This window comes from Theropithecus gelada, chromosome 13 (genome assembly GCF_003255815.1).
Source record: "Theropithecus gelada isolate Dixy chromosome 13, Tgel_1.0, whole genome shotgun sequence".
NCBI lineage: Eukaryota > Metazoa > Chordata > Mammalia > Primates > Cercopithecidae > Theropithecus > Theropithecus gelada.
The window spans coordinates 33,111,342-33,183,430 of record NC_037681.1 but is presented as its reverse complement, the minus strand read 5'-3'; the positions used below and the strand labels follow the sequence as shown (position 1 = coordinate 33,183,430).

The 72,089-nt window shown below is 43.2% G+C and overlaps 1 protein-coding gene across 3 annotated transcripts; it reads right to left on the bottom strand.

Annotated features, from left to right (window-relative positions):
• Positions 1-24,885: 24,885 nt before the first annotated feature.
• On the bottom strand, positions 24,886-51,024 carry TRIB2 (tribbles pseudokinase 2). Of its 3 annotated transcripts, XM_025354041.1 has the most exons (4): positions 49,767-50,020; positions 49,319-49,574; positions 44,339-44,631; positions 24,886-27,302 (listed from the first exon to the last, which is right to left on the bottom strand). In XM_025354041.1, exons 3-4 carry the CDS (start codon positions 44,491-44,493, stop codon positions 26,834-26,836), a joined length of 624 nt encoding a protein of 207 aa, XP_025209826.1. In that variant the 5' UTR covers positions 44,494-44,631; positions 49,319-49,574; positions 49,767-50,020; the 3' UTR covers positions 24,886-26,833. The 3 variants fall into 3 exon arrangements, with proteins under 3 accessions (XP_025209826.1, XP_025209825.1, XP_025209827.1); XM_025354040.1 differs by having other exon boundaries at positions 49,319-51,024; XM_025354042.1 differs by lacking the exons at positions 49,319-49,574; positions 49,767-50,020 and adding an exon at positions 50,889-51,018.
• Positions 51,025-72,089: the final 21,065 nt, after the last annotated feature.

The following is a 72,089-nucleotide window of genomic DNA, read 5'->3' as shown; positions in this document are numbered from 1 at the left end:
AATCCAAGTGTGCAGGCGCGTCTCCATCTGGCCAAGCATCTTCTGTCTGGGACGCGACCACCCACACCATTCTCTTCTGATCAAACAGTCGGACTTGCCGTGATTCAGCTTCCATTCCAGTTCTGCAGGACCCACTCTCCTCCAAAGGACTGGAAGGCCTGTCTAATGAGTGAGCAGGAAGTGTAGGCTGTGCAGTCCTCCCAGCTGAGCCTCCCGGAGAGCCAACTCACATCTGAGATGTCGGTGGAATTTTTCTCCTGTCATTATTTTTAGCCTCATTAGTTTTGCATTGTTTTTGAGAGATGAAGCACAAAGAAGGCGTAGAGAGAGGCAGTCAGGCAGCTTGGCTTCGGGTTCTGACTTGCTCACTTGTAACTGTGTGACCTTGGACATTTGTTTTTACCTCTTTGAGAATCACTGTCCTCATCCATGCAATGACAATAGTACTGCCTGCTCATCTTGCCATCGAATGTTGTTTCTAGACTCAAAAGAGAGAATATAATGACTATGAAAGAGCTTTGTCAACTGTAAAACACCAGTGTTTGGTGATTATAGCTTACTAACCCCCATGAAGATATTTCCTTTTTTCCTAAAACTGCTCCTTTTAGATGTCACCAGAATGTGGGTTGGAGGCAGGGGTTGTGATAAGGGCTCGAGAGATTAGAGGTAGAGAGGAAGCTAAAGGTCTCAGAGTAAATGGGGGGCAGATTCTAGGTTTCTGGAGTTTGCTAAACTAAGCCCTTTCTTTCCCATCTTTCCTGCTCCCTACTCTCCCAGCGCTCCTCCTAGCAGAGACTCTGAGCATTGCTTTGGCAGACACTGATGCAGGTGCTAGAGACACAATGATGTGAAATCTTCAAGGAACCAAAAGTGTAAAAGGGAGGCAAAAACAAAAAGGAAACTCAAACATGGCGTGTGAGGCTATCTCCGAGCAAGTGCAGGATTCAGAAAGCCCAGGGAGAAAGCAACTGATCAGCTTTAGGTAAAGGAGCTAATGGAAGCCTCCTGAGAGAGGTAATATTAACTCTATTTTACAGGTGAGGAAACTGATGCTGAGGAAGGTTGGATGATTTGCCTAAGGTCAAAAATCAAGAAGTGGTGTAGCCTGTACCCAATTGTATTCTATCCAGTTTCTTCTCTTTCCATTCTACCATTTTGAGCAAAGCTGGCTTTATGGGAGGAAGCATGATGCTATTAAAGGAAAATTCTATATCAAGGTTATTGGAGTGAGGAGGTGATCATCCTCGTTGTACCCTAATTCACATTGAGAGGCTTTTTATTCTAAGGCCTTGTCCCCAGGCTAAGCCTTTAGCTTCTTAGATGAAGACTACGGCATTCCTGATGCTAGCGCTCATCTTTCCTCCTCGTAGACATTGTACAGACTTCATCAGGTCAGTGCCTGCAGGAAAGTGGTATAAACTTGTAAGCCACTTCTAGGCTCTACTCTGTTCTTTCTGTTCTACCTCACTGGCCTTCAACTTTCTCCCAAATTCACACAACGAAACTTGCTCTCCATTCTTATTTCCCTGAAGTTCACTATCTGAGGGTTGGAGGAGTGAAAAGAACAGCTCACAGAGTCAGAGACCTGGACTCTGCTCCCAACTCTGCCATTAATAGTCTGTCAACTTGAACAAGGTTACTGAGGTCTTTGAGCCTCGGTTTCTTTGTCTCTAAAATGAGAACATTAACATTGACCCCTGTATGCATGATGTGAGGCTCAAGTGATATGATTTATTAGTGATAGCTAAGTCAAGTGTAAGGCATCCCGTTGTTACTAACATACAGTGCAATCTGCAGATATAGTTTTGATCTGGAGGGCTCTCATTTTCTTTAAAGGAAGGACTGTGTTGAATGCCTTTAATCCTATAGGTCTTAAATCATTTTTTTTGCAACGATCATCTTTCAGGCAGATGCCCCTTGCCCATAGGCTCCGGAAGTGTATATCAATTCAGCTGCAGAATGAATCAGTGCTTGCAATTGATTCAATCAATTGCTTGCAATCAGTGCCTAGTTTTTCTTCCTCTTTTTTCCTGCAAAATGTGTTTTTCTTTTCTAATGAAGATTCCCTGCTGATAGCTGTTTGGGGCCCAAAAATTCAGCACTTGGAATGAGGTTCTGTGAATACATGCTGGAAAATGTGGGCCCAGTACCAAAAATGATCGCCTCCAGCACAGTCTAGACTGTAGAGCCAGCCTCCAAGGGGAAGTGGTGGTAGCAGTGCTGCCTGAGTCATTAGGCAACTGTGCCAGAACCCAGGCTTAGAGCAACCAGCTTGCACATTGTCAGGAGTGCTCTGTAGCTGGAGGGGTCCAGCACAGGATGATTTTACCAAGGTAGACTTCCACATCTCATTTCTTTGAATCCTTCATTTGTGTGACATTGCAGCTAGCTGGCTGTGGTTTCTTCTGTAAAGTTTCCCTGGAAGATTTAGAGCAGTATGGGGGAAGCCCTCCCTTGCCAGGTTCTTTACCTACCAAGTCTTTAAGCTATCTAAGCTTACACAGAAACGTGGGGAGGGGATACACAACGCTCCCCTCCTGCTAGAAGCAGAATTTGATTTCTGGCATAGTTCACTGAACCCCCTGGCTCCATTGTGTGTCTTGGGGGGAAAGTCTGTGTAATTTCCTTTCAGCCTTGGAGTAGTAGAAGGTCAGAAAGACATAGGTTTAACTACAGTGTATACCACCTTAGATTAGAGACCAGCTTCCCTGAGCTTGTTTCCTCAGCTGTAGAAAGTACATAATAATGTTGCATTACTTAAATCCAAGATGCCCTTATTTTATGCTGCCTAAGAAAAAAAAAAAAAAGCAATGCTGCCAGTTAGATGGAAACACTGTCGACAATAAAATACATCCTAAAATCAGAGATGTTAAAGTGTTTAAAAAAGAAAAAAAAAAGTCTAAGAGCAAATGAAACATGTCCCCTACCTCAGAGGGTTCCTGTGAAGATTAATTAAGATCATGCATCTGAAAGTGTTTTGAAAACTGTCAAGTGCTGTAGATACTCTGTTATATTTAATAGAGGGAGTGCATTGCCATGGAAAAGCACCGGCTTTGAGGTCAGCCAGACTTAGTTCTAATTCCAAGATACCACTCCCCAGCTGTGGGATGTAGGACCACTCCTTTAACTCTCCTGGATCTCAGTTTTTTACTCTGCAACAAGAAAAACTAATTCCTTCTCTGTTTCTCTTGCAAGTGCGGGATCACAAATATGTAGAAGATGTACTAACTTGAAAAATGATTTCTCTTATTCAAGTGTAACTGGAAATCCTGCATTTTTATTTGCTAAATCTAGCAACTCTATGTAAACTAAAAGGATCAACAAATGTAATATGCAAGGCAGTCTGGGGCACAGAAATAAGACCTGGGAACTTTAGAAGAGCAGGAAGGATGTAAAGGGAATTCATACTGATCTAAGGCTAGGGATGGATGTAAGCTTCGCGTGGTGGGCTAGAGACACCAGAAGGGGAGCCTGAGAGATGACAGAGACAAGAAGACACTGTCTCTGAAGGCTTCAGCCTTGGCTGGCAGGAGTCTGGAGGCGGGTGCTCAGATCCACACTTTGCCTGATGGTGTCTTACAAAAAGCCAGGAGCAACAGACTCCAAATAAATGTCTTTAAAAAATGGAGATGACTAAGTGAGTAATAGCTGCGGGAAGAGAATTCAAGAGTTGCATTGAGTAAGAAAATGTTCCAATGTTTTTCAATAAACCAAGGGAAAGTGTAAATTATTCATTTGTTATTTTTGTAAGGGTTTCAAATCTATGATTTTTTTTTTCCTGTTTTGTCTCCAGCTTTTGTGTCCACAAGAATGTCTCTCCTCCATTGAAAGGAACTTCTTCTTGCAAATGGAGTCTCAAACCTCACCAGACTTGCAAATGTAAAGTTCATTTCACCCCTCTCAGGCCCCACTGGACAGAATCCTAGGTAGGCTCTAAGCTTAATACTACTACCTTGTTACGAGGAGAAGGCAGAGTTTGTGTGGCGCTTGGTTTGTTTTGACTTTAAGAGTTGCTAAATTCAGGTCTTTGATATTTGACCATGTTTCAGAGCTATTGAAATAGACTTGGGTTTTCATCAATAATAAATGAATGGCATTTTTGTTTTCTCAGAAGACACTCATACCTGTGAATGAGTTAGACCGGGATTATGGTTTCTGGTGTACCTGTGGGGCCACTGAGTCTCAGGCTACAAGAGCTAGCCCAGGCTCCTTCAGTAGGTTGGTGAGAGCTGGACGCAGGCCTGGTTCCCCTCTTACTAGCTGTCTTGGCACTTCAGTCAAACCACCTGAGGCTCCATTGCCTCATCTAAGCAATACAGCAAATACTGCCTATTTGCCTGGTTGTTTGTGAAGGTCATTTGAAATATTTTGTATAGAAGGGTATTGTAAACCACAAAATGGTTTACTGGTATGAATAATTCTTACATATTTAGCTAGTTTATTGGCAGAACTGGAAGACAAATCTTAGCCTTCTTAGACGAATCCTCCATTTCCCATTTTCAACCACCACCTTCACGAAGGTAGAAGAACCAAATGTACAAAGTAAATCCTCTTCTCATGTAGGGATCTCTGGCGCCTTCTCTGGAGGCAGGGAAAGGCAACCTTGACTTTGGAATCCACTCTTATAAGGTGGATGGGGTAGAACAAGTCTCTTTGACCATTGACAGGCCTAAGTGCATGTCATAAAGACAAGCTACAGAGAAAAATCACTTTAAGGAAAATTTAAATCTCTTGTTATTTCTTGAGGAAGATGATTACTCATATAAAGCAAATTATTAGGAGTGAGGAATATTCAACATCTTTCTCAGCAAAATGTAAGTTTTATTAAGAAAAACAGGATAAAAGGAATATATTTTTAGAAATGAGACTTTGTTATTAAGACTAATTTTCAAAAACTGCATGTGAAAACAATATTGTCATGTAACAATCAAATAGGCCTAGTGTTCTAAGACCAATACTCTTAAAATATGATCCATATATGACCATTTAAAGCCAGAAGAAATCCTAGTAATTAATTATACAAACCAGGACTTGGTTTGTATAATTTCAAAATCTTTTACAGATTTTGAAAACAAAGTCCAAATAAGGAAGGGATTTTGACAGGGCCACATAGCAAATAAGAAGCTGAACTACAAACAGAATTTAGGTTACTTGCCTCTTAGGATCATTCATTTTTAGACAAGACAGCTCTTTTTGCCTTTTTATAAAATTTTTATGGATTTTCCTGTCTGGAAAGTGGAGGGATTGCCTCTGATAATATATTTCCAATATATTTCCAATATAATATAATATATTGGAAATCTTCTATCAAATAAGTCAAGATCCAAGAACTTGAATGAGGACATCAGGAAATGCATCCAGAATCACCATCACTGATGTCAAAATTTTCTAAAGAAAACTTCTTTACAGTGACTTTCTCAATTAAATTGACCTTATTTATGAGTTGTCATGGTTCCATCTTGTTACGAGACAGGAAGGAAACAGTTGCACCAAAGGGAAAGTGGTTGTAGCTAATCTTCCTCAGGGTCTGTTAACATCTAAATTGATTATTTAATTTGCAACACAGGCATTTTTCCTCAACACTCTTGGCTCTTAAAAGCATGGCTCTCTCATTTGAATAACATCTTTAAAAGATGATGGATCGGTGCATTTTTCACAAAAGACTGATAAAAAGGCCACCAACGGTGGCAGGGATTTGGTGGAAGGACCATCTGCTGGTTCAGAAAAAAACCAAAATACATGAATGCCTCATAGACAAAAGTGGCTATGGAAAACTAAACAAGATTGCAGTATTAGCAAAAAGTGTGTTGTATGAGCAAAGTGTGTAATAAAGACAATAAGAATCTTGTACCCACTCTTCTATCTTTTGCCTAAAGTGTTGAAACTCATTGTGTTTTCAATGTTCATGTATTTTCCCAGCTAGGATATCTAGTATCGCACAATGATCACTCTTTTTTTGCCTTTTACATGAGGTAAGGGGTTTGAATTTCAGTTTTTTCTGTGCATTATTTTGAGCTGCCTGGAATCATCTTTGCTATTAACTAATTTTGAAAAAAAAAAAAAAGATGAGTAGAATAAGGTCATAGATATCTATATCAACTTAAAGAGAAAGAAAATGTGTAATAGACCTTTGGTCTCCCACTGGCCTGCACATTCTCATTCTGTCTTTCTGTATGACTATCCTGCCATTCTTTTTGATCCTGGTGGGACTGTCAATAATAGTGCCCTGTACACCCTCCACAGGTGTTGACACCTGAGCACTAAAGAACTAGTTAGGGCATCCCTATACGCTTGCCTCCAGTGACTCGTCCAGAGACAAGCAAGCAACTCAAGCAGAACCCACAAGATTCTTCCCTGAGAGTGGTATATAGATATAGGGAGAGGGAATGTTTCTTTCTGCTGGAAGGTTGTAAACCTGGGGCTGCCAACAGTCATATTATCTGCCATTTGGAGGTAGATTGTGACTATGAAGCCAAGTAGAGATAAGCAGAATGGCAAGGCAGAGAGAAAGGGAGAAAGAGAAAATCCTGATGTCTTCATTCAAGTTCTTGGGTCTTGGCTTATTTGATAGAAGATTTCTAATATATTACATTGTTTCTATTGTTGCTGTCAAGAGAATTTAACTTTTTGCACTTACAGCTGAAGATTTTCTGAGTAATACAAGGAAAGAAGCATGAACTCATTTAGTGGATTAACTAAAAAAGAATTCTGACTTCAATAGCCTCACAGTTGACCTTGAGGCAACTCTGTGGGACTCTAGTACTTCAAGTAACCAATTTTAAAACCGCCGGTATAGTAGTATAGATTCTAGAGCTCACCAGATTATAAACTCAATGAGGGCAAAACCGTAGCTGGTACCTGCTTTATTCTCTGCCATATTCTTGCACCTAGCACAGTGGCTGGGTGTAAATGCACAAATACTTTTATGTAGAGTGAATGATGGTGCTATTTTTTCATTTACATATTCTTAACAAAGTGGTGTGTTTACCTTCTTAAATATGAATTGCTTCAAGAGCTGCTGAAAGGTTAATTTGGAACACAATGCATATGATGTCTAGCACTGTTCCCTTTGTCATTCATCCCCCCAAAATTCAGTAGGTGTCTGTTGCATTTACTAGAATACACATGAGGTGGAATCAGGAGACCTGTACTTTAGGGCCAGCTCCATCGTGGTGTCATTTTATGCAAGTCCTTCTCTTCACAGGGCCAAATTTCTGCAATGGTAGCATGAGGGAGCTGAGCTGGATGAGCCCTGAGGTCCCTTCCAAGTCTGCCATTCCATGGCTTAGTATAGAGCAGGATATTGATGACTCACTTAGCAGGATAAACAAGTTCTCCCCATGTACCGTCTGCTAAAGTAATGAGCGGAACTCTTTCTAAACAGAAAGAAATTTTCACACCAGACAGAATCCAAAACCTCTGAGGGTTAAATGAGGGAAAGCATAATACTAAGCAGATGAATCCTCTAAAATAATATTGCAACACCTCCTGGCATCCCATCCTAGTTTCCATAGGATCTCTCCTGAGCGATTTAACTGCTATGCATGGGGACACCTGAGGTCACTTCTAGCCCTGGCCCTGGCTCCACCAGTTGAGCATACCTTCTGCATTTTGTCGTTTCTGCCTATCAGGCCCATTAGGTACATGAAACATAAGGACTCCCTTACAATGGACTCCCAGGGAGATTATGGGTCCACTGGCAGCCAGTTTGTAATTACTCCTTCTTTTTCTCTCCTCTAAGGAAATGTCTGTCCCAGAGGTTCCCAGGAAGCAAATTAAGATAGACTAAAATGGTCATCTAATAATAATAATAATAATAATAATAACAACAACAATAATAATAAAGTCATTATTGCATCTCTGTGTACACTATGCCAGGAAAACATTACATTAGACACACACATATCATCCCCAAGTTACAGATGAAGAAACTGAAACACAGAAAATTTCAATAACTTGCCTAACATTATTCAGCTTCAAAGAGGTGAAACCAAAATTCAGACCAAGAACACTTTACCCCATTCCTGTGTTTTCAACCCCTGTCTTAGTCCATTCAGGCTTCTATCACAAAATACCATAGACTAGGTAGCATATAAAACAAGAGAAATTTATTTCTCATGGTTCTGGAGGCTGGAAAGTCCAAGATGAAGGCACCGGCAGATTCTGTGTCCAGTGAAGGCCCATTCCTCGTAGACAGCCATCTTCTCACTGTCACTTCACATTGCTCAAGGGGTCGGAGGTTGCAATGGGGTTTCTTTCATAATGGCATTAATCCCATTAATGAAGGTTCTGCCTGCCCTCCCCCCTCACCATGACCTAATCACCTCCCAAAGGCCTCACTTCCTAATACCATCACTTAGGAAGTTAGGATATGAACATATGAATTACATCCCCTATTATGTCTGTAGACATGTGAAGCCATGTTTTCCTTAGTATGTATAAAGGAATAAGCTTCTGGAAATTATTTTTTATAAGGAAGAAACAATTTTCTCCAGGTGGTATAATACTGACAGTGTAAAATATGAATCTTGGTGAAAGCAGCCACTTCATTAGACCTGGAATCCAGGGGGAACACGGCCCAAGTGGACCAAGTGCTGTTTAACTCCCTGAGCTGATCCTCTGTCAATCCTCTGTCAGAGGAGAATCCTCTGTCAATACGCCTGCATTGATTCTGCCCAGTTGGGGTTAGCCTTTTGGGGTGCTCTACAACATGAACACCTCAAAATTCAAGGCTCAGGCTCAGCTGTCAGCAAACCCAGAAGCAAAGGGTCATTTATCACCCCTTTGGTACGTATTTTAATTTTGGGAAATTAATCAATGCTCAAGGATAGAGGTATCTTTCCAGAGAGTCTTCCTAGAAAGCCCCGGTCCCCATGAAGCTATCTCTCTTCCTTAAGCGTATATACTCTCTGGCATGTTGTACCGCCCATTTCAATGTTGAGAACATACTTTTTAAGGCCCCTAAGAGACTATAAGATGTAATTAGGCAATATCTACATCTATGTCTATGACAACATTTATCTTGAGAACTTTGCTTATGATATCACTGTATGCTCTTTATAATTCCTGAAAAAGAATTGTTCAGTTTCAAAACAAGAAAGTGTGTTTTCTTTGATTATTGAATAACTTTTATTGACTCAAACATGGTGCATTTTACAGCCAATTGATTTTGGATTTGGATAGCAGCTGCCTGGAACACACCATAGTCTCCTACCTATAGGCCTTTGATATCTTTACCTAAAAATACTCAATTTTGCCTCATGGACACTTACTCATTCTGCAGCACTCAATTTGGTCATAATCTTTTCCAGTGAGTCCTTCTTTATCTCTGTGCAGGCTGGATCAAGTCTTCCCATACTCCTCAGGTGTACCTACAGAACAGAAATTCTCACGGAGCACAGTGGTCATGTAATTTGTCAGCTTCTCCTTTATAGCCTGAGCTCAGGAATTTTCTGGATATTCTAGCTCTGATGCCTGTATTTCCTGTGCAATGTGTGATGCAGAAAAGTTTCTCAGGAATATTTGCTGATTGATTGTCTGACTGAATAAATACACAAAGGAAGGAAGGGAGGGAGGAAAAGGAAAGAGGGAGATGAAATTTAAAATGAAGACGGAGAAGAGAAAGAACTAAGTTTATCTTCAGTCCTAAAGATTATCACCTTGGATTTTTAAGATATTTACTTTTTCCCCCTTTATCCTTTCGATCTTTTGATTTCTATTCCTAAAATTATATATAATTATTTAATAAAGAAAAAAGTAGAGTAACACGTATATTTGTAAATATGTATAAGATCTCCGTGGAATGACTTAGGTATCATGATAAACACAATGACAACTTTGCTAAACCCCAGAACTAACCAGACATGGAAGTGAATTGCTTATGCACCTACACCATGGGAGTTAACCTATTGTTAGCAAATGGGCCACAGGGAAGCTGAGTCAATAGCCTTCATGGATGAGAACTGCAAAGCTGTGTCCAATATCAAAGATACAATTTCCAGGCCCTTCTCCCTGGGAAAGGTATTTGCAAGCCAGTAGGAATGTTGAACACTTTGAGACTGCCTCTTGGGACAATCTGCAACTAAACAGCTCAAACTAAAGAACAAGGCAGGGCCATGTGTCAGCCTGGCCCTTTCCCCAATCCTTGATCTCTGCAATTCTTGTCCACCACACCTACCGTGCTAATCCTATCAACAGATTATTTTTAAAACTAAGGAGAAGCTTACCAATATTTCAATTCTATAAATGACAGTTGGGTTCAGAGAGTCTAAATGACAGCCAAATTCACATATTGAGAGCATTACAGTATTGAAATATAAGACACAGCTTTTCTCATTCTAAAATCCATGATCTTTCTACAACACACTGCCTTTTAATTGCCAAGGAGCACCTCTGTAGGATTCAGTGATATGGGTTATTGAGTCAAGTGGTCTGATCTGGCCTTCTGGTGTGTTAAGACTCACAGAAACATCTCCCATGGAGTAAAGTCAGAATCTCTTTGGAGATGGATGATATGTGTGTGGCTTAAAAAAGTATTTAAAAAAAATTGCACGTTTATATTTGGAAAAGGAGAGATATGCAACCTAAGAAATGCAAACTAGAGAAAATAAAGCTTGACAAAATTCTCCCTATAATGACTAGAAGCTAAAGAAAAACTCTTGGCAGAAATATCAGAAAATCCAGCTAGATGGGTGGAGTCAAGAGATTGTTAAACTTATTTAAAGTAGCACAGTCCAATGGGAGGCTTAGCTACTGGGAGCAGTTGCGTATAGCCACTGGGCTGGACATCCCTGAACCAGTCCTCTAAGTCTCTAGAAATTTCAATCTGACCCTGGTTAACAACATAAAAACCATACAAAAGACCCTTCTTACTCACATTGAGACAACTTCTAAACTATTCTCCTGAAAATTGTTCCTGGCGAAAAGGTATCAAACCACAACAGCTTTGTGAAGGTACAGCAATCTGTTAAACTTAATATTCGCTCTTTCTACATATACTTGTAGATGGCCAGCCATTGACCAGACCTATGTGAAAGCTCAGAAACAAAAGTTACAGGTGGTTGTTTAGGAAGCTCGTATATTCTAGATTTCAGTCTTTTAACTGTTATAAAGAGCTTAGACATTCAATCAGATCATGACTGTACTTTATAGTATTTACAGCTTTGTATACCATCCCAGCAGCCAGCAGAATCCAATATATTAAAAATGACAAAGTCTCCTAGATAATGAAGAAAGCTGTGTGCAATCTCCAACTCACCGGTTGCTTCTTGCTTTCCTCCTCCATTGCTGCCTTCCGGCCCTTGCCATAACCAGCTTGGCCATGAGATACTTATCAGGCTCCCATGCTCCAACTAACTGTTAGACTTGTTTCTCTGGTTTGACACTAAGGATATCTCTGGTTTTTTTTCATGCATTTGACATATTTTTGATAAGTGCTGCTGTGCGAGGACCCATGTGGACTTCTGGGTATACAGAAATGAAGGCAAGCCTGATTTTCTGGAGGCAGCTCCACAGCTGTCTGGAGGAATGATGTGAGAACAAGTCACTATGTCTCTTCCCTTCCTCAGCCCTCAGTGTTCTCATCTTTATAAATGGGGCTCCAAACTAGATAACTCTTAAGTTCCTTTGCCAGATGAGGACTATTTAAAGACAGCACCTGGGTGGTAATACACAGAGAAGACTTAAGTTCAATGGTAGTTTTTATGGTTATTAAGGATATTATATTTTTAAATTTCTTGTTATGCCCTTAGTCTGGTTTTGTTAGATGAGCAATATACTTGAAGTCAAAAGACCTGGCCCCTGACCCTGGCTCTGTGACTTCTGCGGAGGGATGAGAAACAGAGAACATCTCAGGTATGCTGGCCTCACAGGGCAAATTTCTTCCTCTCCCTGTCTCTGCTTTTCAGGGCACTGTGGGGATAGGAGCGGTGCTAGCAGAAAAGGATACACTTCAGCAATTGTCATGCATGGGTGGGTATTCTCCCTCCACACCTCTTCCGGGGTCATCCCCAGGAGAGTCTCCATAGGCCACCTTTAGAGCCTCTGCCTCTGCAGCCAGGGCAGAGGGAGGACCTGGAGCCTCAGATTACTGCCAGGCCCATAGACCTCACACTTCCTTCCCAGAAGAGGAAAAGCCAGCCTCAGGATGTAACTCCATTGTTTCTCCTTCCTATGGGCTGGGTTGTTCCAGGAAGGAACTTCAACTTCCCTTTGAAGTCTTAATTTATTATGATTATTTTTTAATGAGAAATGATCGCAGACCTTGGAATCCTATTGGCTCTGAATACATAATGCCTTGAACTTGTGTCTCTCCAACTAGCTTTTAGGCCCCTTCAGAACCTGAGCTATCCCTCACACCAGCCTCCCACAGAAATGAGCAGGACGTATTTAAACTGGAAAACCAAATCTTCAGGGTGGAAATTACATTTTCCTAAGAATTATCTGCATTGACATATTCCACAAATAGTGTGGATCAAAGCAGCAGACCCAGGAAGGTGAAGCTCAGATTCTACTTCAAGAAAGGATAGGTTGAGTTTAACTAGTTAGCAACCTCTAGTAGTTAATTCTTTCAGGTCCATCTCAGCACTGGAGCTAAAGTTGTGCTGTTCTCAGAGTGGCCCCAACAATGACCAAGCGAGGGATGATGTTACAAAGACCCACCCTGTCTCTAATGGGCAATATTTGCTGTGGAGCTCCCTTCTGGGATGGTAGAGACTTTTTCAGGTCTGCATCAATGTCTGATGACTCCTGCCCAGCCTTGCTTCCTCTGGCTTTCATTCACAGGTATTCCTCCCCAGTAGAGCACCTGCACATACGATTGCAGCTTAGCTTCTACCTGGAGAAGACCCAACTGACACAGTGACACCAAAGTGGGATGGTCCAAGAAAGCACGTGGTTAGATGGGTTTTGGAGACTGGATCACTTGCCAGTCTGTGGGCAGTGAAGACCCCACACCAGGTAGTATGTGGGGTACAGATAATCCCTAGCATAAAGGGGTGACTCAGTTGCTAACATTTCCACTAATGGTAACTTTAGAAAAATGTTCTGGTGAAGAGATACGACCAACACATTGATTCAAGCATTTTAAAAGTGTGGGAAAAAACAATGTGTAGAAGGACAACGGGATTGCATTGCAGTACCAAAGGAAAATGAAAAATCGAGGACCATTAGCAAAGTGTGAAGTTAAGAGGATCTCTTGGGTAGCTTACAGAAAAGTTCTTCAAATGGTTTAGCGAGTATCTTAGTCCATTCAGGGTGCTCTAATAAAAATACCTTTAACTGAATGGCTTATAAACAACAGAAGTTGTCTAAAATTGGAGTGTCAGCATGTTCAGGTTCTGGTGAGGCCTCTCTTTTTGTTTGCAGACAGATGTCTAAGGGTATCCTCACCCGAGGAAGAGAAGACAAACTAGCTCTCTGGCCTCCTCTTATAAGGGCATGAGAGCTCTGCGCCCATGACCTAATCATAACCCAAAGGCCTCACTTCCTAATACCATCACCTTAGGGGTTAAGATTTCAACATGTGCATTTTGGAGTGACATCAGTGTTCCTTTTTTTATGGTGGGAAAACACAAAATGCGGGAGTTCAAACTCAGGCTTTAATACTTAGTGCAGGGCTTCAGTGGCAACTGAACATTCAGCCAATGCAGGTCTATTTTGCCAAACTCCTCGCCCTGCTGGGGAAAATCTGCATTCCTGATACATCTTGGTGCATTTTCCCTGATGATTTTAGCTCCCGGGAATCCTGGAGCCTCAAAGCCCAAACAAGTGCTTCTCCCCTGCCCATTAAGAACTAGCATTCCTCATGTGTAGTTTTGATGGCAAAAACTGCAATTACTTTTGTCCTAACCTAACAGACATTTGCAAAGGCATTTCCCTTGCAAGACAACATGTCTCCTTTCAAAACCTCCTCTTTTGGATGTCAGGTCAATAGTTTATGTTACTAGCTGCATAACCCAAATATATAATCTATATACATATACACTTTAATGACTTCTCACTCCTTCCACCCAGAGAACTCCAGTCATTTACGTGGGCAATTGTACACTAGGGAAAGAGGAATATCTACACATTTCAAGGACCTTTGGACACAAGGTAGGACTGACACTGATCCCAAGAAACCCAGATTGCCATAATGGCTCCTTACAGCATCTGATCAGGGAGGAAAGGGACTTCTTTTTTTCTTGAATTATGGTGAGTGATATCCTTACTTACTACCCATTGTAAGTTGAAAATATCATAAGTCAAAATTGTATCTAACACACCTAACCTCCCAAACATCATAGATTAACCTAGCCTACCTTAACTGTGCTTGGAACACTTACATTAGTGTACAGTTGGGCAGAATCATCTAACGCAAAGCCTATTTTATAATAAAGTATTGAATATATTGTGTAATTTATTAAATTTATTAAATTCTATACTGAAAGTGAAAAACAGAATGGTTGTATAGGTACTCAAAGTATGATTTCCACTGAATGCACCATCATAAAGTTGGAAAATTGTAAGTTGAAATATGTAAGTTGAAGGTTGTCTGTACAATCCAAAACCAGGTACAATAATTAGCCACTGTATGTTAGTGAAGACCAGCAAATATTTGTGATCCTGGATTTTAAAGATTCTTGGATCAAGGTGATTAGGATATAAAAGTTGATAAGGAAGAGTTTACTGATTTGGTGACACTTCCTTTGAATACAGAATTTGCTACCTGTGAATGAAAAAGCAATGACCCCTCAAAGGTGTCTAAGTGCTAATCCCCAGAATCTGTAAATATGTTTGGTTATATACTAAAAAAATCAAAGTTGCAGACGGAATTAATGTTGCTAATCAGCTGACCTTAAAATAGGGAGATTGGCCTGAATTATCCAGGTGGGCCCAATCTAATCACAAAGGTCGTTAAAAGTTGAAGAGAGAGGCAAAAGAAGGGTCAGAGAAAGAGATGTGATTATGAAAGCAAGGTCAGAGATGCTGCGTTTCTGGAGAAGGAGAGCAAATGAATGCAGTTGACCTCTAAAAGCTGGAAAAGGAAAGGAAATGAATTGTCCCGTAGAGCCTAAGAAAAAAAGACAGCCCTACCAACAACTTGATTTTGGATTCTCCTGTAGAACCTACAGTAAAAAAGACAGCCTTTCCAACACCCTGATTGTAACGCAGTGAGACCTGTGTTTGACTTGTAATTTACCTAAGTTTGTGATCATTCGGCATAGCAGCAGTAGAAAGTTAAAACACACCCAGCAAGGATCCTTGGGGATGGTGAAAACATGCTGAGAGGGAGGTTCCTGGAAACCTGGAGAAGGTAATGGCCAAGAATGAGCCATGTTAAAATGCCTGAATTATTACGGCACAATAGAAAAGGGGCTAAAGGCTCAGGGAAGAGAGGCTGCTGGAGTGGATGTATTATGTGAGGTCAGAAAATTCACCAGAGGATTATGATTTATGGTGGCTCAAAAGTCCATCAAGATTATCAAGAGTGTACTGTATTGTAATAGGGCTATTTGGTACTGAAATGTGCTGATGAGAGGCATTACTAAGGAGATCCTTGGTAGCATTTTTTTAGAGGTCTCAGCTGAGGGTGGAAAAGAGGCTGCTATGGAGCTAACTTTCAGATAGTGATAGGGAGGATGGCGCCTGAATCAGTAGAGGTAAGTTGTTGACAACGAATTGCCAAAACCTAAGAGGCCACAGTTACCATGATGTCTGTAAGACATTACAAAGGAAATAAGAATGATGAGCAGGAGAGACTGAGGGCAATAAAATGACTTCAATAGAATGTCACAAAATTTTGCTGAGCTTCCATATTTCAGTAAAGTTTTAGACCCAGACCCATTACCATTAAAGGCAGCTGGATCCTCAGGAGAAAGGGCCATGAACACCACAAGAAATATATACTATACGTCTTGTGTAATACTATAAATTATTCCTATATACTGTAAATACTATAATGATTCCTAAGTCTCTTTCCAAATGGAACTAAAGCCATTCATTTGGGTGACTATCACTGAGGAAAGAGGAATATTGAAACACTTCAAGGACCTCTGAACTCAGGGCAGGATACTCAGAAACCCAAAGTGCGATCATGAGTCCTTATTAAAGTGGAGACATATTGGAGCCAAAGAATCATGAGTCCTTGCCAAAGTCCAGCTCAAATTGGAGCCACCAGCTCTGCAGACATACTTGATGGTCATTTCTCCATTACCAAAATGTATAATTGGATTTGACATATTAAGCAGTTGTAATAAGCCCCAAACTGGCTCTTTGGCCTGTGGCCAGCATAGTAGAGATGGCCAAATAAAGGGGTCTGAAATTGGTTACCCACCCACTCCTCCCTGAGTCAATAAAGCAAATAAAAAATAACATTGCATTTTCAGACAGATGATGGTAATCAATGCTACCCCAAAGTGTCTAAAGAATGAAGGAGCGATGGCCTCTGTCACATTTCCATTTGATAGAGTAATTGGCTTCCTGCAGAAACCAGATAGATCCTGGGCGATGGCTGTAGATGACCACAAGCTCAACCAATCATTAGCCTCAATCAAAAATGTTTTGCCAGATGTAATGTCATTGCTAGAGAAGATTAAATGGCCTCGGGCACAGGATAAGAGGCCACTGATTTCGTAACTGCATTATTTTCTATCAAACTCACAAAAGAAGACCACAGCTGTTCCTATTTGGCCACCTTGCCAGCCACTGTGAAGTGGTTAAGATGTTGACCATTTTAAAAAATTGATTTGTCTTTTTATTAGTGATTTGTAGGAGTTCTTTACATATTCTACATACAAGACTTTTGTCATGTAAATATATATTGCAAATATTTGTATTCTAAGAAGTATTAGCCTACCTCAAATTGTGAAAATATTACCCTATGTTTATGTCTAAGTGATTTACAGGTCTAAGATTCATCTAGAATTAATTTTTGTATACGGTTTGTGGTGGGATTTAGGTTAATTTTTTTCCACATATGGATATCCAGTTGTTTCAGCAATGCTTTTTGAAACGATTCTTTTGCTGACTGTACATGTTTATTTCTGGACTTTATTCTATTAGATTGAGTTATTTGTCTTTTCCTATACCCATATCATACTGCCTTGATTACTCTAGCTTCAGTCTTGATATTTATAGTATCCATTCTTTAATTTTGTTCTTTCTCAAAGTTTCTTCTAATCATTTTGCATTTCTATGTAAATTTTAGAATAAATGTCTCCATTTCTTAAAAAAAAAAAGAAGATCAAAAACAGTTTGCACTGACATGGAACGGACAACAATATATAGTCACCAATTTTCCCAGGACTGTGTTAAGTCTGCTGCTTTCTTTCACAATGTAGTCTGAAAAGATAAAACCATCTGAACATCTCACAGATCATCACATTATTCCATTACATTGATGACATTATGCTGATCAAGATGGATGGGCTAGCCTTATTAAGATACCTATCATTCAGAGGGTGGGAGATAAACCTTAAGACAATTTAGGGCCTGCCACTTCAGCAAAGTTTTAAAGATCCAATCATCAAGGATGTTCTTTTCAGAATAAAATATAAATGGGTGCATCTTTCATCTCCTACTTCAAAAGGAAGCACAAGGTCTACCAGGCCTCTTTAGGTACACAAAGAAATAAAAAATGTTAATGACACAGGTAAATATAAAGATGTTTGTTTGTATTATTTTAAATACACTAAAAATAATCGTTGGTTTTAAGTAAAAACAATAACAACGTATTGTGGGTTTTATAACCTGAAGAAATAAAATGCATGTCAAAAAGAGCCCAAGATACGAAAAGAAACATTAGAAGTCTATTTCTTATTGTTATAAGGTTCTTATACAATATGTAAAGTGGCACAGTATCACTTGAGTGTAGACTGTTGCAAGTTAAGGAAGTATAGTGAAAATCTGACAGCAACCACTGAAATAACAAAACACAACTACAGCTAATAAACCAGCAAAGGAGAGACAATGGAATTATGTGCTCAATTAATTTTTTAAAAAATGTAATAAGAAAGAGAAAAGGAAAACGAAAGAATAAATGGCACAAATAGCAGACAAATAGCAAATTGGTTGATTCAAGACCAATCATACCAATAATTGCATTAAATGTTATGAAAAGGCAGAGATTGTCAGACTGGACAAAAATGCAAGAGAAAACTATAAACTGCTGATAAGAAAATTACCATAAATATGAATATATAAATAGGTTAAAAGTAAGTAAATGGAAAACAAGATATATCATGATGATACTAACCAAAAGAAAGCTAGAGTGGCGGCTGGGCACGGTGGCTCACACCTATAATCCCAGCACTTTGGGAGGCTGAGGCGGGTGGATCATGAGGTCAGGAAATTGAGACCATCCTGGCTAACATGGTAAAACCCCGCCTCTGCTAAAAACAAACAAACAAACAAAATACAAAAAATTAGTGGGGCACGGTGGTGGGTGCCTGTAGTCCCAGCCACTAAGGCGGCTGAGGCAGAAGAATGGCGTGAACCCAGAAGCCGGAGCTTACCGTGAGCCAAAATCACACCACTGCTCTTCAGCCTGGGTGACAGAGCAAGACTCTGTCTCAAAAAATAAAAAAAAAATTTAAAAAAAAATTAAAAATAAAAAAGCTGGAGTGGCTATACTGATATAAAACAATATAAATTTCAGAGCAAAGAGTGTTATCAAAATTCAATGAGGTGATTTCATAATTATAAAGTGGTCAATTCATTAAAATAACATAACAGTACAAAACATTTTTGCACCTAATAACAGTGCTACAAAACACATAAAGCAAATACCGATAGAATTGAGAAGAGAAAGAGCAAAACCAACAACTATAGTCAGGGATTTTAATACTTCACTTCTCGATAATTGGTATAACAAGTGGACTGAAATTTAGGAAATATATAAATGATCTCTGCTCTCATTATGTCTATTCAACATTGTGCTGGCAGCTTGAGCCAGTGCAACAGGCAAAAATAGTAATAATAATTAATTAAAAGCATCAAGATTGGAAAGAAATAAAACTATCCATTTGCAGACAACATGATCATCTGTGTAGAAAACTGCCCCAAAGCAACTAATACAAGTTTGTTTAACAAAACCCGCAGAATACCACGTCAAATACAAAATTTAATGGTCTTGTGAGTCTAGACATATGCCAGACTTATCAAGTTGTATACAAGTACGTACACTTTACCATGTGTCAATGGTACCTCAAAAAATGTTTTTGAAAGACATTGAGAAGAGGCAAATACGAAAGGGAGGAATAGCTGGCAGAACTGTGGAGTGAGTTAGACTTTTAAATTACAAAATGAGGTATACCAAGAAATCAGTTGAAGATTGAACGAATGTAGCAGAGAATGCGATAATTGAAGTTCAAGTATGCACACACACGTGCCTATAAAATGGGACCTCTACTCTGAAAATATCATAATGAGAAACACTTCATGAATATTTAGTAAATAGTAATTAAGGGTAGAGCCCCACATGGTCTTGGGAAAACGTGTGAGAGTACAGGAGAGTTTTCTGCCAGAAACAAGGGGTGAGGTCTTGAGGAAAAGAATTCTTATAAATGGGCTAACTTGTGTTCACTGCACTTCTGGATGTGAAACATACCTGGGACGTTGGTATGCACCCATAGCTGCATAGCCACGTAGCGGCTCCGTTTTTACCTGCCAGTATCACTTTCTGTAGATATTATCTGACTGAAAAATGAAGACGTTTACTTTCCTTATGGTCTGTGTCTTCCAGGTTGATCCCCAAGCAATGGTAGCAACCTGATATTTAGAACACTCTCCATTATCCCACAGGAGCACTAGACCTGTCAAGGCTATGCTGCTTGTGAATACCATAACTAGTATGAAATGCAAGTTTTTACAGGAGGAATCATGTTGTATTTTTCTTTGTAGCCCTATAGTTCAGCAATATTCTGGAATTCCAGGAGAATCCCCAGTGTGTTTGTTCTTAGTGTATCACACATGGAGCAGCTAAAACAACAGAAATTTGTCCACTCACAGTATTGGAGGCTGGAAGTTTGAAACCAAGGTATTGACAGGGCTGTGCTCCATCCAGAGCCTCTAGGGGAGGGTGCTTCCTTGCATCTTCAAGCTTCTGGTAGTCCCAGGCCTTCCTTGGCTTATGGCAGCATCACTCCAATCCCTGTTTCCATATTCGCATGGCTATTTCCTCTCTAGATGTATCTCTATTTCTTCACCCTTTCTTTTAAGGACACCAGTCATATTGGATTAAAGCTCACCCTAATTATGACCTCATCGTAACTTGATCATAATTGCAAAGACCCTGTTTTCAAATAAGGTCACATTTACAGGTATCAGGGTTAAGATTTGAGCATATATTTTGGGTAGAAACACTTCAACCCATAATACCAGGAAATATTATGAGTTAACTAAAAAATAGAGAATAAAAGTTAAAGGTGCTCCACCTTTTGTCTGTCTACATGCAGATAGTTGTGCCTAGAACACAAGAATGAATGAAGGGCTGGGAGGTTTCTTGGAGGTTCTTGCAGGCACGGTCTGGGCTAGAGGTCTCTGAGGTTAATATCAAGGACAGTACAGTCTGGGAGGCGTAGCATGATGGATCAGGCTCCTTTCTGTGAGGCCCTTCCTCAACCTCTACCTATCAATCTCATGTGGGTCTTCAGAGCCTGGGTTTGCAGATTAGGGGCTGTGGGGATACCTATGCTCGCTGGATGGGAAACCCCAGGGGTCATCTCCTGCTGCTGTTGACTCACTTCCAGTCAAGTCCTAGTTTACCTTCACCCTTAAATCCAACTTAGATTTTTAATTTTAATACCTAAAAGCTGCCATATTGCTGAGGCCATCTGTCCTTGTAATTACATGCGTAGACCACTTTACAGTTTATGCAGCATGGTAATTTACAAGAAGTTAGTTATCTTCGCAACAACCCTTTGTTTCTATTTCACATATGAGAAAACAGAGATTCAACAAGTGAAGTGACTTGCTGGGGGATCTCATAGTAAATAAATGGGCAGAACAGGAAATGGAGCTAAGGTCTTCCAATTCCAAATCCTGTTCTCTTTTCCCTACATCAGATGCTTGCTATGGAATGAATCTGTGTGTCCCCTCAAAATTCATATGTTGAAACCCTAATCCCCAAGATGCTGGGATTTGGAAGTAGGGCCTTCGGGGGTAATTGGTCAAGAGAGTGTAACCCTCATGAATGGGATTAGTGTCTCTCAGGAAGACACCGGAGAGAGATTGCTTCCCCTCTCCTCTCTCTTCCATGTGACGACACAGCGGGAAAATGGCTGTCTGCCCACCAGGAAGCCAGTCCTCAAAAAACACTAAATCTGCCCTCCTTCTGATCTTGGACTTTGTGGCTCCCGAACTGGGAGAAACCAACGCCTGTTGTTTAAGCCACCCCATCTACGATATTTTGTTACACTATCCGAGCAGACTAAAATCATGCTCATCCTTTAAAAACGATAACAGTCTGGTGAAGAGAAGTTTCTCCTTGAAGAAGGAAGAAGATTTAGGTGTTCAAAGGCTTCTGTCCAAATCTGGTTGAATTGTGATTAAGTTCAGGGAAAGGTGAAAAATTCATTCAGTTTCAATGGTATTTTCATCTCCTCTCTATTCCCTTGGGTCTGGGAGCTCCAGATAGCATTCCCAGAATGGGTGGGAAGAAGAGAGAGGAGGGGTTCTGTTAATAGCTCCCAGGTTTTAGTGTTTGTGTCTCTTCGCCGAGCGGTATCAGCATGGAACAGCTTTGGGGGTGGTGACAACTGGGTTTAAATAAAGGATTCACCATTTATTAGCTGTATGGCCTCGTTGAATTCGTTTAACCTCTCTCAGGCTCACTTTACTCATTTGTGAAGCTTGCTACCTTTCTTGAAAGACTGATCTGTGGATTAAATGAATGTTGGTTCCTATTTTGTCTTTCCCTTCATTTCTTAGGAAAGGTCTTTGTTTCAGAGTTTGGTTCCTACAGTGGGGTCATATATATGGCTGAGGATTCAAGTGCACAGAAATGACACCTACCTGACAAGGGGCATTTATGGGCTCAGTGAGGGATGCAGGCTCCAAAGTTGAATTTTTTGGCCCTTGTTTGCTGTTAGGACACTGGACAATTATCCAACTTGTATACATCTAAGAGCCACAGATGATGAATAGGCACACTTTTTAAGACATCTGGTGTGTAACTGATAATTCATAATTATTACAGATATTATCTGATACCTGTGAAAGAGCACGTCTACAAGATATTGGTCACGGAGCTAATCACTGAAGAGGGTGGGCTGGGTCAGGGAAAAAGGCCACAATGAAAGGGACCTAGGATTACAGTGAAAAGAGCTGGGTTAGTAAGAACCCCTAGAGTTTGTACAGGGCCATCATTTACAAAGCTCTTGCTCACTTTGGTCCTTCAGGTCACACTCCATTATCTGGGTGACTCTCGGCCTTTGTTTCCTCTCTAGACCTTAGTTGTTTTATCAAAAGTTGTAAGACTTGGACTTGATAGTGGTTTTCAAACATATCATCTCAGTCCATTCAGACTGTTATAACAAAGTACCTTAGACTATGTAATTTATAAATAATAGAAATGTATTTCTCCCAGTTCTGGAGGCTGGGAAGTCCAAGATCAAGGTGGCAGCAGGTTCAGTCTGTTGAGGGTTACTCTCTGCTTCAAGATAGTGCCTCTTGCTGTGTCCTCACATGGTGGAAGGGACAAGGCAGCTCCCCTCAACTTCCTTTATAAGGCCACTAATCTTAATCATGAGGACAGAACTCTCATGACTTACTTCCAAAAGGCCCTGCCTTTTAATGCTATCACATTTGGTATTAGTTTCCAGCATATAAACTTTGGAGGGACACGAACATTCAGATCATAGCACATATATACAAGTGAAACTTTTCATTTTCCTCCCTAGAAGTCTACATAACAACTGATAAGTAAAAACTGATAAAAGTGGAATGGCTTCGGTTGCAGCAGGGGAGGGTCTCTGTAACCTCTGTTTAATGGATCCTAATAGAGTCTCCATTCCGGTACCACTGCCCAGTCAGAAGAACTCTGCCTTAGAATCCTTGTGGCTGATAATAGTAACAGTCACTATTCCAGCCTAGGCAGGGCTAAGCCCTTCACACACTTTAGCTTAGTCAACCCTCCCAACAGCCTTGGTCCTCACAATAGGTAAGTATTTCACAGCAGCGTAGAAACTCAGAGCCCAGGCCTGCTACCTCCCCATGCCTCTGTCCTCACTCCTGTGGCCTAGGCCCCTTGCCCTGTCCCAGGTCCAGATTGGTAGAAAAAGGATAAAGTGTCTATCCCCAAAGGGATTAGAAAATGAAAGGTTTCTACTGGCTAAGTCTTCAGAGGGAAAGGGGCCAGGAGCTTCCTGGGTCCGGGTTTCCACCGAGGTGGAAGCTCATTATATAGTGGCTTGGGGTGTGCGTGCCAGCAACCCACCACCCCCCGCCCCCAGCAACCACACAGGTGAATGTTTGACAGTGCGCAATTCAGACGGGCATTCATTAGGCAACAGACGCATGTCAGCTTAATCACAGGCAGGGAGAAGAGCAAAAAAATTGGATCAACCTATATGTGCCCTAGCAAAAGTCAATGATAGGCATCAATACTTGCAAAAGGCTGCTCTTATTATAATAATGTGTATCTTAAGACACCTGGGGTTGGAAGAAAATTTTGGAGCATATAGAGGACACCTCCCCTGGCACAAATTATATCCATGAAGTTATTTACTAAACACCTCCATGTGCCAGGCACTGGGTCAGGTGCCTGCTGCTGAGCCAGGTGCTAAGTACACAGAGGGGATGTCACTGAATAATAAGCACTTTGTGAATTTAGAAGACTGGTCCAATTGGCCAGGAAGCCTCTGCTTCGGCCACATCCTCTTGTACACCACAAAATCCAGTCTTTGCAAGATCTTTTATGAACTCCATCCAGGGCTTGGCATTCATGGTGTTAACTTGGACAAGTCTCTAAATACTTCTCACACCATCCTCTGCATAGAGTGCTGCTACTGTCTCTCTTATTATCTAAATTATTTTCTTTCTGGACTCTGCTTCAGGTGCTACCCATTCCAGGACACCTCCTGACAGACCTAGACAGGAGTTGCCCATCTGATGGGCTGCCATCAATCCTGAGTGTACCCCACCACTCCATTCTACTCATTGCATTTGTCTGTTTTCATGTCTCTTCACAGCACACACTGAAATAACAGAGGTGCTTAGCAAACATTTCAGGAGAGAAATGAGCTTCTCTGGGCTGTAGTTACTTCTGTTAAGTAAGGTACACTATAGATGCGACTGTCTATCAAGCCCCAGCAACCTTGATATTCACGGATCTCAGACTAAGTAAGGGCTGCCGGGCAGATGTTGTTGCTGGGAGTTGGGTGGTCTCCTAGGAGAGTTCCAAATTTGCAGCACACGGCTTTTCCTAGGGAAACCATGTGTAAGCCTGGATTACTTGTGCCCTATGTAATCCTGGTTACTCCACAGCTATTGTTACTCTCTCCCTAAGAACATACGGACTCTTAACATTGTAGCAAGAGTAAACAAGCTTGGTGGCTAACCAGACATGGGGTCCAGTCTTGGGCCTATCACTTACAAGTTGTTTAACCTTGGACAAGGCATGCACATTTCTGGGTTTATTTCCTAATCTGTATTAGGAACGTAAGTCAGGTCACCTACAGTTGTTGTAACGATTCAGTGTGAGCTATTGCATCCAGATTGGACAGCATATGCCCCGATATGATGAAAGGGAGATTCCGTGTCTTAAATTAGTAGCAGTGGCTCACCCTGAAAGAGCAAATGCCTGTAAGAAGATGTGAGCTTCTGCTTGGTGTGTGGTGATCACAAAGCACAGGTGGCAAAAAAAAAAAAAAAAAAAAAAAAATCATCATTTTCCAGACTCTAATATTTTAGTTAAATACGCACAATTTTATTGATTGAAGAGATTAGGACAAAAACATTAAACCAAATACAGGACAAAGCACCAGAGGCCATAGATCCCCACCATGCATGTCGTCAATCTCTCCTCCTCCAAGGTACTTAAAAAATAGGGGAGAGGGAAGAAAAAAAGGTCCTTCTTGACACAGCACCATCTTCAGAATGTTAAAAAAAAAAAACCTTCTCTCCTTTATATCTTCCATTAGCAAAATAGAATCAAGGGCAAATCCATGGCCGCCTTGTCTCCTGGTTACGAAGGGTGAAGCCGCCCTCCTGGGAACGTGAGGACAGGGCTCCTGCTGCGCAGGCATAAAGCATCCAAGAGGCCGCACATACATGCCACACACTATAATGAAGCACAGATTCAAGTAACATTTACATACTAGAGTCCACGTGTCACCTACCCAAAAACAGGACCATTTCACAAAACATATACAGGCAGTCAAATCCAAACAAGTGAGGTACTGGGAACACAAATATTTATGCCAAAAGAGTTCTGTATCATACAGCAATAGAAAAGCCATAATAAAAAACATTTTGCCACTCGAAATCAAATAAAGCTATCTAGAAAAGCCAAGTAAAAGGTTATTTCAGAGACAGAAATACTCAAACAAGGAAAAAAAATCATAAATGTTAACTACAGCATGTAATATGTCATCCCAAGTCAACCCGTAATTGAAGTACTGGCTTAATACATCACAATGTGACATTTTCCTTAATAAATAGAAGAGTTCTTGAAAATACAAAGGTGCGTATTGGGATAGAGAGCTGTTTTTATTTATATCATCATAGCTTTCAGCTAATTATCCTTCCCGCTCGTCTCTACTGGGGTTTTTTGTCCAAACCAGAGGGCCTTACAAGCCAAAAGGATCATTCTCCGTAAAGAAAACGAAATAGCTGCCCTGTATTTTATACACGTGGGACAACCTGCTTTGTTTCACTAGTTTCTAATAAAACAAAGACAAATGTTTAGTTGCGATCAGAGTGCTGCAAAAGCGTCAGACTCCAGGAGCTTGCTAAAATCTCAGGCCATTGCTATCACCTCAGCACAGAGGAATGCCTGTCACACAAACCCTCATCGTTCAAAAGCAAAACATGAAAAAGGAGTTGGATTTCTCTTTTCCTTTCTTCTTCCCTTTTCTTTCCCCCTTTAAACTAAGATAGCAGTAATGCATGTGGACGTTTGACTTCTAATAGCTTCCTGCCACGAACCAATTGACACAAAACAGAATAGCTTGTTAAAGGACAGATTTTTTTTCCCCTTCAGGGAGCAAAGCATTAACATGTCATTTCCTGACCAGGATATTAAATAGTTTATTTAGAAGAAATGAGTTGAAGTGAGCGATTAAGAGACACAAACTGGACTTTTGTTTTCTTTTAGTGTAGCACCCAGGTTTCATGTCAGTCTGTGTGCACCGAATTTTTTTTTTTAAGTGAACCTCATTAATTACCAGCTAGGTGGCTGGCTTGTTTCAAAGAAAAACAAATTCTTGGCCAACTGTTCCTTCCCTGAATCCTAACAAGAAGTTAAATGCTAACAGTGCGATGCCAGGATGTGTGTTTGAGGCAGAGAGTTTTCATTCTGTGAGGATCTGCAACTATTTTGGAACAAAATGAAAAGTGGGGTAGGCGGAAGTGGCCCAAGTGGCAAGGGGTGGTCTCCCAGGCTATGTTAGGGAAGACAAGCTCCAGGGGGGCTCCCATCCATCTCACCCCAACCCCCATCCCACGCCTCTTGCCCGGCCCATGCTACATGGTCAGTCAGCTCCTTGAAGGTTATCCTTCTCTGAACCAAGAAACTTAAGAGTGTGAATGTCTTTTTTGCTACTCAGCCAGGCAATTCGTGTCCCCTGGAAGAACTCCTTTCCGCTGCCCTCGCTCACTCCTGGTACCTGCTCAGTCTCTGTGGGGCATGAGCTCAGTTAAAGAAAGGGTCCAAGTTCTCTTCCATGTTGACGTCCGGCACCAGCTGGTCAGACACTTCCTTAGCACCATATCCTGAATTCGAGACGCTAAAATCTGTAGAAAACCAAGGATGGTCCAGAATTTCCTGCGAGGTCAGCCGCTCCGAGGGCTCCCGCCGCAGAATGCTTCGGATGAGGCACTTGGCCTTGGGTGACAGAGTCTCTGGAATGTTGAACTGGCCACGCCGGATCTTGCTGAAGAGGGAGCTGGGTTCAATGTCATGGAAAGGGTACCGCCCCACCAACATGGTGTACAGCATCACCCCCAGGCTCCACACGTCGGCTGCTTTGCCCGAGTAGCTGCCACTGGTGTTCAAGATCTCTGGGCTTACGTAAGCCGGGCAGCCATGCTTGTCGGAGAGGGAATCATCGTCTCCCCGCAGAATGTAGGCGTCTTCCAGGCTTTCCAGCTTGACCCGAGTCCTGCAAGAAAGGAGGAAAACATAAGCTCCTGAGGGTGCTCGGAGACACGTGACCACCAGCATCATAACACACCCGACTATAGTGTTTCCGAAGACTCCTCCTTCACATTCATGCATTCATCTGACCAGCCAAACATTACTCACTGAGCACCCTCTAGCTGCCAGCTACTATTCCAGGGCTGACGACACCCACATGGGTGAACAAGACTGACAAGGTCTTTTCATGCAGCTGACAATCCACTGGGGAGCTCAAACCTTGAGCACCTTAGCGAACCATGAATCACATGATCATCACCCTTGTGAAGACGGAACAAGAGATTAAGTAGCTTTCTCAATGTCACATTTGCATAATGCTAGGGCACCACAGAATTCAAACCGAGATCTAACCAACCAGGAAGCCCACAGCTTTGTCTACAACTTTTAGCAGACTTGTAACTAACGTGACAGAACACAGTCCACAACGAGCTTTCACCTTACTTGCATTTTGGCCTCACTACAGCCCTTTGTATTAGACATGTAGGATATTAATATCCCATTTTACAGATGAGAATATCGACACTCAGAGAGTTTGAGTTACTTCCCCAAACCTGTTAGCTGGGAAATGGAGAAGACTTGATCTCACATCTTCCTAAGTTGCTGCTGCTGCTCTTTCTTCTATACCAGCTGCCTCTCTTTAGGACCAGAAAGGAAGCAGGGAATGTTCAAGCAGGAGTGGACTCCCATCACCTGGTCCTTCTGAGGCTGACACCCTCATATCAAGACCACCTTCTTTCCCTGGCCAGGCCCAGTGTCTCAAACCTGTAATCCCAGCACTTTGGGAGGCCAAGGCAGGCGGATCACCTGAGCTTGGGAGTTTGAGACCAGCCTGGCCAACATGGTGAAACCTCGTCTCTACTAAAAACACAAAAATTAGCCAGGCGTGGTGGTGCACACCTGTAATCCCAGCTACTCAGGAGGCGGAGGCAGGAGAATCATTTGAAGCTGGGAGGCAGAGATTGCAGTGAGCTGAGATCGTACTACTGCATTCCAGCCTGGGTGACAGAGTAAGAATCTGTCTCAAAAAGGAAAAATAAAACCGTCTTCTTTCCCAGATTTCCTGCTGCCTTTATCTTCGGTCCTGCCCCTCATACTCCCAAGACCTTGTCCTTGACTAGGTTCTAACATCTGACTAAGGTCACCCACATCTTCTGCCTGTGCACATCTGTGATTCCAATTTCCCACGTCTGTGTGCGTGGGGTGTGTGTGAACAGAACCATGAGTCCAAGATCCAATTCAAACTAGGCATCCTACCCCCAGTCTTTCCCTGCCATTTAAGGTCCATCGTGGTTGCTGACAGGAAAGTGGGACTCTCCAGCGTATGCTCAAGAATAGAGGTAAAGAAATCCTGCATTAAAGTCCCTGGAATCCAGCACGCATCCTTACACAGTAAGATCTGATGTCATTGTTGTGTATGACATAAATTAAGTGCTCAGGAAATACTTTCGGAAGTGAGTTGAATTCTTATCATTAACTATACCTAATCTACTGTGAGGGCCGGGATGGCAGTGACTTGTTCAAGGCTACGGTGAAAGTCACTGAGAGCTTCCTCCACCCAGCGCCCCAAGTCCTAAACCAGCCTCCTCTCCTTAGCTCAGGGGCCTCCTAGGAATTCCTGTTTTCCTGCCCCACTGTTCTTTGAGTGGAAAGCTAGGAATTGCTACCTTCCCATACTTGAAATTGAAATCTTCCTCCGACTCTCCTGGCTGGGCCACTGCCTCACAGAGTTGTAGGTAGTCCTTGGGTCTCATAAACTTAGTTAATCTATCCCATTATCAAACCCCTGGGGGCTTGCAGAGAAGGTGAGGAGGGATGGGGAGGTGTTGGAGTTAGGATTAAGACAGCATCTACAAGGGCTATCTCACTCGCATCTCGTATTTCCTTCATCTCAAAAGCGCACATGCAGGCACACATGCAAGCATCTGCCCTGTTTGCCCCGAAGTGCAAAAAAAACTCAAATAAGCAGAGAATAAGAAAGAGCTTGGAAAAACCACATTGGGTCATAAGTCAGAGCTTGTGACTCAAGTCCATCTCCTGCTGTTTCTCTTCCTCCATCTGCCTGAAGGTCTTAGCCTTTCAGCGTGATCACCACAGCCACTAAGAGTCATAGAATTGGGGGCAAGGTTCAAATTAACCAAAAGATTGCTGCTAGGAGTTCTCTATAGCAAAAGGTTTGGTGAAATCCTGGGTTGACTCTAAGACCTCATATTTGGATTACAGGAGTTCAAAGCTCAAGGAGTAACTACTTCCTGTATTAATTTCCACCAACAAACAATAGTTGTGGTCATGGGAAAAGGCACGGGGATAAGAGCTAGGAAGGCAGTTTCCAGGCAAGGCTTTGTCTCTCACTTGCTGTGTGGCTATGGCTGAGTCACTCAACCTCTCTGTTTTTCAGACCTAAAGAGGAGCACTGGACAAGGAAGTCTTTTAAAAAAGTTATGTGGTAAAATAGACACAACATAAGACCAATGAAGTACACTTAAACCATTTTTAAGTGTACTTCATTGGCATTAAGTACATTTACACTGTCATGCAAACATCTGGACAAGGCGGTCTTAAAGTCTGTCAGTTTTATCATTCTGGGATTCTGTAATACCCATCTGTCCCTTTTTTATGTGCTCACTTACATTCTATTATAATCTATAGAATACATACTCTTCTGCACCTATAGCTAATGTTCTACAAAAACAGGAAGGATCTACATGTCCTAATCCGGAATGGAGCTGATTAAAAGCCAGTATCTTTGTCCTTTTGTTTTTCCTAATCTAAGGTGGCAGGTGGAGCTGGCCCATGAGACTTACTAGCTGTCGAGATGCGATGGAGGTGAAAAGGTGAAACCCAAGGGGCAGAGGAAAGGAGGAGGAAGGCCGGGATCTCAAACCACAGGCACGGTGAGTTTTCCCCACAGATTCCTCCACCCCATTCTCACCCAGCGCAAGCCAGACCCCTCACCTCCAATTTCACTGTTCTAGCAGCAGAATAGCTATGGAAAGAATTACAACTGTGGAAATAATAGTAAGAAGAAAAACAAGCTCTTCCATCTGTGGGACAAGGGGCGGTCCGGTGGAACAAGCATGGATCTTGGTATCAAAGGGCCCAGGTTTTGCCCAGGTTCCCCTGCCCCAAACCTGCAGTGGTGATGCAGCTCATCTTTGGCCACGGCTGCAGGGTGACCCCCAGGGACTCTCGACCATCTCTTGGACCACACTCCCTTCTCTCTCCATCCCAGCCTGTTTGCTGTTCCTCACATGCCCTGCTTGGCCCCAGTCCTTCTGAGGCCTTTGCCACGGTGTCCCCTTGCCCTAATTATGCTTCCCCAACTGTGTGACAGCTCACTTTTGTCTTGTCTCTGCTCGAATGAAGTTTATTAAACTTCATCCTGTCCATCCTACATTACGTAGCCCTCCTCCTCTTTTCAGCATGGGATATATTGTACATTTACATTTCAAGATTTACTGTGTATCATTATGGTCATCATTTCCAGATGATCACCTCACTTCCCACCTCCAAGAGCCCATGGGCACGCGGCTGATGTCATTTTGTACGTAGAGAACAACACTGAAGTTTGCTGCTGTACCTTGAGCACCTAGATGAGTACTTGGCACACAGCAGATACGCAATCCATCAATGACAGGGACAGTCCTGCTGTCGACCCCAGGGGGAGCTTCAGTGTGCTCACCGGGAAAGGAACAAGGGCCGATGATCTGCCTCCCTGGCCAGGGTTTAGTGGCAGTCAGTGAGAGCTCTACAGAAGATGGGCTTTGTAAATGACAGCATTGAGGCATCTCCCATGGTGATAAGGGGGTGGGGATATTAGGCATCTGTCAGTAAAGGTGGGAGGGAGATATGACTACAGGGACTTGAACTTCTCCTGGCTCAGCCTTGGCAGGGTGCAGAGCTCACCACTTCAAGCTTTTTATGCAAGGGACTCTCGACCATCTCTTGGGCCACACGCTCTCTCACTCCCTCCCAGCCTGTTTGCTGTTCCTCACATGCCCTGCTTGACCCCAGTCCTTCTGAGGCCTTTGCCACAATGTCCCCCCGCCCGGATTATGCTTCCCCAACTGTGTCAGCTCACTTTTGTCCCGTCTCTGACCAAATCTGAGGCCCTTTTCCATTCCTATCGCCTTCCACGTCACAATTTTAGATTCTGACTTTCTCCTTCACCTCCTCCTGCCAGGTGTCCCCACATTCAAAGCATCCTAACCCCTTTCTGGAAGCCTCAGAAAATGGTTAAGGCCTCCACTCTGTCCACTAACAATGACCCTCCCCAAGCTGGAGTTTACCTTTCACCTTTCCTATCTGAAGATGAGCACACAGAATCTAGGCCCGATATTTCATGAATTTGAGATTAAAATGAAAAGACCATCCCACATGCTGCCAAATACCAGCTGCCCCCAAGCTCATCTAGCCAACACTTCACACTCCTTTCCCTCAGAGGATGCAATTTTAGTGGGGAGGGCCCAGGTCTGCTTGTCACATTTGGTTCAGCACATGCTGCAGAAGGACAACCACAGAAACCAGCCCAGGTCAGAGAGCAAAGCAGTGTCCTAAGGCACAGACACCTGGGTTCAAGATCAGGCTTTGAAAATTACAAAGTACCAAATGTCAGATATCATCTATGTACCCAATGCGTGCAAGGCACTTACACATACCGTCTCTTCAAAGTTGAGGAGATCCATTTCCAAGGCAGGTACTATGATTCCTTTTCTCACGGACAATGAGCCTAATGCTCAGAGTCTGAATAGGCTCCTATGGCTGGCAAGGCAAGGCAGTGGCTGGGTGCTCACCTTTCTTAGGCCTGACCCCACCTACTCAAGAAGCTGGCGGAGGAGACCACACCAGGGTTGCTCAGTTCACTAGGTTCCATCAAGGCGCGCAGCACATGTGCCTCCCCAGTGTCAGGGGACAGCCAGTCCTTGGGACAGGAGCCTGCTCTTTCTCTAGGGGAGAATCTGCATCCCAGGCAGGACAGGGGCAAAAGAAAAGAGAAGCCGGGAGAAAGGATGGGGAGGAGATGCAGCCTTGCTGGCCTTGGTAGGTCATTCTTTTGACCTTGCTTCCTTCTCAGAACACTGTGAACTTGTTTACATCACTTCTAGGCAAGGGTTGAGGCAACTGGTCTGGATTACGTCTTTCGACAAGGACCTTTCAGGATGTATACCACGTGAGAGGAATGGAGGGAGGTCTGACAGGCGGGGGTGAGTATCAGCTCTGGTCACTGTGGACTTGCTGTGGAACTGCAGGGAGGCTGCTGAAGGTCTTTGGACCTTGGCTCCCTCCTCTGGGAAACAGGGCTGCCAGTCAAGAGTCTCAAGAATGTGTATGGGGAGTCCCTGGTGGGGCTCTAGCACATGTCAGAAATGGGAGCAGAAATGAATGAACAGTCTTGCAATGGCTCACGTCCCCTCACAGTCTGGGCACTATGAATTTTCCAGGCAAAGGAGTTGATTTCCATAAAAACCAACAGAAGCATCTGTGGACCTAGTAATTCAAATGTCCCACTAGTCATGCAGGCATTTAAAAGACATTTACCAAGCATTTTACTCTGCTTGAGTTGCCCAACCAGGCAACTCAAGGCACTGGGGAGACACTGCGGAGACAGACATGACAAGGAACACTCATCTTCTCAGTTTTTGTGAGAATTAACTGTAATAATGCAAGTACGGTATCTACCGAGGAGCCCAGCGTGGTAGATCTGCAAAAAACTAGTGGCAACCATAATTACTGATCTTATTATTAAGATGAACCTTCGCACCTACCCTCAACCCAAAAGCCTCGTGGAGAAGACAGGTGAGGAAGCGTGAAATGCAAGTCCCCAGCACACGGCAGTAGATGTGAATTCTCGTTCCTTCCTGAGTCTTTTGCTCTCGTTCCTTCCTGAGTCTTTTGCTCTTGTTCCTTCCTGAGTCTTTTGCTCTTGTTCCCCCCGCGGGCTGGAATGCTTCTCCCCAGCTCCATGCCCAGCCCAGTCCCCTCACTTTATTCAGTTATGACTACGGTGATCAAGATATGCTTCCTGGAAGTGGTGGTACCAGAGATAGTCCGAGAAGAATAAACATTCCCCAAAGTGACAAGGGGTGGGGGGTGTGTGTGTGGTAATTTTTGTGACTAAACGCTGTAAATGACAATGGTTATCTCCAGTAACTTCTCAGGGGAAGAGACATCTCCCTGCCAGCCACCAGCCTGGGGTAGGATTGGTTTGGCCAGAGAAGCTGGATCCCCGCAGGCCTTTTGCAAACTGTGCCTGGCATGGGAAGAGAACAGCCTGCTTTGCTCTCAACCTGCTGAATGAACAAGGCTTACACGTGGGCAGCCTGTGTACTCAATGACGGCCCAGCCCAGTGCCAGGCCTTGTGTCACCGGATCCCAGTGCCAGGTGAGGAAGCCAAAACCAGCAGGGTGCGGTTCCTCTCCCAGCATCTGTGGAGCAGCACAGATCGGCCCTGAAAGCCCCAATTCTCCCCGCACCCCCATCCACTCTCAGCACAGGCTCCAGAGCTCCCTTGGGCCAGTAAGTTGAACTACCAGTGTGGCCCTTGGTTCTTTCGGCCTCAATTTCCCTTCTGTAAAATAAGAACAAATAGCTGCAGGGCCTGAAAAGGGCTCTTCTAGCTTCAGAATTCCAGATTTTAAAGTTTCCTTTCATTCTTAAGCTCTAGTGATTACAACACACCGTATAATATCCTAATAATAATTATAGTAACAATAATAGAAACTATGTGTGAAGCATCTACAAGATGCTAAGATTATTAACAGCCTGCATCCTTATTTCTCATAACAAAGTAAAAGACAAGTATGATATACGCATGTTTCCTAATACATAAGGAAGCTGAGGCACAGGGAATTAAATGCCCCAGGCTGTACACAAAGAAGCTGAAGAAGCTGAGCTCTGAAATCTACATCTGTACTCTACTGCCATTGCTCTTTCCAAAATACATTCTGGTACTAAAATCACTGATTTACTTAGGGCCAAAGAAAGAAAAACTTTTAAAGGGAGACCCTGAGATGATGGAGACAAATCTGTCTCCATCTGTTGCCTCATTGGTGGCCCAGTTTATTCAGCACTAGATCTGGTACAAAACCATCCCATTCACAGCTAACTGCTATAGCTCATGAGGTCGATACAGGTGGTTAGACCTGCCCATTTACTGGATGAAGAAACTGAGGGAACAGAAAGCAGATCTGACTTATCCAAGGCCACCTCGCAAGCCAGTGGTAGAGCTGGGATTCAAACCCCGGTTTTTAACTCCAAGTTTAGTGCTTGATCCACAAGATCAAAAAATAGTCTCCACGAGCAAATTATGCTGTGCTTTTAAATCTTTAAACAGCACCCTGGGCTCTTGGCAGGAAGAGATCAGGACAGGGTGGGCCAGGGTGGGGCTGAGCTGGGAGTTCAGCCAGACAAAGTGGGCCTGGCAGGGATGGGAAGTCCGGTGGCCTAAGGTCAGTGAAATCCAGAGAAATCACTGAAGGCCGTCCGGTCAGGCGGTCCAGATAGGCTTAAGGGTCAAGTGAAAAGGTTAGCTGCTGCCAGATCTGACCTTGCCCTGACTGTTACTGAAACACTACTCTGGGCAGCCAGTCCAGTTGTGAAAGCCAGGGTCCCGCCCGGGACGACTGCTACCAACGGCCTGGGAAGGACCACCTGGCACCGTAGGCACCATTATGCCGGCCTGGCAGCCTCATTAGAACTTCACAGGCCGCTAAACGATTCCAAATAAATTGTCGTGCATTTAATTCTGGTTCCTGTATGCACAGACTTTTCCAACAGTCACCTCTGAGAGCCACCTCTGCACCAGGTCTTGTAGAGTCAGTGAACCACCCCAACTCCTACCTCAAGTGGCCCATAAATTAGCAGGGAGAGCAACAGGTGAGCCACAGGGGAAGCATCTCAGGGCAGGAGAGCAACAGGTAAGCCACAGGGGAAGCATCTCAGGGTGTCGTGGTGGAGGGAGAGATGTCTACAGGGAGAGAATATGCGTCGTTACCTTACAACACCACACAATCTGGAAGGTGGGTGTGCCCACAGCGATTTGATGCAGGAGACGACAGCAGCTTAGACAGATGAAGGAACTTGCTTGGAAATAGCACAGTGGGGATAAGAAACCCAATCTGACTCAAATACTCAGGTGTTTTCTGCAGTGCCATCTACCCAGCCACGACAGAACCCCTGCCCCGTCCGCATGCAGGGGCATGTTCCTGCCCCTGACTCCCATCTGTGGTACCTGGATGAACAGGGGAGTCTCACTGTACCTGAACACCTTCCCACGCCCCCACGCAGACACCACACAGCACAGCCTGCAGGCCGCTGGGGCTTCACAGAGGAAGTCCATCCTGTCGCCATAGGAACAGAAAGGGAAACCCAAGAAAGAGGATGCCACGCTGACAGGAATTCCTCATCAATACTCCATTCACTCCCTGCATTGAGACATTCAGCCACGGCTCCTGAAGAGTCCCTCCTCCCCTGTATGATGGACTGACCTCTCCACAAAGCTTCTGCAGGCTCAGTGCTGGCCAGGGACACCCAGCGGTGGTGCTGCTGCCCTGCCCGGTGGCTTAGGAGTGCTTCAGGGTCCAGAATTTTCCCAGTCTTGTTCCAGGTGTGGGGTGGGAGCTCACAGAGCTCAGTGAGGCCTGCAAGTGAATCTCTGCACCCACTCGCAGGGCCAGATGGGGACGCTGCCCTCGACAGGGAGCCCCACGCAGGCTTGTGGAGCTGTGCGCTCAGGCACGTAATGAATGAGATCGGGTCGAAAAACCTGGGTCCTGCTCTTGGCTGTGCCACTAACACATCTGGGACCTTGGGTACGCACACTCTCCTCCTCATTTTTTTCGAGATAAAAGGGTCGGTTTTAAAGCCCCACTTGTTGCCCCCACCTCTTCAATCCCACTGCCACAGTCTCGGTTTGAGCCACTTCTTCCTGGAACCCATGCCCGGCTGCTATTACCCAGTCCATCCTTCACATATACTTCCAGAATCACAAACCTGTCCCTGCATTCCAGAAAAACCTTTCAATGGTTCCTTCTGGGCTTCAGGTCAAGCTGGAGGTGAGGGGTGTGTCTTTCAGGCCCTGGACTCAGCCTCATCTCTGTCCTAGCACAGGTGACCCTCCAGCAGCACAGCCCTCCCTACACATGGTTCTTTGTGCCTCTGGCTTGACTCATGCCTTCTGGCACCTCCCCATCCGTACTACAGCACTCAGGCCAACCTCGCGCAGGAGCTCATCACCTCCCAGAGGTGACCATTCTCCACACCATACTCCACTGTTGGAACTGTTAAATAATGCTTACAGCTAAGTAACTATTGAATCATGATTACGTCCATTAGGCAAGGACTCTCTTGTACTGATTCCTGTACCATCAACACCTAGCACTGGAGGACGGAGTAGGTGCTCAATAAATGTCTGCGAGATAGAATGACCCCCATATCTAAGATCCCCCGACTCCAACATTCTGTCTGGAGTTCAGGGCATCTAGGCAAGACTCTGCTCAAGCAGTGCAATGGCTAGAGTCTAAAGAAATTTCAAATAGACTGGACTCTGTTCCATGATTTCGAGAAACTCCCAAGAGTATTGAGTAAAAAAAAAAAAAACATTGAAAATGAGTTTCCATCCACTGCCTTCCACTGTCAATATGGCTAGTGGATTTTTCTTATGATATTCATGCCACTGGGACAGAAGGGGCTATTTGTATATCCACGGCATCAACAGTTATACTTTCCTAAGTACTGCTAAGTCTAGTGCTAGGCATGGGGGATAGAAAAAGAAATGAAGCCCACTGTATAGTTCCCTGGGATTAAAAAAAAAAAAAAAAAAACACCCAGAGAATGGGAAAACAGGACCTAGGACTGCCCGCGGGCTTGGCTCATTGGTGGCCCAGTCCATGACTGCTCAGGAAAACCGAGTCGTAAGCCTAGTTTTGACCCTGGCTAGTCAGGTCCTCCTGGTGCACACCTGTTGCCTAACTGCATGAGAAAATTCTTTCTCAGGGTTGGGCATAAGAGACGGTAGTTTACCTGTTGTCTATTTCCTGGAGACAACCTAGTATTTGAGAGCCTGGGCTCTGGAGCCAGGGACCTGGGTACCAACCCCAGGTCTGCCACTGGTTGGCCAGTAGACTCTGAGAATCAATTTTCTTATCTGTAAAACGGTGAAAATAAGAGTATCTTACTCATTGGGTTTAAATTGATTAATTTAAATATGGTAGGTAATTAGAATTAAATTTGTGAATCACATTACGGGTAAAACACATGGTGGGCCCTAGATATAATTTCATCGAAATGTAGGTCTCCTGAGAACAGGGTTTCTGTCTCACTGGGCTCTGTAGTATCCCCAACACCAAGAATAGTGCCTGGCACATAATAGGTGCTCAATAAATATTTGTTAAATAAATAATTGAATCTCCAGGTTGTTGGGTTATGAGGCTCAACGACATCAGAGGATGCCCAAGAGCAATAATGACGGCTATGTATTCAAGTAGCTGCAGGGCACCAGACACTGTGCCGGACACTTAACATGTTAATACATTGTCTCTTCTCATGATTTCAGAGAAGACAGCCTAAGACCATAGGGCTAAATGGAGTAATAAAAAAATCTGACCACTGTTTTAGTCAGTGGTCTGCTTGGTTTGCTTGGGGACACACACTAGCCCATCAACTAGTTACAAAGTACAAGTAGTAAGCACCCCAGCAAGAAATCCTGCTGAATAATATCTACTATTTAGTCTACTTATAAGCGTGGAACCTGGAGGAAGCTCTCCCCTCTCTCACTGTGATTAGAAAAGCCCTTCATGAATAAAATTACAGCCTGCCATAGACACTGAAAACAATGTCTTAAATAAATGTCACTTTTGCATAAATCATTAAAAGGGAAATGATGGGTAAATTTCTCACTTGATGGGAAACTTTGAAAATAGCTCTCTATGAAAAGGTATCTCCATCGGGGATGTGTAAGTTTCCTGGGCAATGACTCCAGGATTGATTCCAGGCAATGACTCGGACACCAAGGCTCTACTTACCCCTGCCTCTCTCTCTCTGTCATTAGCATCCAACCTGAGCTGCTCCCACTCAAAAAAGGAGACATTCCGTCAACAAATAGCAAGGCCCAACCTGTGCCAGGAGCAGTGAACATGAGACAGCCTATGTCCCCAGGAAGCTCCCAGCAGGGCACAAGGACCGTCTACAGAGGCACATATGGACCATCACAATACAGTAGGAGATGAGCTCTGATGAGGAAGGGGAGTGCTATGGGAGAGACATCACTGATCCACCGTGGGGAACAGGAGGCTCGCCAGCCTTCCCCAAAAGTTGGCAATACCTCAAGTACATAAAGGGGTTCCTTATAAATGAGGGAATTCCAGGAGCTCTGTTTCCTTCAAAGCAAAAACGAAAGGTATTTTCCCAAAACACAAAGTGCCCACAACTTGAAAAAATGTACACAGCTTTTAATGAAAGAAAAGCTGAGTCTGGTCTCCAGGGCTCTGATGCCTGCCCTCTGTACTTTGTTAGCTATTGAGACCTCAATGGAGGCGGGTGCAACTTGAAGATCTAAAGGAAGAGCCAATAAAGATACTAAGAGCTGAGAAAGAGTGCCTTGACCTCTGTTGGTGGGGGAAGGAGAAAGGCCTCCACCCCACGGGGAGGCACAGGTCTGTGGATCTGGGCAGGTGGCGTTTATTATACCGAAAGCCCCCGGGCCACTGAGTTCCTGCCAAGAGTCGCAGCTTCCACCCTGCAGAAGCAGGCACTGATTGGCTTCCACAAAGCAGAGGAAATGAAACCTGTCACATCAAGAGATAAAGATCTTCTACCCAAAGAAGAAACACGTAAAGAAGCATGTTTCTCAGTTCACATGGGGTCCTTCTGTGCAAGAAATGTCAACACTGAACTGAGACTGGAGGCAGAGAGTGGCAGGCGGATGGCAGGAAGCCTTGAACCCAGAGAGAAATCCAATGGGCAAAAGCAAACAGGAAGTGCTGTGGGAACAAGGCCCCAGCCACCTTCCTTGAGCAGCATAAGGGTGCACCTGCTCAAAGGGCTCTTCGCATCCTGAGGGAGCCAGGGAACTGGCCCTGTGAGCACAGAGTGACACTGAGTGCAGACGAGGCTTCCGTCAGCAGGAGCTCCCACCCACTGATGGCTGACTGTGCGCTAGGCAGGAGCTCCCGTCCGCTGATGGCTGACTGTGCGCTAGGCAGGAGCTCCCGTCCGCTGATGGCTGACTGTGCGCTAGGCAGGAGCTCCCGTCCGCTGATGGCCGACTGTGTGCTAGCCATTGGGTTGTCTTGTGTTAATACATTTAATTCCATGAGGGAAGTCTTGTTGTTATTTCCCCTTTGCAGATGAGGCAGTCTGGGCACAAAGCTTAGGTAACTTCTCAAGGTCCTTTCCTAACAAGTGCAAGAGCAGGGACTGGAATCCAGACAGCAGCTCTGACTCTACATAGAAGTAACAGGACTTCTCCCAAGCTTAGGCCTTCCCGTGAATTAAAATGGAATTGGAGGGGCTTGAAACATGGGGCTTCTAAGAACAGACCGATCAAGCAGGTCACCCCAATGCCACAGCAGAGAGGGGGAGGCAGAGTGCACGGGGCATGCACTTTGGGGATGTGGGTACTGCCTTCTATCAGATTCTGAGCCCCAACCAGCAGGGTGGTCACTACTACACACAGACCGTCTGAGATTTTACTACAGGAACTGTGGATGCACAGGGTGTGGCCAGGTGAGTTCAACTGGAGTTGGAGATTAACTTCCTTAAAATGCTGCTCAATGCCTCTGGGCCCTGAGGTTTTCCTTTTCAGCAGTATAAACAAAAAGAACCAAGCTCTGCCCTGCACAAACATCTCTGGGTACGACGGAGAAGCAGCAGTCCAATGCCGGTAACACAGACGCTGATCCAGGCATGGTGGGGTACGATCCTTCAACCCCTACATGTGCCTGTGGCCGCGTACTCCAGCGCACATATGGTCAATCTGGCCTTTCTGAGCCTCAGGTTCCAGACCAGATGCACTTGACCTTTGGCATTAATTTAATGATTATAATTAAGCCAAACAGAGAGGAGGATGTGGCCTAAATCTGAACCCCGATGCCACTCTTCTCAGAATACGCTGCCCAAGAGACCGCCTTAATTCTTCAAGAACCCACTGAGTCCTGGGAACTGCTCTCCTATAATGGTACTATTTCATCCATGACTCTAGGAACAGATGTCCCATCATGAGTGCCTGCCCTGCCCAGTGAGTCACAGAATCATCTCATTGAACCCTCACAACTGCCCGACAGGAATGCCATTATTATTTCTGCTTTGAGGAAACCGCAGCTTAGAAACATTCAATGACTTATCCAAGACTAGATAGCTAAGAAGAGCCAGAAGTTAAACCTAAAACTCAAATCAAAGTAACATGGAAACAGAAGACTCTGAGCTGCTGCCTTTCTACCTAGCAGCACAAGGCACGCTGGCATCAGGTCCAAACACAACACTAGGATCATCCGTGTCTGCCTGCAAAGCTACCAGTGGGGGACGGGAGTGAAGGCGCTGGCAGTTCCACTAAGAACGTTTCCATGGATGGCCATGGATGCAGAGTCCCAGACGGCACACAATCGAAACTTTAGGCACAAGGAGTCAGCCCATAGGCAGGTCTTGTTCTGCACCAGGTGGGCCTCAGCCAGTTTCATACGTAAAGCCTGCACTTTCCATCGCTTTCCAGATCACCAGAGTTCAAGAAGCACATCACTGGGAGGGAGAAGACTGATGCACAAAAGAGGTGTGCAATGGTCAGAAGATGAATAAAGCAGCACTCCCCAAATTCGCTTCTGTGCTTTTTCACCGTGGGACCAATGCCCGAAAGGTTAGAAACAGACACTGACTCCACGGTTTAGCTTTCCAAAAGCCTTTAAAATGTAACCCATTGCTTCCTTACACTTTCGATGTTCTTGAGGGAGAAGGAAGCTTTAGCTCCACTAAGTGATGCAATTAGGATAGAAGATGAGAGTTCCCAGCAGCAAGCATGGAGCCAATGAGGTTCTGGGCCCTTGACACTTAGCCTCACACTCTTCCCTCAGGAAGTGCTGGCGATGGGCTCCATGTAGGCCACCATGCAGGCCAAATAAGAGAATCTGCCATGAAACTCAAGGCTGCCAGGAGGCAGAGAAGGAGAAATACACTGTGGGACAAAGAGCAGAAGTTTCACATTCTGGAATCAAGAGGTTAAAATACAGAACAACAAGAAGAAAAAGGTGACTAGGCATGATTCCTTAGTTGATAGTTGGATTTTAGAAAAACAAAAAAGCTCTTATCAATCAGCTACTGTTGAGAACATTCAAAATGTCCTTGAAAACGGAAGCGACCTTCTCAGAGCTGCCCAGACAGACACTTGTCATGTTCCTGAAAGGCCAGCCCACTGGGACCTCCACGTGACTTGGGCTGGAGGAAGAACTCTGGATGAAATGACAGTATTTCTAGGCTGGCTGAACCCTCAGACTGGCTGTGCGAAACTGAGCAAGCAAGGTGACCCTGCCATGAGGCCAAGGAACCTCACTGATCAGGTGGAGGAGTTACCATTTTCTCCAAGGTCCTACAGGGCATAAGCCTCAAGGCTGGCCCATGGGGCAACAGGGCTGCATGGGCAAAGGGGCTATCACACATGCCACTGTACTGTAGGGACTACATAGGCCAGCTCCCTACAGTCCCTTACATTTTCTTTTTACCTTGGAAAATGCTCTTTAAAATGAAAAAAAGGCTTTTGCTTTGACATGTTTAGTCCAGGGAATTGTTTTGGTTTCCCATTCACATTGGATACTCCTTGCTGGTTATCTCTGGACAGGGTCACGTTCTTTCACAAAAGTCAAACATAACTTCCAGATGAAATGTCAGAGGTACACACTCCTGAGGTGGGAAGCTTCTTCCCTGGGTCCTGGGACATCAAGGATTTTGGCTGTGCCATGACACACTCATAAAGGAGAAGCAAAGGCTGGGAGTAAAAGCCCTCCACAGCCCCGATGAGGCCTGGCTTCATTGGCTCCTAGCTAGCTGTGCGCACTGGGGCATGCTTTCACCTCTGGAGTTCTGCCTCCTGGCAGCAAAACAAGAGAGTGCCACACAGACTCTGCAACCTCCGGGTCCACTTTCGTTCCCATGTTCTATGACTTGGGGACCTCCACTCTGCTCTACTCATCTGCACAAATATGTATTCACTATGGGGGTCCTATTCCTGAACAGGCCATTCCTTCTACTCGTTGGTGCCCGAGAGTTCCTTCCTATGGAAACACAATCAAAGATGACATTTAAAAACACAGATCCCTGCGAAAGGGCATTTGCTGTCCTCATGCCCTCTGGCAGACAAATGAATTTCTTGACAGCTGACTTACTAGTGAATGTGGCCTTACTTCGACTCTTTCCTGTCCGTAACTTTGGGACTTCACCACGTTGCACTTTGGAGCTCTCATCTATGCAATGGACATGATAATACTCAAGGGACTTCACCACGTTGCACTTTGGAGCTCTCATCTATGCAATGGACATGATAATACTCACTTCTCCAATAGGGAGAGGTAATTAAGTTAAACTTTAACCTTATGGTAAGAGGTAAACAAATACGACCTCTTATTTTTGTAGATGCAGTTATTAAATTTCCAAGAAAGGTGGAACATAGAAGGGTAAAGAGAATACCTTTGTCAGTATTCTGTTGAGAGTCCACATATATTCATCTTCCAAATGAGAATATTCAAAGAAGCACATATGCCAATTTATTATTAATTGAAATGACCTTAGAGCCAATATAGCATACAGAAGGTAACAGAAGGAGAAATATGACGCTGGCAGAGGGAGGGTGGAAACAGACGAAGGACCAGTCCGAGATCACAGAGGGCATCAAAGGCAAAACCAGGGGAAACATGTCCAGGCTCCACGGGCAGAGGCATCTGAGCGGAAGAGAAAAGGTAAGTGTGGTTCCACACTCTAGATCTTCCAACAGCTGCCCCTTCTCAGTTTGTTAATAAAGGGAAAGGCATTCACAAGCAAAGATCAAGACATGAGCTGGTCTCCACGTTATGTGGAGCCTCATTCACGAACTACGGTGAGCAATGAATATAGATCTGTTGCCTCTGTTCCTCCAAACTCATATTCTTAAAAAGAAAAAAAGAGTGCTTGAAGGAGTTCTTATAATCAAAATCAGCTGGGAGAGAAAGCAGGGCCCCAGCAGCGTCTGCTATATAGAAGGTAATGAGTTAATGGCATAACCCAGTTGCCTGCATCCTGTCCAGCTGTCTCCTCAAATAACCAAGACCTCTGCAGTGCCATGCATTTGCATCAGCAGTTTCCTCACCTGGAATGCGGTCTTTCCCACATTTCCTGAAATACAGTCATCTTTCAAGTCTTGGCTCCAAAATCACCCCTCCTATAAAACCTTCCTTGACTCTCCAAGTCCTAGGGAGAACTGACATGTCCCCACCACCCCAGTTCTCATCCCACCCAGCACGGACCTCTATTCTGAGCTGGTAGCATTTCCTTCATCGGTCAGTTGACTATCTAATTCATCTAGATATTAATAGTACTGAGAATTGTGACTAATAGCTAATATAAGCTTAGGTAAGAGCTACTGAATGAGTGCATGGATGAATGAATTATAAATGACTGACTGTGGGTGCTGAGTGTTCTGCAGGTAGAATTTTCAAGGCCCTGCCTTTACTGGCGTTGAAAATGCCACAGAGGTTTGCAGCCACCTTCGGAATTCAAGACACCAATCATCCGTATTCACTGGGTCGCAGAATATCCTGTTACCTGTCCTTTAAGCACCAGATGACACCTTTAAAACAGTAGCTATTTGCTTTCCCGAAACACTTGAAAATTGCAATATTCACTTCCTTTAGCCCTCCTAAGATTCCTTCCCCTCATCTGGACCACAGACAGTAAAAAAAAAAAAAAATGTCCATTCAAGACTTTTCCAGGAAGCTGTTGTTAGAAGCAGTCCATCACAGTCCCCAGGTCTGGATAGGAATGAGACCTACCTCTCTTCGTCCTTAAAGATGAATTTCCGCAGCTTGAGGTCCCGCAGCACCAGCCCCCCGTCATGGCAGTGGGCCACTGCCGAGGCAATCTGGTAGAAGAGTCTGGCTGCCTCCTCCTCTCTCAGCTTCTTGCAGGTGCGGACGAAGGAATGCATGTCCCCATAGCTTCGCTCAAAGAACACGTAGGCTTTGGTCTCACCCAGGATAATTTCAGTGATTTGGTTGATGTTACTATGAGCAGACAGGCAAAAGCACGGTGCCAGGGATTCCTGGTAGCAGCTGATATCAAACACCTACGACAGGATTAACAGTAAGACCAGAGTCAGAGGTGCCTCTTGTACAACCAAAACACACAACATTGCACCTCCCACAGGCATGGGCTTTTGAGATGACAGAAAATATGCTGAACTTGGACCCAGACCATACTGGCCCTGCCTTCTACCAGCTGTGTGGCACTGAACAAGTCACTTAACCTCTCTGAGCCTCCAAATCTTTATGTATTACATGGGAAACTGATACTTGACTTACAGTGTTAGGAAGATTATATGAGAAAATGAAGGTGATAGTGCTTTGCGAAATGTAATACAGTACACAAATAATAATTTTCATTATTTTTGTCTCTAGCCCAATTGCGTGTTTATAGAACTAAGGCAAAAATGGAAAGTGATCCACCTCAAATGACATCAACAACACTTTATTTACCTTCAAAAACAAAAAAAAAAAGGAAAAGAAATGCACATAAACACGCGTTATACGACACATGAGCAATTAAGAGATTAAATCGCTAGCTGTTGCCTAGTGGTCTCTAATTCAATACTTTCATTTTACAGATATGGAAACTGAGGCTCAGAGAATGAGTCAAAACTCGAGCCCCCAGTGGCAGAGGTAGGAATACAATACAATCCTTCTTAATAGGGCAGCAGCCTTGCTTCTTCCTCTCTTCCCTCCACAGATATCTAACTCAATGAACCAGTTATGCAATGATTTTCTATGAATCAAAATTAGCCTGTGAAATGCCAACTCATTGTGGGGTTGCTTAAAAAGAAAAGGCACCCTCAATACCTTTTGAAACAGACCTAACAGAAATGAACACTACAGAGAATTTTTGAGGTTATAAAAAAAAGCGCTTTCATTCATTTCGAGACCTCCACTAAATCAGGAATACAAGTCCCTGGGTCTGGAATGTGGTTTTTCTATCTGCCTGGGATGTGGGTAAGATGAATCTATTCAGTGTGTGCGTGAGCCAGGGGCATGCGTGGGTGAGCTTCGCTGGAAAGCATCTAAGACAGGAACGCCCTAACAATGCACTGCATGCTATCAGTTCACAATCATTTAGCTGCCTAAATCGCTTTTTCCCTAGTTAGAGCATACTTTCTTTGATCATCATTTTGCAGTGTGGTGGGAAAAATGCTGGACTGGAAATCGGCAACCTTGAGGCACTAATCCGGGCCCTGCCACCAGTAATCTGGATGAGATGGATAAAGAGCTTAGGGTTGCCGGACCTCCCTCCGCTTCATAAAATGAAGATGTTGATTTAGAACAGTATGAACCTTTTTTGGGTCCTGATGTCACATCAAATCTGATAAAAGCTCTGTTCCCTCTTAGCTGACAATGCCCATTCTCAAATGCATGCACAATACCGGATTCATTTTAAGGGGATTCACGGGCTTTCTGAAGCCCACCCGAGGCCACAGACTGCTATTTAAGAATCCACGAGTTAAGTTGCTCTAAGCTTCAAAAAATTGAAACAAAATCTGTGAGTCAAACAGGGATGTAAAACCTCAAGAGAGTTGGTGCTAACCCGGCCAAGGAAGCAAAGTTAACAGTAATGTTGTGAATGAACCATAATGAGGCATCTCAGAAAAGCGGCACAGCTGCTGCCACTATAACCTAGAATTTAAGAAAGAATACTTCAACATCTCCAGAGACCACAAATCACACACTGATACCGTCAAATGATGACCTAAGAGCGGTGACCTAAGAGGCCTGTTCAATTAGGAATCTGCAATGCTTGAATCAACTTTAACACCCTGACTGCAGGCAACAGAAACCCAGGGAAGGCTCAAAAATTTCAAGGAGGAATAAGCTTTGCAGTGGCTAACGTAAACACTGCATTATATAATGAAGATGATGTGTTCTGAAATACCGGGTTGCAGCTTCTGTCGCCACTGCTCAGAGTTATGATTATTTATAATCTACTTCCTGTTTCCAGGTGCATTTACAAAAACATAAAAGGTGACTTTTGCTCAGCACTTTTAGCCTATTATCCTGCTCCACTGCTGAAAAACTGAATGGAGACAGAATTTTTTAAAAAACTAACATATTTGTGGCAGCTTCAAATGTAGCCATACCTTTTGTAGAAGAGACCAAATTCCAAGATGGTGGACAGAGTATGAAAAATAAAATAAGTATTTATGTTTTCCCAGATGGGAAGGAGCCAAACTTTTATTAGTAGCTATCAGGGGCATTTAGGGGCTTGGAATGGTATTTAAACCATCATCTTCACGTGCAAAATCAAGCTACAAGCCTGGTGCCAGCCTCTTTACATGTTTAATTTGAAGCCTTGGTTATGTAATGTGACAGTTCAGATAAGGCAGTAAGATTAGACCATCATTAATAACATTTGCAAAAAAAAAAGTACCCATTCTGCCAAGATAGTAATTATGTCAATCTGCACAGCAGCTACCAGTATTTCCATGAAAACATACAGTTAAAGACTCCTTAAAACGCCTTCATTCATTTATCTAGCAAAAGTAGGCACATGGAGACAATAAGCAGCCTTGATTATTTTGTTTAAATGACTCTGGAATCTCTATTCCTCCAAAGAGTGTCCTAGGGAATTCTCTATGCAGTCCTCTATAATAAATAGCATCTTTACATTTGATCTGTTTTTGCAAAGAATTTTTTCATTGGTCAACACACAGCTAGGAAACAAGAACCTTCTATTCTAAGACATCAAAAGGAACTGGATTCAATGTGTAGATTTCACTGAGCCTTAAAGTAAGCTAAGAGACCACAGCATATATATCTCTCAGCGCAGTTCAGAGAAGCAGCCTTATAAACCTCTCTTGGAGCTTCTTAGGAGATACACAACTATGCTTGCATAAGAAGTCACCCACATCATCTTTGGTAAAAAGTCAGGAAAACAGAAGCTGCTGTGTCTTAAAGGGATGACCTCTGTCAAGCAGAACAATGATACTGCACTTAAATCCACTTGCAGCCACACTATAATTGGTGAGGGGCTGATTCAATCTTTGCAATAACTAAACCAGCAGATTAAGTCCAATTTGAGGCCAGAGCACAAGTCTGCAAATGACACTGTAAGGTCAGCCCAAAGTGAAATATGTCTTGAAAAATCTGGAGAAAGAAAGAGCAGAGGCCAGAGTCACCTCTGGTTTTAAACAAAGAAGTAACAGCCAGATGCCCCTGCAGAATTTGGCTGCAGAGTCCCTATACTTAAAAGCCTCTCCAGCCTTTGAAAAATATTAAAATGCTCTACTGAAGTTGAGCAAAAGGAATGAAAATATTCACTGCTGGGTGATTGTGCATATTTCATACAAGAGTGGCAGTTCTGTGGAATTCATTCATTTCAAAGGATGACTATCCTATTGTGCAACCTTGCAGACTTCTGAGAATTCAATCCAGCTACTGAATTTTGGTTAACCGGGCACAGTTGCTCTGGGTCTCAATAACTTAGAGAAGATGCAAAATACCAAAGCTCAGGACAAGCAAAGGGCAACATTTAGAGTCTCCGATTTCTCCCTAAGGTCTGAACTAAACAATCGCAAAACTGACTGGAGATCTCCACTAAACCCAAATTTTGCAATGAAATACTCCAGTCCACTATGAAATAAGGAAAGTAGTCTGCGGTGAATGGCGAAAGCGCGATGTGTTATTTGCAGCACAACCGTGCCCTGAGACTATTTCAAAGGCAGAATGGGCACCCCACTCTCCCCTTACCCCTCAAAAAAAAAAAAAAAAAACAGCAAATCTAAAATCAGGTAACAATGAATCCTTGATCTATGTCCAATTCTGGGTAGTAGTATGCTCTATTGTAGTTATTTTCTTTTTTGGAAACTATTTCGCCCCTCATCCACTTGTCTGGGGCCCGGTGGGTGCACATAAAGATACACAGACACACATATACATAAATCAGTCACTGTTCAGGGTTAAAGACAAAAAAGAAAACCTAAGTGTCCATCGCAGTGGTATTACCACTGCGGATCCCTGGGGGCTCCAAATGGGAGCTCCTTAACCTTACAGGCAAAGGTGTGTGTTCAGGGGGGAACGGAAAAGGGGGGATGAGCAGGCAGGGAAGTCTAGAGATGGGGAGAGAGACCAAGACCAGAGAGAAAGACCCAAAGCATTCACTATTCACCAGAAAGTGCTCCGGCTTTGATTTCCACCCCAACCCTCCTCTCAAGGCTCCAGGCAGAAGAAAGGTCTTTGTAAACTCCTTCCCTGCGCTGGGCCCCTGGGCTCGGCCGGAGGGGGCACCTTTGTGTGTCTGTTTTAAAGGGCACCTTCGGAACAAAGGTTTAACACCTGCCCGCTGCTAAGAACAATGGCTGCGAAAGGAACGGAGTCATCAGTCTTAAAACTACCGGGGGATTCCCTAATCCTTGCTGGAAGGGGAGGGTGCTAGACACAGGAAGAAATCCCCCCGGGCAGCGGGACCCGGCCTCGCGCAGAGAGCTCCTGGAGCCTTCGGTGCACGCGTGTCCGTGGCCCCCGCGCAGTCCCGCCGCCCTCCCCTCCCCGGGCTCTCCCCGAAACGCCCCCACTGCAGCCCGCCCCATTGTCTGAAACGGTCTAAAAACTTCGCAACTTATCGAACCTGAGCAAATAAATAAATAAACCCATTTAATAAGGCCACGGTAATTATCCAGCGAATCTCCCTCTCCCAGACTCGAGGGCCTGGCGCCCTCCCGCTCCCTCGGGCCCCTTCCAAAGACAAAAAGCAACCCCCTGGCCCTTTACCTTGCACACCAGCTCCTCTCCGCTGTGCAGATGCACGGCACGAAAAACGTGGTCTCCCTCCAGAGGTTCCAACAATAAGTATTTCCCGATGCAAGAAACGCAATGCGACAAGTTCGGAGTCTCGGGCGGGCTCGGGGAGCCGAGGTTCGGGCTGAAACTCTGACTGGGCTCCGCGGACCTTATAGACGACAACTCTTCGAAATCCTGGGTTTTGTTCCGCGATCTCCCATATCTCGCTATTGTGATGGGGGTAGACCTGTGTATGTTCATGAGTGTGAGGATCGCACACGACAAACAAAAAAAACCCGCCGGAGAGATGAGTCGCTGGCGAGTGCGGCTGCAGGCGCCTCGGTGCCACTGATTTTAAAAGGGAGCGAGAGGGGAGGGGACAGGAGAGGGACTGCGTGGAGAAAGAGTTAGAAGCCCCCAAATGGGCGCCGCCGGATACCTTGTCTGCTCCGAGCCCGGCTCCTGGGGGTCCTTGGTCGGCAGGCAACTCGGGTCCTTTTGTTACCCCAAAGCAGTCGGCGATGTGCAGAATCGCCGCACTTTTAGTTACTCTGTGTGTGTGTCCCCAGCGTGGATCTGGATGAGTACCCGGGCTGCTAGGGTGCTGAGCTGCAGCGCCAGGGCTCCCGACGCGACCCCCAGGCCGGCTTCCGAATCGCTGACGGGGCGGAGGAGCCCGCGGTAGTTTGTGCAGTCTTCGGGGCGCTCACGGCGGCGGCTCAGTCCCAACGCGTTAGAAGTCAAACAAAAAGAGAAAGGAAACAAGCACGGGTCTACCGGCTGGCGACGCACGGCAGCCAGAATCCGCGCTGCACCCCCTTTTTTTGGTGGAAAGGGTGGGGGGCGTGGAAGGGGGGGGTGCGAGAGAGGGCAGTTACCTACGTTTTAACTGTAGATGGCGTCTGAGGCTTTTCCAAGATCGCGAGCTCTCCAAAAATTAAACAAACAAACAAAAAAAAGAAAAATAGCAAGGGAGCATTTAACTTGGAGCGGTCAGCGCTGCCAACAAAAGATTGCAAAAGCCGGGCACAGAGTTGCGGCGCGGGCTGGGCGCAGGTACCGCGACAAAGCCCTGGGCTCGGCCCGCCGCGCGGAGGTCAGCACAGGCTCATGCTGTCGCCGCTCGCTTGCGCCCTGGGTCTTCCTCCGAATGCAGCCAGACGTGCAAGAGAGAATGAGCACAGATCGGCGGTCTCCGATTTCGCCGGCACGAGCTTGCGGGGGTCCTGCGGGCGCTGCAATGGGAGCTGCGTCCCCGGCCCTTCCAACGCGCAGCGTTCCTTTGCCCCTCTCCCGCTGGAGAACTGGATCTCGTCTTGGAATAATTTGCAACCACTCCGTCTCCCACTACCCCGAGCCCAAATTGCCCGGTGGGGTTTGTTTTGAAGAAAATTGACGGCTTGTCTCCTCCTTCTTTGATTTCTTGCTTGCCCCCCCCCTCCAGAGAAAAGAGGGGACCGTGTATTTAAAAATTAAAGGGGACGGCCGACGGTGCCCGAGGCCAATCCCCGCGCTCAGCACGCCCGCATCCCCCGGCGAGGCGGTATTAATAGTTACTTACGTGGCCGGGGATCTCGGAGCGAGCGGGGCCGTGTGTGCGCGTGTGCGCGCGCGCGCCTCGCTCGCGCTCGGTCTCCCCATTCAATGTCACCGACACATTTCCACGGAGCCTCCGCCCCCCCGCCGCCCCCGCGACTGGCTCAGCCCAGAGCCGGCCCCGCCCCGCCCCGCCCCCGCCCGGGCCCCCCTCATTGCGCCGGGCGCCCATCAATCAGCCCCGCCGCTGCCAGTCCTCGGGCGGCTCCCCGCGTCGCTGCCATTGCAGCTCGGTGCCGGGGGCGCCAGCACCGGCCTCGCAGCTCCCTCACCCGGCCGGGGAGGTAAACAAAGTGAAATATCCTTCCGCGGCCCGGGGCCCCGGGCGCAGCACGCTGGGTCTCGGCTGCGCGCCCCGCAACAGCAGCGGCTCCGAAGCCGTCCCCCCACAATCTGCTCCCGCAGCGCCGACTCCGTAGCTCGTTCATACTCCTGGCGCTTTTCCCCAGAAAGCCAGGCACGCTCTGAGCATTCGGCCCCCAGGCTAAGATGTGGCCCTGAACGAGGAGCTTTGTTTTGGAGGAATGTGCTGGCATCGGGATTGCTGCCTGGAGTTTCGAGAATTCGTTTCATGGTATCTCTCCGACATCCTCCTCTCCATTTAAAAGGAAATCCATTGCTTCCTTTTAGTTGGTGCCACCGCTTGCCCCCGATCCCCACACCTTGGGCTTGTATTTCTAATATTTTCAGCAGAAGAGGAACTGAAGGCATCTTTTGACTCAGGTCAAATTTAATCAGGAACTCTTCCCTTCCCAAGGCATTGCCTGGAGGGCCTTGGAGGCCAAGCTAGACAAAACCTTGCACCCACACCTCCAGGGAGCGCTGTTGGGTCCCATCCAGGGTGCTGGGCATCCTGAGTCCTCTTGTGTTTGCCAGGTGAAGGCTGCAGTTCCTCCTCCCTCACCTCGCCACCACCACCCCCCTTCGCCACCCCCTCCTTCGCCACCCCCCGAATTATTCTTAACTTCCTTGGGAGATTCCAGTCCGCGGACTTGGACAGGAACACAGGAGGAAAGGGGCTTGAACTCAGGCAGAGGCTTCAAACGCCAGCCTTGATCTAAGATATCCTGGTGAATGAGAAGCAATCTAGTAGAGGACAAACTTAAAAAAAAAAAAAAAAAAAATCTCAAGGAACTGAGAAAGGGGAGTTGGAACGACTCCTAGAGCCCTCTGAGCTTTTGCATGCGTGTAGTATATTTTCCACTGGAGGAGGGGACTACATTATTTATTGCCCACTGTAGGACACTTTCAGTAAAAGAAGGGAGCTATTTATAATTATGTCCACTTGGGACAACAGTCACTCTAACGATCAGGAGTCCTGGGAATGTGGCCAGAGATGGAAAGGCCACTGACTATCAAGCTGCCACCCGGCAGCACAGAGTTAAAAGGAAAGTTAAGAAGTGGCCCCCGTGCCTTTCAGCCCATCTCACTATCCTACTCTCCACAAACCTGCCTAGGATTCAATCCCAGATCCCAGGAGAATAGATTTATTTCCCTAGGCGATCACCAGGACCACTGGCCGAGCAGGGTCCCCTAATCCAGTCTTACCCCAGGAAGTCATGTGGCCTGTGTTAGGAACAGACTCTGTGCCTGTGTTAGGAAGCAACCTCTGCTGTTGAGTCAGAAAGAGAGGTGCCTAGCCTCCTCTATGCAGTGGCCAAAGAGCTTTGTAATAATTAGGGGTTGGGAGACCTTTATGCTAGCCCTGGCTGGGCCTCTGATTTCAAATGGAAATTGGGTGAAGACATTGTTTTTTCTCCCTAGGTCCCTGTTTCTTCATCTGTAAGATGAGAAGCACAGTACCCACCCAGCTCACCTCATGTGGTTGCTTTAGAATTATATTTTCAATTCCAGGAAATCTATGAAGGCTTACTATAAGCCGGGCTCTGTGCTGAGTGTTAGGGATCCAATATGAGTAAGATCTGGTCTCTGCCACCCCAGAGCGCAGGGTCTAGCCCCGCAGAAAGACTGGGAAACAAATAATTTCATTGTGTAACAATGTGGCAATTAGAATATCAAGGCCTCAAGGGAGTATGGAGGAAGGAATGACTTTTCCTGAACCTCAGGGAGTTTTCCCAGAAAATGTGATTTTTATTACCTTGAACTAATCCAGAGCAAATATTTATTGAAACCTACTATGTGCCAGACATTGGATATGAAGATACAGTGATTTAAAAAATATATTTCCTGTCTTCATGAACCTTGAAATAGCCCTATGAGTCATAAAATAAAATGAATAAGAGATTGTTGTTGGCATTTCAGGCAGAGGGAAGGAATGTGGAAAAGCAAAGGAGTGGGATGTTCTGAAATTTCTAGTAATGCACCATGTTCCAGCAGTGGCAGCTGGGAGCAGTGGCCAGGCATGTGGCTGGTAAAGTAGACTGATTGGGATTAGGTCAGGAAGGGGTTGATAGACACAGCTAGCAACGGTGGTCTTCCCAGTAGAGGAGATGGCGAAGCAAGGCTGACATTGGGAAGTGACATGGTTGGTTGTGGGATTTAGATCCTGCTGCAGATCACAGGGAGCGATACTACTGGGCTTCCAAGGAAAGAGAGAGCAGAAATAGTATAAACCTCTAGTGATGCTGTACATGATTAATAGTGAATTTATGACTTCTGATGAAATTACACAGTGGCCATTCTCCTGCCTGTCCTTGAAGGCCAAATTCATGGCTCAGTGCTATGTTTGTTGATTAAATTCATGGAGCTATTGCAGTGCAGGATACATTAGATAATTTATACCGAGTGCCTTAAATATTTTTTATGTCTGTTAACTCAGTAATTCTTAGCAAATTGGAAAATAATAAAAATTTAAAAAAAAAATGTAGTAGGAAGATCTGGGTGGGGATCTTTATTCATTCACTTTTTAGCCATATGACTTTGGTCAAATTTAGAATATCTTAATCTATAAAGTGAAATTACAAGTAGAAATTTTGCCTTAATGCATAGCAATTATGGAAGATGTTTATAAAGCAGCTGGCACAATGTTTTGCCTATAATAAAAACTAAAGGCTGGGTGCAGTGGCTCACACCTGTAATCCCAGCACTTTGGGAGGCCATGGCGAGCTGATCACGAGGTCAAGAGATCGAGACCGTCCTGGCCAACACTGTGAAACCCCGTCACTACTAAAAGTACAAAAATTAGCTGGGCATGGAGGCGCGTGCCTATAGTCCCACTTACTCGGGAGGCTGAGGCAGGAGAATCTCTTGAACTTGGGAGGCGGAGGTTGCAGTGAGCCAAGATCACACCACTGCACTCCAGCCTGGCGACAGAGTAAGACTCCATCTCAAAAAAAAAAAAAAAAAAAAGGCAGCCGTTATTATTATTGTTGTTGTTGGAATGCATTCATAGAAAGCAATCCAGCATGAAATAATAGTAACAGATAACATGTTTACAGTAATGGCAAGGTGTGTGGGAGTAGTTAAACATAGTTACAGAAATGGTTCTATACAGTATGCAGCAATAATAAAATATGTGGCAATTAAAAAAGAATCATATAATTACAAGGTGATATATTTAAACCAGTCTACTCTGCAGTAGGACAAATCCAGTTGTCTTGGGTCAGTAGCATGTTGTGCATGTTTTCTAGAACATTCTTTATTCTGAAATATATTTGGCTGCTCCTTCACTCACTTATTCACTTCATTGCTCATTAGTTCCTTCATTTACAAACACACAGTGGGCCTCTGCTAAATGTGAAGCCCTAAACTAAGTGCTGTGTGTGTTGATCAAATAATAATAAATGGTTTTTGAGAAGAAACCATAAGACTATTATGTCACTTTAAGACCTTTACCATATGTGACAACATTTCCCCTCTTTCAACTCTGGCAGCAAGTCATGTGTAGACTCAAAACTCTGTGACAAACTTCTAGGTTAAGTTGTAGAGAGTTCCATCTAATGCTGATGTGCATTCAGACTGTGTCCTGCTGAACTCCAGAACATTCCATTCTCATTGACAGCTCTGTGAATGAAACCCTGAGGTTGTGCAAAATGCAGTTGTCCTGGTCTGTTTGGGCTACTATAATAAAATATATGTTGGTGTCACATAAACAACAGGAATGTATTTCCCACAGTTCTAGAGGCTGGAAAGTCCAAGTCAAGGCATCGGCCCATTTTGTGTCTGGTAAGAGCCAGAGTCCTGGTTCACAGATGGCACCTTCATACTGTCCTCATGTGGTGGAAGGGGCAGGACAACTCTCTGGACACTAACCTTATTCTTGAGATCTCTGCCCTTATAACCTTGTCACCTCACAAAGACCTCATGTCCTAATACGATCACATTGGTGATTATGTTTCAACATGTGAATTTTGGGGTACACAAACATTCTGACCAAGCAGCTGTTAGAGCCTTAGACGTAAACCCATTGGCCTGAAATTCAAGAACTTCCCAACAACTTCATCTCTCACTCCTGGTGACATACCGGCCAGCTGCTCATCACCCCATGGGCTCCAGGCTCCTACTTTTGTGCTTATGACTTGGATCATTTCCTCCTCCGTATTTGGTGCCTCCATGTTTCCCTGGAATCTTTTCCAGGACATTCCCTTCACCTTGCTGCACTCCCTCAGCTCAAGGTTACATTCCCCTGTTCTCTTATTTGGCTATGTGGATGTCTCAGGTTTTAAATGACATCTTCAAAATCCAGGTGACATGGTTATGCTTGGCCAATAATGAGGAAGTTTATGGTGTTAATGCCTGAGCTCCCATCTAGATACTCCTGATGATGGAATCTACAGATTGCCTAGTGTCAGAGTCAGTAAAGGTAACCAAGAAGATAAGTGCTCCCACTTACTGCTTCATGCAAGATTTAACCAATCCATGTATGGGAAACCCAATCAGGATACATCCTGCTCTGTAATGTTTTAGGAGGTGCCATTTCTTAAGCTGAGTCCTTCACCATTGCCTGAGTTCTACTGTTAGTGATACATTACTTTGCATTCAACTTTATACTCCCTTGCTGCCTTCCTTGAATGTTCTACTAACTTATGAAGAGGTTCTGTCATCCATTTGTGTAGGTAGAGAAGAAGGAAGAGGTTCAGGGAAAAGGGTGAGCACCTTCATAGATGCAGCCACTGGTCCACATGATCCACATGATCCTTTGCAGATAGTCATGCTGCCTAGCTGCATTCGGTGATGATGGGGTCAGTGGCTTGCTTCTATGCTTTGACTCGTGTTGACTATATTAACTGCTTGTCATAAATTGCCCCATTACTTTGAGAATATTCTCTGTTACTAACTTTAATAATAGTTGTATTTTAATTATCCCTTTTGAATGCTAGACCAGCCGCTTTGTTTCTCTCTAGTTCTTGTACAACTCTTCGAATTATTACTCCACTTTGCGGATTGAGGAAACAGGACCCAGAGAGACGAATTAATTTATTCCATGGTAGCCCATTACTCAGTGGCCCTGGAGGTCATGTGTATGTGCATGTGTGTGTATGTGTTTGTGTGTATTGAGAAGAAAGGCGGCAGGAGAATAGGTTTATTCTGAAACTATGTGATTATTTTTTACTATATCACGTTGCTTATCACTAGGCTTTCTAGAGTTGACTGAACCTTTGGATTGAATGGCCCACGTAAAATCCTTCCATAATGGTGATTTCCATGCTCAATTTTTTTAACAGCTCATGTTGGAGAAGCAGCTGCTTATTTACAAGGTGCTTTTTAGTAGTACCTGTTAAAAGGTCACCTTTTAGATGTCACCTTTTTGTGCAGATATACTTTCCTGTTTTGCAGTGGTTGATGTATTTACATGAAATTCTGTGCACAGGGCCCCAATGCATGATCCAAAACTTGTCTTCGATTTAGAATGCTGTTTGGACACAGTAGGCAATAGAGGAGGAAAAGGGACACAAGGAGAAAGTGCAGGGGAGACAATAGAGAGTGGCAGGAAGGAGAACTGTATCATACAAAGATCGCAGGCTTTTCCACTTGAGTGACCTATGCCTTTTTGCTTGTTTGCTTGCTTGCTTGCTTACTTTACCACGGCTAGGCTGGGGATGTGTTTTTGTCTCTGGATAAATTGTCCACTGGGAAATGACCAGTGTATGAATACAGAAGAAATAGCAATATTAGCACCACTTCCTTCTAGGCCCTGGTTTCGTAACTCTTCTTCTTACATAGGAAAATAGCTGTTGCGTGCTCACAAGTGAAATGAGATACAAGAAAATTTTGTTGTTGTTCTTAAATTAGAGTAGGGTGGGAAATCCAACATATGGGAATTTTCTGAGTGTTGCAAATTGCCTACCATCCTGTTAAGTATTGCTGAGCAGCTAATCAAGAAAAGTAAAAACAGGTAAAATGAAGCAGCTAGTCCAGGAAGTGCTACAAATTTACATATTATATAGAGTGCTAGGTTACTGTAAATGATTCCATTTGAAGGGTGTTCTGGTAAGTCTGGTGCATGTTCCCACACTTAGCACACAGACCTCAAAGGCGCAGACAGACCTGGGTCCAGATCACCGCTGGTTTCACAAACTTCAGAGGTCTTGAATGGTATTTAACTTCCCTGACCATCATTGCTCTTGGGTGGAATGAAGATAATAATATCTTCCTTATGAAGAAAACAGGCAAAATCAAATTACCACTTAAAATTCCCTTCACCTTTTACAATATAACCTTTAGTGTGGGAAAATCAGGCATGTAACAAGTAAACCAATATCTGAACACCAACGCATTGAGATTCCATCCCATTTGGGCACCAAATCAATCATCAACTTGGCTTTGGATGACCCTGAGAACTCAGATTAAGGTTAAGAATTAATATGTGTACCAGGCTTGCCAATTTAACAAGCACCCTTATGCATTTTGTCTTATTTAATCCAAACAACAATTCCTTAAAAGAGGTTTTGTTACTAGCCTCAATAGAAGAAACCTGAGTCTCAAGGAATTTACTAGCCCATGAACACCAACCTGGTCATTCTAGTGGAAAATCCTGCAATCTTTGTATGATACAGTTCTCCTTCCTGGCACTCACTGTTCTCTTCCCCTGCACTTTCTCCTTTTGCCCCCTTTCCTCCACTTTTTATTACCTTCTGTGTCCAAATAGCATTCTAAATCTAAGACAATTTTTGGATCATGCACCAGGGCCCTGTGCCTGGAATTTCATGTGAATACAAAATTAACCATTGCAAAACAGGAAAACATGTCTGAACAAAAAGGTGACATCTACAGAATAGTGGTTTCTGATTATGAGTCCTGGATCCTCACGTGGACTGTAGTACAACAAGTGTAGCATGGAGTCTCAGCTCCATGTAATCTACTCAGTAGACTATGGATGGAATAAATAATATGGCTCACCTATATCTCCACATTCTCATTACAAATATTTACACCTGCTTTTGTGGTTAATAAAATATAAAAATGTAGACAAATAACAGATTTCATTTTGTTTTTCATTTAGGCAATTAAAAACTATCTAATTGCTACATTCTGGACAGTGTGAAATTTGATATCATTCAAATTTCTCATGATTCGATAGAAGAGCTTACTAACAAATGTGAGTTAGACAGGATTTTGACTCAAGGAAGTAAACAGCTTTCTAAATAGCGCAGCTGCTCAGTGACTCCAAGGTGTGATCTCTGACAGACCCTGCGGAAACCACATCTAGAAAAAAGCTGAATGCAGAAGTCAACCAACTATCATTAAATAGGCCAAGCATTTGCCTAAGCACTTCCTCTGAAGTTCAGTAGTTGTATGGCCTTAGGTAAACTATATAATACCCTTAAATCTTATTTTTGGCTTCTTTAAAATGACACAACAATACTACAGACCTCATAGAGTGATTGTGAGGTTTAGGTGGCACACAGGTAAAGTGCTCACTTTCTGTCTGGTTGGCAGTGAGTGTCGGCTGTCACCACCACCACGGCCAATATTAGTATAGACACATTAGTTAAACTTCTCTTTCTCCTCCTGTGATGGTTAATACTAGATGCCAACTTGATTAGATTGAAGAATGCCTAGATAACTGGTAAAGTATTGTCTTTGAGTGTATCTGTGAGGGTGTTGCCAGAGGAGATGAACATTTGAGTTGGTGGACTGGGAGAGGAAGACCCACACTCAATGTAGTTGGGCAGCGTCCGATTGGCTGCCAACCCCACATGGCTAGAACAAAGCAGACAAAAGAAAGTGGAATGAGCTGGCTGTCTGAGTCTTCCATCCTTCATCACTCTCTCGTGCTAGATGCTTCCTGCCTTTGGACATCAGACTGCAGGTGCTTCAACCTTTGGACTCTTGGACTTTAACCAGTGGTTTGCCAGGGGCTCTCGGGACTTTGACCACAGACTGAAGGCTTCCCTACTTCTGAGGCTTTGGGACTCAGACTGAGCCACCACAGGTTTCCTACCTCCTCAGCTTGCAGATGACCTGTCATGGGACTTCCTTTACCTTGTGATAGTGTGAGTCAATTCTCCTTAATAAACTCCCTTTCATATATACATATATCCTGTTATTAATAATTCTGTCATTCTGGAGAATCCTAATTAACACCTCCCTTCTCCTCTTTTCTCTCTTTCTCCCCTTGCCTCTTTCTCCTCGCTGATCCTGTGTAAGGCAAGAAAAGTTAAAGATCTGCTATGATCTCGTGTCTTCTGGCTGCTGTCAGCCTGGTGGGAGAGGCAGAAACCTCAACATACAGATATGGCAGACAGAAGGCATGGCAAGGATTCTCAGCCAGAAAATGGAGATTCATCAGGAGCTGGCAGAGCCTCTCCCAGGCCAGCCCCACGTGCTGCTAACATGTTCCTTTTCTCCAAGTTCACTAAAATTCCTCAGGGAAACACAGGCAAAGCACACATGAGACTGGGAAAGCATCCCATTGTAGGAAGCTCATCTCCCCTCCTGCCAGGGTCCCTTGCTAGGTCATCTCAGACAAAAAAAAGAAAATGAAAAAGAAAAAAGTTTTACCCTGATGCTATAAGAAAAGCCCTAAGTCCCCAAATGGTGAGAAAATCATTCTGCATTGCAGACCAAAGTATTCCATCCACAGTCTGCCACCATCTGGGATACAGGGACTCTTGGAGTTAGGGATATTACAAAAGAATCCTGGTTAGCTTTGCACTCAGACCAAAAGAGGCTTTCTTGATTAGTTAGGTATCCAGGATCCCAACTAGGGTATGGAGAGCCAGGCACTTGTTTCAGGTACAAAAATTGAAAGGGAGAGCTAAAAACCATCAGTCAAGACAAATATTTTCACACCATATTTTTAAAAATAAATAAATATTTTATATTAATATATAAAAATATATATTTAAAAATAAATATTAAAAATAAATATTAATAAATATTTATATTTATTAAATATAAATCTCTGATGAAAAACCCATCGAGATTTTAAATAAATAGAGTGAATCAGTATGATGGATTTTCCTTTTGTCACAGGCTCCAAATGTCTGGCCTGGCCATCTTACTGATTCCATCTCTCTCCCTGGGGAGGAGTAAAGAAGGAAGGGAGAGGTAATACATTTTTCTGCATTTAGTTTATGACAAGCACTTGCAAACCCTACCTCATATCTTCCTTGTGGTAACAGTGAAAGACAGGGAGGATTAACCCCATTTTTTGACAAGAAAAACTGAGGTTCAACAAGAATGAGTAACGTTTGTTGGGTAGAGACAGAATCGAAATTCAGATGTGTCTGAGCCCATGGCCTATAGCAAACTTGTCCAGCTCGTGGCCATGGACTTCATGCAGCCCAGGATGGCTTTGAATGAAACCCAACACAAATTTGTAAACTTTCTTAAAACATTATGAAACTTTTTTTAAAAAGTTCATCAGCTATCATTAGTGTTAGTATATTTTATGTGTGGCCCAAGACAATTCTTCTCCCAGTGTGGCCCAGGGAAGCCAAAAGATTGGATACCTCTGGCCTATAGCTTTGTCATGCTACTGTGAATCTACTTAGTCAACTACACTGCTTGGCTCAGTCTTGTCAATGACAGTACTATTCTGCTTCTGCTGCCATAAAAACATGGCATAGTCTGGGTGGTTTAAAGAGAAATGTATTTTCTCACAGTTCTTAAGGGCTGGAAGTCCAAGGCCAAGGTGTCGGCAGGTTTGGTTTCTCCTGAGGCCTCTGTCCTTTGCTTACAGATGGCTGACTCCTTGCTAGGTCCTCCTAGGGTCTTTATGTCAGTGCCTGAGCATTGCTGGTATTTCTTCTTCTTGTGAGGACACCAGTCCTATTGGATTAGGAACCACCCTTATGATCTATTTTAACCTTACTTGCCTCCTTATAGGCTCTATCTCCAAAAATATAATCATTTTGGGGGTTAGGGCTTTGAGATATGAATTTGTGGTGGGTCACAGTTCAGTCCATAACAAACAGTTACTCTGCTTTGGGACTCTGTTACTATAGACATCACAGAGGCTGTGCATATCACTGCCCTCAGAATTTATAATTGAGTTGCAGTACATGAAATTTACATAAAGTAATTCTACTGCAAAGCCAACAGTAGACACTACAATTAATTATCAAATGTAAAATAAACAAAGGCAGGGAATGTTATTTGCCATTTTATCCTTGAGAATACCCCTTGTTACAGAGTAGGGCATATATATATATATATATATCATATGTGTGTGTGTATATATGTACGGGTGTGAGTGTGTATATATATATGTATATATGTGTGTGTGTATATATATGTGTGTGTGTGTATATATATATGTATGTGGAAAATTCAGAGAAGAAAAAGAATCTTGCCAGCCAGGAAGACAAGGAAGGAACACTTTTGAACTGGCCTTGAAATTTGAGTAGACTATCAGCAGGTCAAGATAGAAGAGCGTTTCTAAGAGAAGACAGTGTGCCAAGCCCTGGAGGCAGGAAGACACAGGTCTGCTGAGATAAGAAACAGCAGTTAGGTCTGTCTGAGGTAGAGACAGAAGCTGCAGAAAACAAACACAAGGCTGTAGTCAGACCATGAAAACATGTAGTTCTTGAAATAAAACCCTAGGACTTCACTCCTCTAGCCAGATGCTCCCGTGGTGTCTGGATGAAAGATCCTTATGAGCCAGAAATCACATGGGGTGGTAGAAAGTGCAGTAGACTGGAAGCTGAGCTAGTTGAATTGTATTCTTCTTTTATACACTTGTATTAGTTATATATTGCTGCATATCAAGTTATCCCTCAAAACTTAGTGGCTTAAAACAAATCATCATCTCTGTGGGTCAGGGATCCAGTCATAGCTTAGCTAAGTCTTCTGCCTCAGAATCATTCAAAAGAATGTAATCAATATGTAGGCCAGGACTGTGCACTCATCTGAAGGCTCAACTGGGGAAGGACCTGCTTCCAAGGTCACTCATGTAGTTACTAGCAGAATTCAGATTCTTGAAAGTTGTTGAACTGAGGCTTTCATTTTCTTCTTGGATGTTGTCTGAAAACCACTCTCAGTTCCTGACCACATGGGCCTCTCCATAGGTCAGCCCACACATGGCAGCTTGTTTTATCCAGGGCAAATGTGAGAAGAACCAGAGAGAGAGTATAAACAAAATAGAAGCCACACCCTCTTCTAGGCTAATTTTGGGGTAGAGGTTATTATGTTTAACAGGAAGGAGGCAGAAGCTAAAAGCTACTGACATAACACTGAGACACTTGGTATCTCCCTAATACTGTGAAGATTCTTCCCTCTGGCATAGTGGTTCTGTGGCTGGGTAGTGGGCTGACTCTGCCTCTCTGCCCCTCACCATCTTAGTCTACCACCTCATAACATCCGAGTATTTCCCTGGACTCTAATAATGGGCAGAAAATTTTCTAATTTGGAGACAAGAGGTCTTTGAGACGTAGAGCCTGTCTTATTTCCCTCTATACTCACAGTGCTTAGGATGGTGATAGGCACATGGTGGTTGTCATCACTGTTTGTTAGATAAATCAATATGTAGCATTCGTTTAGATGCCTGACACTAGGGACACAGCCTGGGCTTTTTACTGGGGCAGAGAATCCTGGGATTTACACAGGGTTCTCTGCTTTTCTGTGTCCAACAAGGACCCTCCATCTGTGCCTGTGTACAGGGAGCTGGATCTTGCCATGGAGTCTTGAAATGCTTGTTGGATGTTTCAAAATGATAACTTTTAAGCTCACATTTCACAACTAAAATGATTCCATTGTGTTCTGAAAATCTTTTTAATTGAATGTTCTCTTTGTCAACCCAATAAACTGCTAGTTTTGCAATAAGATTCCCCTGGCACCTTTCCTGGAAGGTTCAGTGTGAGAAATTCGCTCACATAACAATATAGTAGCAAAATCCTGTCAGCTAAGTTCTGTGGATTGATTGTCTTCTGTGTGCCAAGCACTGTGCTAGGTGCTGGACACAGGACAGTGGGTCATATAGGAACTCACAAAAGAAGGACAGAAGCCTCTTTTATGCTGCACTGTTTTTTCTTACTGGAGATTTTTTTCTTTTGTTTACTATCACAGGAATCAACAAGACTTTCTTACATACACAGGGTGACCATATGGAGAGATAAATGTGCCAGAGTAAAGACAGCCATACATACTTGACACTTGTCCCATTAAAAAGCGAAGTCTATTTCCTTCCACTTGAATCTGCACTGACCTGAGACTGCTTGGACCCATAGAAAATGGCAGATATGACATATAGCCAGTCCAAGGCTTTGCCTTGGAGAGACCTAGAAACTTCTGCCTTAGTGTCTTGAAGCCTCGAGGTGGCAGGAAATAAGTCTAACCAGCTACCTGGCCAGAGAAATGAGCAGGAAAGGCCCCAAGAATATGTGAAGAAGGAGATGGGCCTGGTAGAGCCCAGGCTTCCAACCAACCGACAAGACTCCAGGCATGGTAATGAAACCATCTCAATACTTCCAGCAGCACCAGCAACCAACAGAACATCACTAAGTGACCCCAGGGTGTGCCATCTGCCCCAGTTCCTGCTGCACAAAACCATGATATAAAGAAGTGGGTTGTTTTACATCAGTAAGTATCGGGTTAGTTTTATACTCAGTAATAAATCAAGGGAGCATTTTACAACAATTTCCCAGAAGATGGGCACAATAGGGGCCCCACAGGGTGGGGTGAGAAGAGTTGCTGAAACCTTAGCATGAGACTGTCAGAAGTCCCTTTTTTGTTTTTTTTTGTTTGTTTGTTTGTTTGTTTGTTTTGATTTTCAGAAAGCCCTACAGTAATAATACCTAATATTTCTTAATTGCTATAAATATGGCTTTATTTCCTGCCACTTTGGGCCATGCATTATCCTGACTAGTAACTAATGCTTATGCCCCTGGCTGCTGGGAATAAATATTCTTATAGCCTCTATAAATCTTGCTGATCATTCAAGGTTCCTCTTGGGCACTAGCAACCTCAGGAACTTTCATGTTGACCTGAGAGTCTCTCTACTTTTCATAACTCTATCTTAGCCAAGTTGTATTTTGTTGAAATTATCTCTGTTATCTCCACAAGTTTCTATTTTCCACTTGTAAGATGGTTGAAGATACAGATTGCATCTTCCTCATGGTTGCATGTATGTACAGTTTTAACAGAATCTGCACATTGTAAATGACCAACCTAGCATTTGCATGTTGTATTAGAGTTTATAAAGGGTTTTCATTATTACCCCTGTTGAACAATTGAATTGAGGCTCAGGGAGGAAAATGACTTTCTTAAAATCCCTGGGTCACAGGGGCTCCTCACTCAGAGGCTTGCTAATTTTCTCCCCCACATACTGAGGATAGGGAGAACTTCTTGGTGGGAGGGAGAGAGCCGAAGCCCTATCCTCCCCATGGATACATGTCCTTTGTTTTCAGTGTCTGGGAAATGCCCCAGGATTCCCTGCTGCGTTACCCTGGGAGACTATTGCTCAATCCCAGCAGCTGTTCTGGAGGAAGGAAAAAGCAGACATTCTGAATGTATCATACATACAATGCAATATTGAATTGGAGGTTGCTAATGAGCAAGAACTCTTTTATTGTGTAGTCTACTTCCAGTGAGGTCTAGCTCTTAATTTTCAGTGGGCGTAGCAGGAAGTACTAGTGTAAAAAATAAAACATATATATTACTAATACTGTTGCTATATAAAACAATATTTGGCCAAGGTGGTTAAGATATGATTCAGTCCTTGTTCATCAAGTTGCTAAATATTATTCAGTGAGTGGAGTCACCATATGGCATAACTGAATTTTCTTGGGAGACTGGGTAAAATATTGTGTTGGATATAGAATTTGGAATTGTGCATGTCTCTGGTGGATAGAGTCTGGATCAAGCTGCAGACTGCTAATCCCGTTAATCCCTCAGGCAAAGACTCTAATGCACGTGGCAAATGGAAATGCCTTAGCCCTGCATGTAGCACTCTACGAGGTCGGGTTTCTTCTCAGAAACTGAGGAAGGGTGGGCAGAGCCACACATCTAGACAGATGCAATCTTTAAAGAAAAGTGTGTGTGGGCAAGTACAGTACCAGCTGGGAAAATCTAAATGACTGAAACCTATGACTCAGAAATCTTAAATTGCCTTAAAATTAATGAAGCTCTGTGGGGATGACTCAGTTCATTCATGTCCTTAGCTTGCAGGCTCGAAAGCTTGCAGAAGGAGCCATTGTCTAAAGTTTGGAAGATCAGATTCCACAGAAGGAATGGGTCACATCCTTGGGGGTGGTCTGGGGTGCATGTGCTGGAGAGCCAGGTGAGCTGGTTCGCATCCTTCCCAGGGACTGAGTGACCTCTGGCAAGTGAAACTTTCTCTGAGCCCGAGTTTCCATTCCTGTAAAATAAAAAACAGAGATTGGATTTCTAACTTTTCATCAGCTCTGATATTCTGATTACTTCAAGTCCCAGCAAGAAACAGAATTTGCCCTGGGTGGTTTGGATGAAGATATTTTAATAAAGGGACTCCACAGATGTGTATGCTAGTTAAGAGAACAAACAAGAAAGAGTAAGGCACCCAGAGATGAGTAAAAGCTTCTGCTATTACATCTCCATGGTCAAGACACCCAGGGAAAATGGTGTGACTGGAACCCAGTGAGAACCAGATCTCTGGAGGAGAGCCTTCCTCTGCCCCCGACCCCGGAAGGAGCCATCTTCCTGGGAGGAGGAAGCCCCTGCCAGAAACACAGTCTTAAGCAAGAACGGAGCCAAGAAGAAGTGACCTGAAGGTTATCATATTTCCCTGGTGCTGCTCTTTGAATGAATCCAACTGGACGCCATTCAGGAAGGGAAGTAGGCTGTCCACAGGAGTTGGCCTCATGTGGCACAGAGAAGAGCAAAGAAGGGTGGAGAGTGGGATCTAGAGTGGGTGAAAACAGAAAAACCAGCACACGTTTTATGCTTTTATAAATTTCATTTCTGAGTTAGGGAAAAAAGCAGAACAAATATTTTTTCTGGAATAGCTGAAGAATGACTCTCAACTAACAGAATTTCTGAGTGTAAGGACAAGGTTTTGCTTACTTGTTTAACCCATGAGAATCTAGCATGATGTTGGTGCTATGAGAGATAATCAGGGAATATTTATTGAATTAGAGGCTGATCACAAATCAACATTTATAAACATCTACACGTGTATAGAGCATGATGCATGGTACATGTGAAGTGAAAATCTGTTGAACAAATAATGTGTAAGAGTCAAAACAAATTATGTAAATCTTTCAAATGAAAACTTCTGTAAACGGTATTTTAGTTCTAGAAGTCATTTTGAATATGATTTATAGTGTCATTGCACAATGTGTAAATTTTTTGGACTATGAAAATGGGATCTAAAGTGTTAAGTAATAAATAAGCAAGGAGGGACTTAAAAGAGACATTTTCTACCTGTTGTCACTGTTCAGAAGTTTTACAAGCAGGAGTGCTCACAAAAGTAGAATGTTCAGCATATTCAGACATACATGAAATCACCTCTGACATGTGGATGTACTAACAGAGGGATGCTGTTTACCATCAGGCAGGCCAGGAATGCACATCTAGCTATAGGATCTCTCAGCGTTCTGACTTGAGAAAAGTACTTGACCCTGTGAACCTTAGTTTCCTTTTAATCCCTGTGTCAGGATCCACGTAAGGGCTGAATGAGATGATGTGTATTACACTCTTAGTAAAGAACCTGGCATGTCATAGATGTCCGTCTCTTTGTTCCATCTTTCTAGTGGGGTTGGAGTTTTTCTTGGAGTTGATATAAGGTGTAAGACCAAGGGGTCATTGATTTTCTTGGAGTTTATATAAGGGGTAAGACAAAGGGGTCACTGATTTTCTCAGAATTGATATAGGGTGTAAAAACAGTCACTTCTTTTGCTGGAGGAGAATCTCTGCATGACAGAAGCACAAGAAATGGTGAAAGTTATAGAACACATCGAAACTCTCCTTGTTTCATATGTAGGAACTGATGTTCACTTGTGTTGCCTTAGCATGTGGAGGAGCACCATATGTATATGTCAATAATTCTTCTCTTCAGTATTCACCTAGCTCATATGGCAGGCAGTGCTGTTTGCATAAGCAACAGCCATTCTCCCACCTATGAATGGTCAAAGCCAATTCTCTCCATAGAAGCTGAAATGCCAGATACTTATGTTTCTGGCCTTCCATGCAAATAAGCAAGGCAATATGAGTCAATCCTGGCCAATGGAACTTAGGGAAATTCAATCCGGGAAATGTTTTCAATCTGGTAAATTCAATCTGGGTAAGATTTTCCTCTCCTGTAGAAGTGAGGGGTTTGTAGGGAGAAGCCCCATTCCTGCTCTGTATATTATCGTGGAAGGATATGATGCCTAAGCTTTCGGCAGCATCTTGAGACTACAAAGAGAAGCCAGGAGTACTGAAGAACTGTTGCCCAGAAGTCTGGTGTAATTGAGCTACGAAATACCAGATTCGTATCTTGAGAATTTTTGTGTTTAGAGATTCATTTACAAACATTGATTGTTTAGGCCACATGTAGTCATGTATTCTATTTCGTGCAGCCAAAAGCATGCCAACTAAAAACCTATTTTCAGATTTCTTCTGGGGAAATAATTGAGTTCTTATGTTTCTGACTCTTCTCTCCAGCGGGTCATTAAAAGCCTAGAGTCCAGAAACTTTGTTAAGATATTTTGAATTCCTCCATCCATTTACTTATTCATCCATTCAGTCATTCATTATTTTTTCAATTAATTCAATACGTATTTATCCAGTGTGTGCCAATTCTTTTTTCCACTATTTGACTTTTGTGAGCTTTTAGAATTCTGCTCTAGCATCATGACCTTGAGGAAGTCTTCCTGGACACCCACTTTCAGCTAAGCATCCTTTCTCTGTGCATACTTAACAGTCACACATAACATCTTTGGGGGGACCTCTTGTGTTATGTTGAAATAATTTACCTGTATATCTTTCCAGCCACAATGCACTTTTTCTAAATGCAGAGACTAATTAATAGTCTCTTTCCTTCCTTCCTTCCTTCCTTCTTTCTTTCCTTCCTTCCTTCCTTCCTTCCTTCCTTCCTTCCTTCCTTCCTTCCTTCCTTCCTTCCTTCCTTCCTTCCTTCCTTCTTTCCTTCCTTACCATTCTCCTTTTTCTCCCCCTTCTCCTTCACCTGATCCTCCTCTTCTTCCTTAAGTTTGGGGTATAGCAAAGTTCTTATCTATAAATGAGTATTCAAAACTCTTTGTAGACCAGACAGAATTAACTGTGTGTCATGGGAAATACAGAATAATTACAGGGTTAGTAATTAAGGACAGAGACTATGCCTTTTAGCTTTGCAATCCTAGTACATGACCCAGAGAAAGTACTTTGTAAGTGTTTGCTGAATAAAAAATAATTGTAATTCAGGAGAATATATTTTATGGAAATGACCAACTGGACCTAAGAATCATTTTGGAAATGGGTCAGTGCCGTCTTATGTAGCATTAGGTAATAGTGGTGTATCATAAATATGTATTAAATAAATAATTTATGCCAATATTGCATCCAGAATTTCAAAAGTAAAATTTTGGATGGTGTGAAGTATGGCTCCATCCTGATTATTTTTTTCCAAATTGGATACTTAATATCTCTGCCTCATTTTGTGAATATTCCCTCCCTGACATTTTGAAATATCAACTTCATCATATACAAAGTATTCATAATGAATGGGTAATTTTTTGGAATCTTCAGTTACCTTTCAGTTGCCTTGCCACTAACACAGTATACATGACTGTGTATACATTTGTCTTCCTTTTATTCTCGATCTTTTTCAATAATTCTTAGACATTTAACTATCCAGATAAACTTTGGACTCAAATGTTAAGCTACATAAATATCTCAAAATTCTCTCTTCAAGTTGAGGTAATATTTATAGATTATGCAATGCAATATGGCACAGCAAATAAAAGCACTGTTTGCAGTTCACTGCCCAGAACTAAAAGAATGACTTTATAACTTTTTAGCCTATGATTTTTGCCTAGTCAATGAATCAGTTTCTTCATTTGCAAAAATGAAAATAATATCTATGCATAGAGTTGCTAGCTACATTAAAATAAGGAAATTCATATAAAATATTGATCCTAGTGTCTGGCACAAGGAAAGTATGTAACAGGGATAATTAGATATTTAATCTTCCAGCATTATTCTAGTAACTTTTCATAGTCACATCAGCCTTGGGTAGAGAAGAGAAGTGAGTTTATCTTGACTTTTCCATTCAGTTGTTTTCAGGAGTAAAACTTGAAAAACTGAAATGTAGCTCATTTTATTTATTTGTCTATATAAATATAAGGGGAATTGTGACATTAGTCTGTCCTACTCACAGATGACTTAGCAAATCCAAGGAAGTGACATATGTAGAGATGTTTTCTCCAATGAAAAGGATCACAACCATATGAAAACTGTAATTACAATGCTCACAACTGTTGTGATTGTACCTAGAAGGTCAAGTCTTGAGGGTTGCATGAATGAATTGTTACTGGATTTTGATCTTTAAATGCCCTCTTTAGTTGCAATATATTTGGGATTATAGAATATAAAACACCTTTGGAATATGTGTGTTTTATAACTAGGAAATATGTCTTAGGATCCAAAGACACACATAACTTACGCATTGCCACATTAAATTGACCTCGGCATCCTCATCTGCGGTATTTTTTAAAAGGTATTAACCTTGAAGCATCAATGGTTAAATCTCCAATAAAGATGCAAATGATTAATAGAAGAATGCAGTAGGGAAGTTCTCTTTGGCCATACATGACTCACCATTTATGGGAAAGACTTTGTAACATGTTTACTTGCTGGGGACTAGTCAGATTCACCTTGAACAATGAGGAAATACTGAAATCCCTTGTGTTTGTGCCAGAAAATAATCATAACATTATCTAAAACTCTTTGTGACCATTTCGCTCTGACATTCTATCGCTGCATTCTGTAGCAAAGACCCCGAAACATGTCACTTTTCCATAGACCAGGGTGACAGAATTTGAACAGGCCTGACACAACTGTTGTGACTTGTGATATGGTTTTCTGGCTAGCTGGTAGCTAGCACACAGGTAATGATATGGCTTTACAGTTAGATTTTTAAAACTACTTTCGATTTGTGACCACAAAAGAGCAACTCATTTTTAGCTAGCTTTTTGAAATTTTTTGCTAGTAAATCTAAAGGAGGTTCCTCTAATTAAATGTGAATAGTGATTTTTAAGAGCACTTAACAATATGTAAGTAGCACCTAGGAAGCACATCAAAACCCTACACTGTCACAAGTTGCCATGGCAGATACTTACTCAGAACTTTCTTAACCCAAATACTGGACTTTTTAAGAGTTGAAGATCAAGGGAAAATGAGGAGGGGAGTGACATTTGTATAAAAAGAATTGACATTATGTATTTTTTTAGAAATATGTATTTGTTGAATGACAAATTAATTTTATAATATTGGTGGACCTATAAAATAGTTCTATTCAAACCTATCTTCAAAAGTAAAATTCTTTTTAAAATTTGAAACATTTCAAACAAATCCGTGTCTGAGTATATGAAAGCAAATGTCGACACTTCCTTATATTGAATATCTGAACCATAAAAATTAGTCTAATCTGAATAATTAGTCTTGGATTACATGTATCTACTTTGAACAATTTCTTAACCATTTGTGTCTTCAAAACTGCCATAGTATCTTTCTGAAATTTAAAAAATATGGTCTTATCTTGAATTTTAATAAATTGGCTCTCATCCTCTTCCAAATTTCATTAGTTATAATTTTGAAATTTGACACATTCAACTGACACATTTCTATAGACTCTATTTTTTAAATTGTGAAAACATTCTCTATGGCTGCTGAAGTATTTGGTAGGATTAGAACAAATTCTACTGGCAGAAGATACTCTTAGTAATTTTCTTCATACTGAAAAGTGTACATCTTTCACATCAAATAGTGTCCCAGTTCCTATCTTTGCTTCCATTCATAGCACCTTTCCTCCTTCAATCTTTTGTTAGAATTTGTACATCACTTACATTTTTCTCATCATTCAGGTCTTCCCTTTCTCTTGCAGGGACAAAGGTGAATATCCTGTTATTTGCAAGCTTTGTTTTGATAATTACAACTTGTTAAGAGCTTCAAGAGCTGCAGGGTTTTTTATTGTTTATTTTTGGGCAAAGGATGCCCTCCACTTGCTGAATACTTTGATTAAAGATTCTCAACCAATTCTGAATAAAATATGAACAAATTTAGAGACCTGTTTACAAAAAGTTTAATGGCATTGCAGGGCACTTAGGTTGATTTACAGAGTAGTTCTGAATAAATCAAAAATTTTTTAAATCTGATCAGAGAAGAACAAAGAATGTAGACACACACACACACTGATTATAAAAATATTCAACATTAGCTTTGTCAAAAATTTTGTAATTTAGTTGCTTAAGATGTTTATATGTCTCTCTCTCTCTCTCTCTCTCTATATATATATATATATATGTATGTTTTGACAACGACAGATTTTATTTTGATTGGCAGATTATTTCAGCTTGTCTGAATTTTATTGTCAGTTTTATCTCACAAGAAATTCCAAGGACAGACTGTTCCATAGATTTCTTAATTTTATATTTATGTTACATCATAAAAACACATAATTTGATCTTTGATATTGAACTTTTAATTGAATTTTCAATTCATTTTTAAATGCAATTAGCTTTACTTTGATTGCATAAAATGGAAAAACAAAAATTTATTATTGAAATTAATCTGACTTCCTATTTTTAGGATTTTTTAATAAAACTGAAATTATTTAACCCTGTATGAATTTATTCTACCAGTAAAA

What these genes read in the sequence shown, in the direction of transcription:
- TRIB2 (XM_025354040.1), bottom strand. Translation starts at nt 49,588, where the DNA reads ATGAACATACACAGGTCTACCCCCATCACAATAGCGAGATATGGGAGA. An exon ending in GAGAGGAGCTGGTGTGCAAG is followed by an intron (nt 44,632 to 49,318) that starts GTAAAGGGCCAG and finishes ATCCTGTCGTAG; the next exon opens with GTGTTTGATATCAGCTGCTA. An exon ending in ATCTTTAAGGACGAAGAGAG is followed by an intron (nt 27,303 to 44,338) that starts GTAGGTCTCATT and finishes CCTTTCTTGCAG; the next exon opens with GACTCGGGTCAAGCTGGAAA.